This window comes from Tachysurus vachellii, chromosome 8 (genome assembly GCF_030014155.1).
Source record: "Tachysurus vachellii isolate PV-2020 chromosome 8, HZAU_Pvac_v1, whole genome shotgun sequence".
NCBI lineage: Eukaryota > Metazoa > Chordata > Actinopteri > Siluriformes > Bagridae > Tachysurus > Tachysurus vachellii.
This window is the reverse complement of record NC_083467.1, coordinates 20435401-20507489: the sequence shown is the minus strand read 5'-3', so window position 1 is coordinate 20507489 and position 72089 is coordinate 20435401. Positions and strand designations below refer to the sequence as shown.

The 72089-nt window shown below is 36.3% G+C and overlaps 3 protein-coding genes and 3 long non-coding RNA genes across 7 annotated transcripts; 5 read left to right on the top strand and 1 right to left on the bottom strand.

The window, feature by feature from the left end:
* Positions 1–13331: 13331 nt before the first annotated feature.
* si:dkey-205h13.2 (cartilage intermediate layer protein 1) lies at positions 13332–16513 on the bottom strand. The gene is made up of 5 exons (XM_060877370.1): positions 16487–16513; positions 15876–15909; positions 15756–15779; positions 15466–15637; positions 13332–13708 (listed from the first exon to the last, which is right to left on the bottom strand). The coding sequence occupies exons 1-5, from the start codon at positions 16496–16498 to the stop codon at positions 13540–13542; spliced, it is 411 nt and encodes a 136-aa protein (XP_060733353.1). The 5' UTR covers positions 16499–16513; the 3' UTR covers positions 13332–13539.
* A 6043-nt stretch (positions 16514–22556) lies between these two features.
* LOC132850708 (uncharacterized) lies at positions 22557–23356 on the top strand. Its single transcript, XR_009648994.1, has 3 exons — positions 22557–22714; positions 22835–22939; positions 23078–23356. It is a non-coding gene; the product is annotated as an uncharacterized LOC132850708 (long non-coding RNA).
* A 1833-nt stretch (positions 23357–25189) lies between these two features.
* Positions 25190–25750, top strand: LOC132849758 (uncharacterized). The gene is made up of 3 exons (XR_009648928.1): positions 25190–25326; positions 25541–25644; positions 25736–25750. It is a non-coding gene; the product is annotated as an uncharacterized LOC132849758 (long non-coding RNA).
* Positions 25751–31299: 5549 nt separating this feature from the next.
* Positions 31300–32083, top strand: LOC132850707 (uncharacterized). The gene is made up of 3 exons (XR_009648993.1): positions 31300–31436; positions 31524–31628; positions 31829–32083. It is a non-coding gene; the product is annotated as an uncharacterized LOC132850707 (long non-coding RNA).
* An 11101-nt stretch (positions 32084–43184) lies between these two features.
* On the top strand, positions 43185–49192 carry gjc4b (gap junction protein gamma 4b). 2 transcript variants are annotated; one of them, XM_060876844.1, is made up of 3 exons: positions 43185–43380; positions 47112–48300; positions 48755–49192. In XM_060876844.1, the coding sequence occupies exons 2-3, from the start codon at positions 47142–47144 to the stop codon at positions 48766–48768; spliced, it is 1173 nt and encodes a 390-aa protein (XP_060732827.1). In that variant the 5' UTR covers positions 43185–43380; positions 47112–47141; the 3' UTR covers positions 48769–49192. The 2 variants fall into 2 exon arrangements, with proteins under 2 accessions (XP_060732827.1, XP_060732828.1); XM_060876845.1 differs by lacking the exon at positions 43185–43380 and adding an exon at positions 44010–44084.
* A 4976-nt stretch (positions 49193–54168) lies between these two features.
* LOC132850354 (lactase/phlorizin hydrolase-like) lies at positions 54169–65146 on the top strand. Its single transcript, XM_060876842.1, has 17 exons — positions 54169–54876; positions 55362–55432; positions 55521–55604; positions 57576–57669; positions 57974–58052; positions 58150–58840; positions 58939–59584; positions 59757–61313; positions 61403–61671; positions 61986–62276; positions 62396–62594; positions 62883–63085; positions 63186–63292; positions 63389–63520; positions 64017–64240; positions 64407–64643; positions 64734–65146. Exons 1-17 carry the CDS (start codon positions 54225–54227, stop codon positions 64961–64963), a joined length of 5766 nt encoding a protein of 1921 aa, XP_060732825.1. The 5' UTR covers positions 54169–54224; the 3' UTR covers positions 64964–65146.
* Positions 65147–72089: the final 6943 nt, after the last annotated feature.

Sequence of the window (72089 nt, the reverse complement as noted above, 5' to 3'; positions counted from 1 at the left end):
TTTTAACCCAATTATTATGCTTTATCGTTGCTATCTCTGGGAGCAGATATTTCACATAATTTGTTATAATTGTGTGATTCCAACTTTGAGGTGTGGGGAAGGTCCAGATACAGGTTTAATGGATAAAACTGGTCCAAAATGTTGGCCGTGTAGTTTACTTTAGCTAGTTTGTGTAAGGAGGTGTAAAAGAACTCAAATTACACTGTTTGAGACACTTTTGAACACCACATTTTCAGAACCCAATGCTAAACCATACACTAATATTATAAGAAAGAAAGAAAGAAAGAAAGAAAGAAAGAAAGAAAGAAAGAAAGACAAAATATAGTCAAAATTTTTCATCTGTGGTATGAAACACAATTTATAATGTTTTAGTATCTATACACATGTGTTTTGCAGCTGAATTCATGATTCATCTCATGAGTCATGAGATGATGTGGCTGCAAATATAGTGCTGTTTGGCCCAGAACTTTGGCCCAGTATATATTTACTGTTACATTTTCCCTGTCACTGTAACATATGGTTGATACTATCAACTGCTATACATTTGGTTCTAAATCAAAATTCATTCATTCATTCATTCATCTTCTACCGCTTATCCGAACTACCTCGGGTCACGGGGAGCCTGTGCCTATCTCAGGCGTCATCGGGCATCAAGGCAGGATACACCCTGGACGGAGTGCCAACCCATCGCAGGGCACACACACACTCTCATTCACTCACACAATCACACACTAGGGACAATTTTCCAGAGATGCCAATCAACCTAACATGCATGTCTTTGGATCGGGGGAGGAAACCGGAGTACCCGGAGGAAACCCCCGAGGCACGGGGAGAACATGCAAACTCCACACACACAAGGTGGAGGCGGGAATCGAACCCCGACCCTGGAGGTGTGAGGCGAACGTGCTAACCACTAAGCCACCGTGCCTCCCTAAATCAAAATTGATTTTTTTATTTTTTTTTTTTTTACCTTGGCCTGAAAGTATACATTTGATTGTAATAATAGTAAAAATAAATAACATTTCTAAGAATTTTAAAACTGCATGTATGTATCCTACTGTATTTAAAATTTGTCCCATATGAGGTAAAATTCCTGCTGAAAAGCAGTAATCAAGCAGTCTTGAGTCAATACATACAGGAATCCATAGTTCTGTACAGATATTGGATCACTGGATAATGCATTTTAAGACAAATCATCATCCCACGTACTGCACTGCCATGGCAACTGCGTGGAGAGTTTTGAAAACATGAACTTTGCACTTTTTGTACAATGCTTGTTTGTAAAAAACTACAATAGCAAAAGTGTAGATGTTCACATGGGATACATTTGTTGTGCACTTAGCTATAGTAGAAGTCAAGTTCTTGCATTTCAGAAGCACAAGAGAACACAAAATGTTAACTGCTAATAGTAGTCATATGCAATCCTACACAGCTTGTGCTGCCAAAAAATACAGAGGTGATGAAACAAAGAACAAGTGCTAACAATGTTCATGGAAAACGGACAAGACCGAGCTGGAGTAAAAGGAACGCATTCTGAAAACAATTAGTTATAATATAAAAAATGTAAAAGAAGCATTTAAAACAAGGATTAATGTTACAAAAAGAAGCACGCACACTCAGGAAGGGAGGAGACATTCATATTCTTTCCAAGCCATCAAAAGATATTTTGGTCAGCAGTGACGGCTGAGACATTATCTAAGACAGTTCAGTGAACAACGCCTTTGTGTTTCTGGCTCAGAGAGATGTGACTAAGGAATCTGAATCAGTGGACATCAAGCCTAATATTTATTACCAGGTGGAGTCTCAGTGACGTTAGTATATGATGAAAGAGGGCTAAGGGTACGGTCAAGTCCAAGAAAAAGGGGTCTAGATCTAGATTAAATGCAGAAGTATGAGAATTAATTGCAAAAGTAGGCAAATGATTTATTCATTAATGTTTTTACAATCAGCACTACAAATAATACATTCTGATCATTCCGATTTATTAAGTTTATGCCATTACCTAATGTGTTTTCGTGTTGGTGGAAATGTGTCTCTGCCATCATGATAATTATGGGGTTTAACCACATGAATGGAGCACCCAGTAAATTTCATACAGGTAGATTATTTTGTCCAGCTCTTCCTTTGAAAGAATCTAGTTAACCTTCTATTCTCCTAGATTTCTGGTAGATATACAGTTGCATGGTGAGAATTAGATTTGTTATGGTTGCTCTTCATGAACTTAGATCATGCTGTATGATAGTGAATGCTTAGTTCAAGTCAGGAACCATTACACTGAAGCAACTCAGTATTTGTTTTTTTTTTTTTTTGCCATTTTTGAACTTCCTGTTATTTTTTTTCTTAATTATACGGATTACACTGCTGATAGCAGATTTTCAGAAAGAAAAGATATGACTAGACTTCAAAGACCAAAATAAAAGCCATTATATGATTTCTAAAGGGTGGAATGTAAAAATCAATGAATATGTTTTCATTACATCCTACTGTTAAATTTTCCTGAATTTGGCAGAGAAGTTGTTGGACTTGCCTATGTACTAAAATGCTTCTAATACATAAAGAAAAGTAAGCCAGACTAAAATTCAGGGGGAAAAAAAGTTTATTGAAGATACTTGTGTAGCATAGCGTTCTACTGGATCTTAACCAAAAGCACTGTCTGTGTGATCAGACCTAAGATACACCTGTACCTGGCAACAAAAATGTTCTCAGACAAAAGGTACTGTTAGGACCTCCATCTGGAGACCCTACAAACAGCAGGAAGGGCCAATTGGTCCACACCTTTATGGTAATTACATACAATGTGGCATCAGATTTTGATTACACATTAAAGGATTATGCATAAAATCCTTTACTACTTAACATCTACAGTATTTATACATTACACCAGGAATCCCATGAGTATCATCATGTATGTGTCAGAGGCAACAAAACATAATAGAATCTTTTCCCGAAATGTATTGGTCATACACCAAGGAGAGGTTTGTTTGACATTTTTGTTACAGAAAGTGCGTCAGCATGCAACCCGGGGGAGTGGCGGCAAGCTTAAAGGGCTTAACTTGCTCATCTGTTCCATAAAAAGTGTGTGTGTGTGTGTGTGTGTGTGTGTGTGTGTGTGTGTATGTGTGTGTGAAAGGAGTGATTCATTTAATGAACACTGAGGATTTATAGAGTTTGATTCTGTAATAAGGAAAGCAGCGAAGTGAAATCACCACCCACCTGCTGGTGTCATAACAAAGGAGGATAAATTCAGGCTGTTACTTGTCATGCTGTGACAAAGAGGTTTAAAAGGATAAGAAAACATTTCAGGTTGCTATACAATGCAAAATTCATATTCGTAACACATTTTTAAACAAAATATCCTGAAGAAAGAAAAGAAAAACAAAAAAAAAATTGTTAGCCTTCAATACTGTATATGCAAGGCAAAGATTTATGATGCTTTTTTGAAAAAACATAAATAACAAACATGAAAAGTGTATAAACAGTTCATACAAATAATGATGCTAACTTTGAGTAATATATAAATGGTAGAGCTTTTAGATCCCTATTGTAATTATGTTAGGCTAGAGATGGCAAGCTAATTACAGACTAATTTAAGTTTAAGTACCTTAGGAAGAGGTAAGTCTTTAGAGGTTGTGATGGAAATTTTTACTAAGAAGCTGTTTGTGAAGTTCTGACCTTCTGTGTGCAGGACTAGAAGTTGGTTTTGACTAGACATTGTTATTACCAGAGATCATTGTTATTACCAGAGGCTCATAAACAATTCCAGGCAGATCTTGGTAAGGGTAAGATTATCCTGATCGGGAGATGATCAGGCGTTGTCCATTTAGCCAATGGTAGATGATGTTTTCCTTTCTTCAGATTCTGTGATTCTACACGAGGAGCTTTGGGTCCTGTTGCACACAATAAATTTAAAAACAGACAGCTGATCACATGACTATAGGAAGTTCATTCTACCACCTAGGTGCCAGAACAGAGCAGAGTCTTGATCCGTTTCTTCCTTGTACATGGAGAGATGGTGGGACCACTTGAGCAATGCTAGAGAACCAGAGGGAGTGTGGTGCACTGTGGGGTGCGATAAGTGATTTGAGGTAAGGAAGTGCAAGTCTGTTTTTGGCTTTGAAAGCAAGGAAGCCAGCAGAGGGAGCATGCAATGGGTGCTATGGGATAACTTATGAAGGTTGAACACAAGTCGCAGCTGCATTCTGGAACAGTTTTAAAGGTTGAATGGCTCTCAGAGGTAAACCTGCCAGGAGAGAGTTACAGTATGTAAACGTTGTAGTGTTGTAGTGATAAGGCCTCACTTTCTGTTTGGCATCTTGGCAACATGGCATCTTGTGAAGCAAAGTCTGAAAATGCTTTTAGATAAAGCCTTCCATAAAGCCTTTTTTGCTTGAGCCATGGAATAGGGTGAAAAGTTATGATGTGTCTGTAACTGATGATTCCTGAAATATGATACAAATATAAACTGTGTATCGCTACCATCAGTCTTAATGACTCCGTCTCACTTGCTTGAGTATCAGGAGACACTACTAACTATTAAACATATTTCTATGAATTTATATGATGATTATTTTATTTCAGAACATAGCAAAAGTTAATAAGAATCGGATGGTTGAATAAAATATGTACAGAACTTTTTAAAAAAATATATACTGCAAATCTCATGCAAACGTTCTCTGCCATAGCACTGACACTGGTGAAGTTCACACTTCTCAACCACAAACACTTGCATATATATATATCTTTATGACCTCAATAAAGAAATTCACCCTATGTGTACCATTTTATACTCCTTTGATAATCACAAGTCTAGAGATAATCATAAATATATGTATGCTCTATATGTATAAAGATGTATGCTCTATAATAGACTTAATAGACATATAAGATGTATAATCTATAAAAGATTAGATAAGCAAAAGGCAGGACTGCTTTAAAACAACAGGGAACATTGACTTCTTTCAACACACAACACATAGCCTATCTAAGGGATATTTCTGTCTACAGGAGAGATTATGAACGTCACCACAGCTGGTTAAAGATAAAATGCATATGATATGCACATCAGCAAATAGACTGTAGGTGCTGTGTTTGGAATCTGTGATTGATATGTGTAAACTAAATGTAAGTAAAGTGTGTGTCTGTCCTATCCTACTGTATCTCATCATAACGCCAGCAAAGGTCAGGTGTTAAAGGCAGCTTGTCAAACACGGCAGATAAAAAGGACATACAAGTTTTCACTAAAGCTCGAGAAAAGTCAGAGGTCATGAAGGACAGAATGCATAACCTTGTGTTTGTTGGGAGACATAGAAAAAAACACAGGTGAGCTATGTTTTTTTTCCACAGCTGCTATTATCTGCCCTTATAGGTGCTATCTGAAGAAATCTTGATATTTCTGGTCAGAAACTGATAAGAGTGTTTTAATGTGCTTTGCAAACTGTGACTGTTTAATCTGTAATTTATAATGTACGTCACAAACAGGTCCAATCAGGCTTTATACATTACTATAGGTCAAAGATGGAGGACTTTAAAGGTTGTAATCAGGGTCTGTGTAAAGTTTCCACCGAATATACTCTTTAAGGTCTTAGATAAAAAAAAGTTGTTGATATGGTGAAAGTTTTATTCAGTGATTCCAGTCTCAGATAGAAAATTGTAACTTTAGGTGTATTAATATGTGAGAGTAAAAATGAGATACAGCTGCATTTTAGTGTAAATGTATAAATAAATTCATCTTAATTATTTTCCCTGTTATTATTTTCCTATAGCTCATGACTCATTGTGTTTTAATCCTCATATATAGCAATATGTTTCGATCTATTTTTATATTAATAATTAATTTCTATATTATTATTATTATTATTATTATTATTATTATTATTATTATTATATATTTTTTTTTTTTCTGAGGAGGAGGGAACTACAAATCTACCAATTTTCTTATGAATATAAGTAGAGAACTTAAATGTTTTCAGGCATATAAAAATATAAAATATAATAGGTCCTTCACTTTGTTCAGAACTTGTCATGATACATAAGACTCCCACTAGATGGAAGCATTTGCCCCAGTTACAGATGTGGCTGCACCAAACAGCTGACTCACTGTTAGCACTGCAGCAGTAGCATTTATGGGGTCAAATGGGGTGGATTTTATTTTGGCAGCTGTGTTTAAAATAAAAAGAGCCTAAAACAAGATTCTGGGTGACATTTTGCCATGCCTGTAATTTGTGTGATGCACGTATATATTCAGATGGCAAATCCCGGGTCTCAATAAACAGTCATACTTCATTTGTGCAGTCAAGATGACTAAACAGATTAGCCTGTTATTTGAAATAACTTTTTGTGTGTATGTGGCTTGTAAAAAAAAAGGATCAAGAATATCAAAGAAAATCAAAATGGCCGTTTGGCTTTTGGCATACTTAATATACACTAAAAAGTTTGTGAACATCCCATTCCAGATTCAGTTCCCACTTTGCTGTATTAAAAACCTCTAATCTTCTAGGAGACTGACTTTCCACTTGATTTTAGAGCATGTCTTTTGGGATTTGCTTATTAAACCACAAAAGCATTAGAGAGGTCAGGCATTGATGCCAGGCAAGGAGGCCAAGGCAGCAGTCCAGAAGGCCTGAGGCACTGTCATGCTGGAACAGGTTTGGGCTAGGCATATTCGTTCCAGTGAAATGAAATCTTAATGCTACAGCATACAAAGACATTCAAACAATTGTATAATTTAAACTTCCTGCCAACAGGTTGGGTAAGGTTTACATATGGGTGTGAAGCTCATGTGTCCATAAACTTGGCTATATAGTGTATAATAACACATACTTAAAAGACAAACTTTAAAGGTTTATCTGGATAAATTGTGAAGAAATTGTATATATCATGGGGAAATAATTTTTTTTCCTGGTTCACTATGTATCATTTTAAGATACGTGTTATTTAATACCACATTGTTCATTAATATTTAGCTGCTATCTTTCATTTAAAAATATTCTGTGATATCATAGGATACATCACGGTAGCCTTGATGGCTTTCTTTCAGTCCTTGCTCTATTGCATGGCAGATTTTCAAAGGAATTCAACATGAGGAACTGACTGTTTTATTTGTAGAGGTTACTGATTACTGATTATTTGTTTTTGGAGTCACTTCAGTGATTGTTCAGAAAATTGTAAAACAGCTACTGAGAACTCATTCATACTCAGAAAGATTATTAGTTATTGTAGATGAAACTTTAATTGTTTGATTAATATACTACAAACTCAGCCTGGTCTCTATAAGATAAATTCAGCCCTGGACCCCACACATTCTACCATTTCCAAAATTGCACAAAAGGAACAAATATACTTAACTTATGGAATTGCTTGCCAGAAACACAATATGAATGAGAAAGACATTAATTGTGCTGCCAATCTGCTTAAAGCCTTATAAATATCCACCATGCAAATAATGCACTTTTACCTCATTTTTATTAGATGCACTTTTGTATAACAAGCCCTACGTGAAATAGTTAATAGATTTATTTTTTACTACACTACAAGAACAACACAGAATGTTTATCCAGTTTTAATCTTATTGGTCCCCTGAACCAGCTCTGATATATTAGCTCCCATATCTGAACTTTAACTCCAGCTGAGACATTGAAAAACCTTAAAATGCCCTGGATTGTGTAATCAAAAGATGATGTGATCGTCTGCCTGCCAGTGGCCAGACATTCCTCAGGTCCTAGCTTTTAGAAATAATCATCCGTTTAACATGTGCAGTTGTGCAAGCACCAGTTCGTTGGTTCACAGATGTTTTCCTGGTATGTTTGTTTGCTGTCATTTATGCAGTGTAGCTTTCAGTCCAGCATGGGTCCTGCATGTTTTGTTTTTTTTGTCGGTGACGAATGTAGTCTCTGATGCATCATATAAAGAATGTGTGAGAAGAAGTGGTTTGTAATAGTATTGACATCCGCTGTCTGACCAATAGCACATTGAGGTTGTGTTGCATAATCAAAAGCCATGCCAAGATACACTGTTTTTATATGAGGCACTTAAGACAAAATATGGCAAAATACTTGAGGGCATGTTTGAAAGTAGGCTCTCTAGAGTAATGGTTTAAAAGTCACTAGGTTAAACATTATGTGACAGGATTGCAGTTGAACTTTTTAAATTAAATCCTGCCCCAAGCTAATCTGTTGCACTGCTGTTTGTACACTTAAATGAGCCAAACCCTTAAACCAACAGCCTATAGCCAATAGACTAGTTTGTTCCTGTTGAGTTAGAATGAAGCACTTTTTAATTTTTAAATTTTATTTTTTAAATGTTTTTCTTTTAATTTTCACTGTTAATGTTGTTCCATAAAGTATGATCAAAAGGTATTCATGCATTAAAGACAATGAAAAATAAGACATCTTAATACATTTCCCTACATGTTTTGAGTATTTAATGTGATTTGAGAGATTGATGCTGCTTTTTCTCATGCGGCGCAACAGAAAATTATCAGGATTGTGAGTTTGAATCTGCAAAACTGCCATGTCTACTTTGTGTTAAAAAAAAAACAGTACTTTCACTTGCCAATCTGAGTAATGCATTCACATGTTTGACTGTGATCTCATGTATGCAGAACCGGTCTTTCCGCCAAGCATCATTTAAAGTTCTGATGGAAAATTAAAAAAACTGTACAATCTTATCAAAACATGAAATAACAAGGCAGGATATTCTGATTTTAGGTTTCTTTGAATAATTTTTGACTTCACTAGACAATGGTTAACGTAAGTAACCAACGTTTTTAGACTGATTATAACTACCACGGAACCACCTTTCTGTACTTAATAAAGTTAAAAAAACGCTGTGCTATTTCATTTCTAATATTGTGCTGCAGTTAGGACAAGGCTCTGTAAGTGTTTCTTGAAGATTTTCTGGTCATAAATAATTTGGGAATGTCCATTATTTAACTATAACTGGGCCTCGCAGAACAAACAGCTCAATACTGCGCCATTAAATATAGCTGACAAGTTCAACATTTAACCTAATTTATAAAATTAATTGATTTAGAAGATTATAAATAATGCAAGTAAGCAAGAACGATACAGCATGTGTCCACCTCTAATGGAATATTCATGGGCGTCACCAAATAGTAACACCCATAAAATCCTTTAACATTAAGTTCCTTTGTAAAAAGTCAAAGGTCGCTGTACTGTGTATACACATCACGTTGCATTAGTTTGAAACCGCTATGTTCCACACACACGTGCAATATGTTTGCTTTGCACTTAAGAGGAGACTAAGCTTGTGTCTAAGCTTGTAGACACATTCCTCCAAAATAACAGGTCACATTCAGGTTTTCATTTTGCAAACAATGATACAGCTTTGTCGTAATTTTATCACAGTGTCAGTGTCATCACTTATTGATTAAACAAATGGAAGGCAGTCTAACTTTTGATAAAAAATTAAACCATCTTAAAATAAGAGTGATTGAAATTTTATTGTTCAGGCATGTTGGCATAATTGATGTATTGCAAATATTGTTTTAGTTCCTTACTGCATGTCACGCATATGTGTTGTGTTGTTCAAAGAAAGACTAATTTTGGCAGGAAGTATGGAATAACAACTATGAGTCATACTGCAGTTTACAGAGTTTTAGGTTTGGCTAATCTACTAAATAAGCAAACTTGTGTATCACTGTTTAGCCAAAACTTCCAGTCCATTAATGTGTCAGTACATTTTTTTAAGAAACTAGAATGGTAAACAATTGATATTTGAACTTGCTTGATTAATCTAACGGAACGGAAGGGAACAGACGGGTGTCACTTCAAAACTGTTGTGTCCGTTGTCCGACTGAACTACATTTATTATAGAGTTTTCTTTTTCACATAAGGCTACTTGAAAGGCCAGAGCGGGCCGGATCCGCCCAACGGGCCACCAATTGAATCGTCCGTCTATAGGGTTTTACAGTGATGTATGAACTTTTTATTCAACAGATAGATGCAGATACTATAATTCTGAACAGGGAGAATTTGAACTATGAGTATAAAGCACAAGTTGAACATTGATAATAGGTTTATTGTGCAAACTATAAAAACAAACCAATTTTTCCTGCCAACTGAAATAAATGCAGAGTAGTCTTAACCACTGACAAGCCATTTCATGACACAACCTGCTATCAGGCTAAGGAATGCATCATCAGAAGCTACAATCATTTCAGACATGTTTCATAAAGTTAGAGGCAAATATCTAAGATTTATTGCTGAACATTAATAAGACGAATGACAAAAACTGTGATCTTAAAACACCCACTGTTTTCTCAAAGAAAAGGATAAGTTTGATCTCAAATGAATCAACACTAACAATAATTACATAATGTGATATAAAAATTCAATAATAAAATACAACACAGCAATACAGTGCAACAATACAATTACAAAAAAAATACATAAAAAAATTGGACTACACACATCTTCTCACATTATAGCATTACCTGGTACTACCACTCTAATATATCTGGAATGCTTTCAGGACTATGGGTCTGTTTTATTTCCTTTTACTATGTGTGGAGACAAGGACACATCTGGCATGTTGAACAGATTCACAAATGTGTTCTCTCTAAATTAGACTGTATTTTATTACTCATACACATGTTTTAGTTTGCAGCATGTAGACACAACTGGTCTTTATATGATTCTTTTTTTTTTTTTTTTGAGATCTGCTTCTGATTTATGTAGACAGTAAATATAAAAGAAAAATGTACAGCATACATTCATCAGTTAAAATGAAGGCCTCCATGATGTGCTTCCAAACCAAGCTCCCCAAAATAAACTGACATTTTATGAGGGTTGTGGTTTCCAGTTGGATTTTATGCATCCAAGTCAATCCTAAAATAACTTGTAATGTTCTTTCTCATATTGAAATAGAGTGGATTTATACCTTTAAAATCTTTCAGTTTTAGTTGTCCCAGTGTTTTACACTTTATCATGTGTTAGTAAACAGTTCAGTCACAGTGCAGCTGTTATATTTTTCATTTGACATTCAGCGTGAATGTGTTCTCTATGCGATGCTCTGAAGTTACTCTATAGTTATTGAAAAGGTTTACTATCCAACGTGTTCTACCTGTTTTTTTGTTTTATTTTAATGGATGAAAATACAGATAAGGAATGAGGATAGCTTTGATTGGTGGTCCGTGTTGTGGAATAGCAAGAATTTTGAGTATTGCTCCCTAAAGAAAAGAGCCAGAGGCCTCCACAGCTGTTCCTCTTCTCTTTTTGGTGTCAGGCCCACAGCTGCAGACTTCTGAATAGAATCTGGTTGTAACTTGTTCTCTTCTATTAAAAAAACATATTAATCTGTTTTCCAACCATCCAGAGGAGAAGATATTTGAGCATATCCAACACAAGTGGACATTTATAAAATTCTGGCATGTACGCTTTTTAATTAGGTGCCTTTATTGTTCAGAAGTCCTCTTGTAGTGTTAGTATCTTGTGTAAAAATGATGCTAATATTTTGCTTTTTTATTGTTTTAAGACAATTACTCTCAGAGCTGCCAGAATAACAAATGTGAACTTTGTCTTTTTCGAACCAGACCTAAAGAGTGATAACTCTAGGTGGCAACACACAACATAAAAAAGGCATATACAAAACTTCATATACAGATGTTAATGTCATCTCAATGCGTCATGTCATCTGATAAGCATATAAACAATATGAAGCTACATATAAGCCTAGAATAAGACTAAAAAGATGAATAGGAATAATGCTGAGAGGAAAAAAAGAAATTGACTACAATAGGCTTTTATTAACCCCGATGCCTGTTATGCAAGCAAGTCATACTAAGGCAGCCTTGACTTGTGAATAGGCTCTACCTAAGATCAAGTTAAACAAAGAACCTGTTTACAGCCGTTGCACTTACGTTGCACCTAATTTAGCAGCAATACCGGTTTTAGTCGGTAAGATATGTGAAACAGATACGTCCTAAACAACCTGCATTTCTATACAATAGAATTATATTTGTTTTGCATTTATAACAATATACACTGTCACAAAGCAGTTTCTTCACAAAATCCAGATGCAGATTTAGATCGTTACAGAGCAAGACAGCAACAGCAAGAAAAAACATGTGGTTGAAACCATGAAAGGAATCCTCTTCTTGGTGACATCAAATGATGGGGTTATAAATTGTTCTAGATTGCAGGAGTAGAAGAGTAAAGTGTGCTAAATGTAGACATGTGTTAAAAGTGTGTTCAGTATAAATACATTGGGATTAAAAGACTCAGAGATGAGAGATGAGAACATTCTTTATGAATACTGAGAAACTTCATAGAAGGTATAAATCTACAGTATCTATACTTAAGGATTGAAAGTGTAGCTAACTCCCGAATAACAACTAAAAGGCTAGTTCATTCATGGATGGCATTGTAGGTGAAATCTTTGTCCACTGCTGTAGTCTTTACCAAGTTGATATAATAGTGAATCTGCACCTTTTGATTAAAGGAAATATGGAAGATCATAAAAGTTTACAGAGGTGCAATGGTTCAAGAACATTCAGTGTTTTACACATCATTAGAATTTCTTCCTAGCTTTTACACATTCCATATATTTAAAGCTGGCTTCTGCCATTTGCTGAAAAATACTGTGTGTCATCAGCATAGCAGTTGACACTAATGCCATGCCATGGAATAATTGTACTCATCTGAGCCTCACAGAATACCAAGGAGAAAGCTGTACCCAGAACTCCAATAACATTTTCTAGTCTTTTCAGCGCAAAAGTGTGATCTATAGTATCAAAATTGAGATACAGTAATATTGAGATAAAGTAATATACTGAGATAAAGTAATAATAGGCTAAGTAATATCAATAATAAATAGTAATAAGACACTGATTGGAGGCCAATAGTAGGCAATTTACAACTTTAACCAATACAGTGCTTTCCTGATGCTTGAAGCCTGACTGACAAATTTAGTGTTTATAATAAGGTTATTATAAAGAGGTTCATTGCTTAACTACAACCTTTTTTTGGGTGGGATCTTGCAGATAAAAGGGAGATGTATTAAGCAGACCACAATTAACTAAAATAAATGTAAAGATCCAAAATTGTCTCTCTCACATGGCTAATTAACAACACAAGTAAACAAATGTATGATACTAACCAGAGTTTTTGATGTTATTTTGAAACCAGCCATCAGTGAGTGGATGATTTTGGTTTCCATTGACCATTGTGACACAATTTTTCTCTCAATAAATTCTATTTTGTGCAGCACAATATTTTTTTGCTATAGTATTAAACATCAATAATAATAATAATAATAATAATAATAATAATAATAATAATAATAATAATAATAATAATATAGCTAGATATGGCTTTAAATTTAATTAGTTTGCTTTATTTCATTCATAATAAGAACAGCATACAAGAATATTTTACATTCCATCACCATAGTAAGGCCTAGGAAAACATCTCCAAAAACAAGACTAACTGACTGACATTTTAAACAGAACCAAAGCCCTTATGAAAGAATTTTGAATAGTATAAAATGGCAGAAGAAACAAAGCATGCATATGAGCAGAATTTAAGAAAGAGTTTCATTTGCCAAGACTAGGTCTTCCTCCAATGCAGCAAATATAGGCTTGATTGGGGGCCAAGGGCATGGACAGCCAAAACGCACTTTATAGTCCAAACAGCATTCTTCATTCCTTTGGTTAGAATTTACACAGGCAAAGCCAGTAACTGTGTCATACCTGATAGAGAAAGAGAAAGATTAGGAAAAGGCCAAGCTAATAAATCTAATCAAACACTGTCAAAATATTTTACACTGAAAATGTATGATTTTGTGTACTTATTTTAACACTTTGTCACTTTATACTGTATAACAAATAACAGCATTTTTAATGTTCAATTGTAATTCATTAGAAGATGTTGATTAATTAATAAATTAATTAAAACTGCAGTTTGACAATAGTTCTAGCTGCAAGATCCAAATATATTATCATTACTATAGTAAACTTTCATTGCTATAGTGGATTGTTTTATTTTTTGGTACAGTATGGTGATGTTTTTTTATGTGAGGAGAGTTTATATAGCACATTTGGAAGGAGTCTGCTGTGTCAGCTTTTGTAAATGTACATGAAGGTGGAGAAATTCCACCAATGCACCATTTAATTACTACGCTATGTGATCAGATCTGATAGAGCAATCAGTGGACTGAGCCAAGGTAGCTACTGTTGTGGAAGCCATAAATGGACCAGCACTCTCTTATCTCAAAGCTCTTATCACTCCTTGCACTGCACCACGGTCCATCAGATATTCTAGCAATGCTTGACTGATCCCTACATCTCTCAGTGTATGCATATGCAGTATCTCACAGAGGTTAGAATACCCCTCACATTTTTGAAAATATTTTATTATATCTTTACATGTGACAACACTGAATAAATGACACTTTGCTACAGTAGTAGTGAGTGTACAGCTTGTATAACAGTGTAAATTGGGCCCAATTGTAAATTGGGTGTGAATGGGGAGAAGGTGTGTTAAATTTGGTTTTATTGCTCTCACTCCCTGATGGAAGTTCAACATGGCACCTCATGGAAAAGAACTCTCTGAGGATATGAAAAAAATTGTTGCTCTACATAAAGATGGTGTGGGCTATAAGAAGCCAAGACCCTGAAACTGAGCTGCAGCACGGTGGCCAAGACCATATAGCGATTTAACAGCACAGTTTCCCCTCAGAACAGGCCTCGCCATGGTCAAATAAAGGAGTTGAGTGCACGTGGTCAGCGTCATATCCAGAGGTATGACTCTGACCACGTGCACTCAACTCCTCTCCTACAAAGATAAGTGTGTCTTACCTACACTCAAGCAGTAATATTTAAAATAAAATATTTACAAAAATGTGATTTACAACTTCTGTGAGATACTGTATATATAGGTAGGTGAATATATTGACTCCTCTCTGTTCTGGCACTTGTGGTGGAACAAACTACCCCTACATGACCAAAAAGTTAAGTCACTCAAATGACAGGTGAAGACGTACCTCTTCCTGAATTATTTAAGCTAGCACTTAATTTCCACTGTTTTATCTATCCTGCCAAGAGAGATTTAGACTCATGGTATCCTGTCTTTGACCTAGTGAACGTCACACTTCAAAGCAGGCCTGCAGTTCACCTCCCGAATATAGGCCAGTTTTGTGGAGAATCTGGGGGTGACCGTCAATCCCCTGAATCCCCACAATCTTAAGGTACTGTAGGGCTTACAAATATGGGCCACAACAGATTCCCACTTAACACTTCCCAAATCACAATACAATCACATTGCCTCATTCTCAGTCACCAGATTTTTAATGAGACTCACTTGTTTCCAGTCACACACTCACAGACACAGCTTTATAAGAGTCTATCGCACAGTCTCATACCGTGAAGTTGACCCTGTTTTTGCCTACAGTTCCCGTGCTTTTGCTTAAAAATCAAGATATACAGCGCACAATGCATGTTAGACTTACGCTTGAAACACTTGTCCAATGCTTTCAGCAGTAACACCAGTGAGTGTTGCAGCTTGAATGCTCAGAGGTTTGGTGCAGATCTTTCTTGGATATTCTGATCTCAAATTACTCAAGGTTTCATAATCTCCTTTCCCACTAGGATTGTCCCGGTCAAACCACTGAGTGAAACAAACTGCAACAAGAGAAAATCTATATAAATCCTTCAAGTATTTTCTACATATGCATGGGAAATCACTATTCTCACTGCCATTATGTAGCAACCTTTGTGCTGTCATTCAAATTGTTCTTACTCTTTTTGTCCACAAGTTGTGCTCCTGCAAAAAAAATGCATAAACATTAAAAACTGAAAAAAATATATACATTTTCTGTTCAGTTGATGACAATAATTTAGTGCTCTTCCTCTTCCTTACCAGTATGTGTAGCAATCAAAATCACACAAAAGATCTAGGATAAAATCCAGTGACAGTTAGTCAATTGGAAAACTGAGTATTAATAACTGCAAAATGTGACACACATTGACACACAAAAATTGAAACAAAAAAATATTTTTACATGAAAAAATCTACTGTAAAGAGCAGTGAACAGTAATAAACCGAACAAAGTGAGTATTTGGTATGATAGACGTTGCTTTCAAACAATGCATCTGTAGTCTCAGGTAGACTTTGTGCAGTTTTATAAAGAAAGCTGAAATTAGTGAGTTTTTCTGAGCATCTTACAGAATATACTAAAGTGCTTCTGCAGACTTTGACCTCTAACTTGATATTGTTTTTGTGATTTTTTTTTTTTTTTAAAAAAGTGCCTTCACGTTTTACTGACATGCATGCAGAAGTCATAAAAAAAAAACTCTACAAGGTTTTCCACAGTAACATACCTCAAGCATAGATAAATACATTTTAGAATCTAGGCAACTAAGAAAATTAGGAAATGTATTAAGAAATTAAGAATAATCTATATTGCAAGATACATAAGAAAAAAATTGTGCAGCAATGTATTGTTCTGAAGGTGAGAAAATGAAACTTACCAACAGCTTCATACTGTGAGCTAGACTTTAATGTTGCTGGTAAAAGACTAAAATGTTAAAGGGTAAAATATTAAAGGGCTTAGATTAACTACTCTATATGAAATGGTATTAAATGGTATGAAAATGGTATGAAATAGTATTAGTGCTTACCGATACTGTAATTCCCTTGGAAGGTTTGTAGTCTCTCTGATGCCAAGTCTGCTAAGGCTTCTCTTATAAACCTCTAAAGGGACAAAAGGCTTCACAAAAAACACCACATTCACATGGAATATTTAAGTATGCCACTAATATTTCAGTACGAACACAAAACCTTTTAACTGGGTCAAAATGTATAGTGAAACAGTACCATAACTATTCCATTTGTTTAAAGTGAAAAATGATCTCTTTTTCACATAGTTTCAGGGTTTTGGTTTCATTGTAAACAATCGGTAAGTAAACTGATCTGTGATCGCTGAACAATGATCAGGAATAAATCTTAAAACCCATTCATCTTTCTTTATAACTTCATGAAACATTAGAAACCTAAATTAGACACATGATTAAAGTCAACAAAGATATCTAAGAACACATCATACCCATTTTTATTAAATCTTAAAACTCCCATTTCAGTATAATGCAGTAGTGTTTTACTTCAAGTGCTTATATAATGGAACTCAATTCAAACAGGGTTAGTCAATTTCACATGACTTATTTTGTCCAGAAAAATTATCATTAATAGTAATTATCTAATTATATATACAGTACTTATTAGTAATCATAACACATTCAGTTGTTTTTCATTTCAAAATCAAAATGTGTGAAAAACAAGTTGCACAATCTGCATCAGTTTTCAGTTCATGCTCTGACATAAAATAACTGAATTGAAGCTTCGATATATTAAATTGGAGGAAAATAACATTTTTGCTCTTCTCTATTTAGCTATTTGCTTCATGAAAATAAACAAAAATAAGATAAAATAAGATAAGATAAGATAAGATAAGATAAGATAAGATAAGATAAGATAAGATAAGATAAGATATACCTTTATCCGCCCCACAATGGGGAAATTTCACTGTTATAGCAGAAAAGAGTAAGAAAATGCAAATATATAAAAAGAATAAAGACATAATATACAGTATATACAAAACATAATGTATAAAAAGAGACCACGAGTAAGTAGTTACACTAACAGAGATATTGCACATAGGTAATGTTGCACGTTTTTCAAAATTTCGATTATTGCACATGATTTTCAAAATTTCTCACGTTTTGCACATGTTTAAAATACTTTTTTATTACTGATTTAACTGCAATAATAAACAATAACAAAGTAACAGTGTGTATTATGGTGACTGGTTCACTGGGAGCAGCTTTAATTGTAAAAGTCTAATAGCAACAGGGAGAAAAGAGCGTCTGTATCGCTCCTTCAGACACTTAGGATGTAACAGTCTGTCACTGAAGGAGCTGCTGAGAGATGAAACCGTTTCATACAAGGGAGTGAGACTCGTTCTCCAGCAATGATGATAGTTTTGCTGCCATTCTCCTTTCTCCCACCTTCTGTACAGTGTCCAGAGGAATCCCCAGGATGTCCAGTCTCTTCCTTTCTGCAGTAGAGATGCTGCTACACCAGCATAACACACTATAGAATATGGCTGAGGCCACCACAGAGTCAAAAAAGGTCTTCAGTAGCTCTTCCTGCACTCCAAAAGACCTTAGTCTCCTCAGCAGAAAGAGTCTGCTCTTCCCTTTCTTGTAGATTGCCTCAGTGTTGTCTGTCCAGTCCAGTTTGCTGTTCAAATGAACACCCAGGTATTTGTAAGAGTCCACTTCAAAAGTATCTGGGCATAACAGTTTTATTCACTGCTTTTACAATGTATACACATTTTGGCATGTTGCACATGATAATGTTGTGATAACATTAAATATTACTTATTTTAAGTGTAACTGATAAGTCTCTAAAATTGATTTTGTTATTTATTACTAATAATTAATTCAATTATTGCTCTGCAATTTGTTTAACAAATAGAATGTTAGAGTGTAACCAGGTACCGATGCCTAAGTAGTTGATTTTAGATCAAAATTCAATCAAAGAGAATCAGGAATGTGTAAAATCTATCCTTTTGTACAAAGCAGTTAACAGGGCCGACTTGAATATACACATATAAATAGTGAGAATCTTGAATATTAAATATTAAACATATTTATATTCTTCGTTTTACATATCTTGTTCTAAAATCTTCTTTTTGTTTCCAATCTTTAATGGATAAATAATCCAAGATATTCGCAGTGGACCAAGACCCTAATGTGTGATCAAAAATGTCTTTGTTTGCTGTTCATGTATTTTTTATTAAATTAATAACTTAATAAGAAATTAAGAAATCGCATGGGGATTAAAGCCTTAACATCTGAACAGTGTTTGATGTTACAAAATTTGTTTGGTGATTAACAAAGTGTTTTTCTAGCTGGAATATCAAAATGGCTCATTACCCAGACAGAACAATAAAAATTTTCTACTATTGCACCAGAACCATGATGTGTGAAAATATTGTTTAAGGTAAGAAAGTATGAAAGAAAGTATAGAAAGTATGAATTGGTGGTTTTTGCTTGTATTAATACATAAATAAAGTCAAATAATTATGCTTACAGTATGTAGGACATGTTTGTACTGTGGGATTAATAGATTTTATCATCGGCAGCATCACACAGACCATTTAAAAACTGAAACAAGAAATTCAGTAGCCCCAGTGTTTATTACACTTCATAATTTCCTTTTCTGTCCAAGTAATTTAATAGTCAAGTAATGTGCATGGCTTTCAGCCTTTAAAATTAAATAGCATGTTGTCTTTGTCATTCTGCAGCTGTACCCATACTGACACTTCTAGTGCGTCCAAACAAGGTACACAAAGAGCACTGTCTACAGCTACGCCCTCTCGACTAATAGTGGAGCCTGACCCAAGTTTCATTGACAAAGAATGTCCAGACAAAGAGGCATTTGGTGTGAAGTGCAGGCAGTAGCTAACTAAAGCCTTACCAGTGTGTTGAGAGTTTGACCCAAGAGCTTTCCATAACCAGAGATTGATCACTGAACATTTAATGCCCTTCACGAACACTCTAAAAATTGATTCAGAGAAAATATCTATTGTTCTAGAGATGTTTCATTTCAGCCAAAATGTGTTTGTCAAGTAAGTTTGCAAACTCAAGGACATTTTCAAGGCTGTTTCCAATCTTTCCTTAAAATAACTGGTGAATCATTTTGGGCAGCAGTAATTACCAAAAGCTGTATACATATCAGTGTTCCACATCTACCAAAGTGTAGCCACATGCCAAATGCCTTGTGCATCACTCTAACCAAAGACCAAAGACTTGTTGACCAATGACCAATGACCATGTGGTTCTGTGGTCATACTTCATTTCAGCACTGTTCCATTTCCGTTTAGGTCAAAAATCATAGCTCCCTGAAATAAGCATGAAACTGAGGTTTCTGATGTTTTTTCTTTTGAGTCAGCCAGCCAGAATTTCCTTTGATATTTTGTCAGTAAACACATAAAAAGGCATACATAAAAAATAAAGTACTGTGAAATGAGGTCACAAATGATTGAGAAAAAGCTTCCAGCTTCCAGTATTTAGTTAACCATTGCCAACATAAATAGATTATTTGTTTTGCCAGACTTTGGAGAGTGTGAAAGGTAACCGGAATAGATTTAATGTACACTCTGGGAACAAAGTGAGTCAGTTGGCAAAAGCGTTTCAACATTTCAACAAAATTAAAAACTGTACAAGCCAGTTAAAATTATTTTTAATAACTCTGAATACGTGATGAACAGATTATTAAAATCCCCAATCATCTAAACAAAATTTTTGTTTTTCATCCAAATAATCAAACACACACTAGGTTTTAGTTTAAGTTTCATCCAAAGTTACTGCATCTCTTAAAGGTGCATTTAGAGCTAGGGAATTGTTTTTGTTGCCATATTTGGTTTTTAACTTTATTACTAAAATGTTTGTTACCCATTTTTTGCCAGTTCCCCGAACTGTGTCCATCTGCCACATTACAATGTGTTTAGGGGTTTGGTTGAAAGGGGATCTGAATCCAAACATTGAACTAAAACCAAGGAAAGGCCCTGTGAAGAATGCTATAAACTTTTCATAGGCATTAACCTTTACAGATTATCACTGTGCACAGACAACAGTTATGTCCAGAGCTAAAGGCAAAGTCTTCAACACAGAACTGAAGGCAATACGTAATGACAAATGCTTTCACTCACTCTCATCACTCATCTTCTACCGCTTATCCGAACTACCTCGGGTCACGGGGAGCCTGTGCCTCATTGGGCATCAAGGCAGGATACACCCTGGACGGAGTGCCAACCCATCGCAGGGCACACACACACACTCTCATTCACTCACACACTCACACACTACGGACAATTTTCCAGAGATGCCAATCAACCTACCATGCATGTCTTTGGACCGGGGAGGAAACCGGAGTACCCGGAGGAAACCCCCGAGGCACGGGGAGAACATGCAAACTCCACACACACAAGGTGGAGGCGGGAATCGAACCCCCAACCCTGGAGGTGTGAGGCGAACGTGCTAACCACTAAGCCACCGTGCCCCCCCAAATGCTTTCAACGTCATAAAAAAAGTTCTGTCTGTATTTTCATCCTGCTGGAATGTTTTGAGATGTACAAGAGATCAAATGCAGCATCTTTCAGGCTGGAATAAGGTAGTCTTTTGTTTGGAGTATATAAAATGTAATTTAAATCGGATGCAATATTAACAGCTGATGTAAACCCAGTAAAGATATTAGCATTGACATTGCAGAATTAAACTGAATATGGTGTCAATACTAAACATTATTTCAACACAGTTAGTGCTGTTTGATTTTATAGTATACAGTTGTGGAAGAATAATGTCATATAATCCCACTATATCATAGAAAAAATGTTTCTTTTTAAGTCTCTTTCTTCTCTATGTTTCTTCCTCCTGTTGTTTTAGAGTGTTTTTGTTGCCTCTGAAATCTCTGGTGTGTTCATTAAGGATCTAAATCTATCTAAATTCAGTTAATCTGCCTTTGTAACAGTGTCTATTGATATATAAAAAAAACTCTATACAAATAAAATTGAACATTATATTTAATGTATTCATTCATAATATTACTAATCAGATTAGTCAGATTAAAATCAACTATTTTAATTTTCATTTATAATTTTATTATTATTATTATTATTATACTTCAGCCCATGTGCTACTACTATCACTTTGTGAAACTTGGAACATGGCTCTGGATTAATATGGTTAAAAAAGTGGTAAAATCAGATCTAAACAATATTATATAGATTTTATGTTCAAAATAATTGTTTATGTGCAGTCTAAGGTTACAATGTGATAAGAAAAAACTTTCCTTTATTGCAAAACAGCTACCAATGCCAGCTAATTTGTTTATCCTAACAAACAAAGGTACAAGTCTGTAGCTGAAGTTTATGAGTAACCGTGGGTAAAGGTCACATTATACTGTAGGTATAAATTCAGGGGGACACTGGAATAAGCAAAAGGTTGAACAGCCAGCAGGTGAGTAAAATCACATGGATAAATCTGTTCAGTGTCAGTTCACTTTGAAAAATGTCAGTTCATTTTGAAAAAGTTATAATAATAATAATAATAATAATAATAATAATAATAATAATAATAATAATAATAATAATAATAATACTCACTCACTCTCACTCATTTTCTACCGCTTATCCGAACTACTACTACTACTACTACTACTACTACTACTACTACTAATAATAATAATAATAATAATAATAATAATAATAATAATAATAATACTCACTCACTCTCACTCATTTTCTACCGCTTATCCGAACTACTACTACTACTACTACTACTAATAATAATAATAATAATAATAATAATAATAATAATACTCACTCACTCTCACTCATTTTCTACCGCTTATCCGAACTACTACTACTACTACTACTACTACTACTACTACTAATAATAATAATAATAATAATAATAATAATAATAATAATAATAATAACAATAATAATAATAATACATCTTTTATTCATATTAGAAATGCGATACTTTGTTAAAGTTAAAATTCTAGATATACTTAAACTACCACTGTGCAATGTGAGTTTACTGATTTAAAGTTAAGCTTCTTTCTTTTTTTAGGTATCAGAAAAATGAAGTTGTTTGTCATTTGTCTGGTTGCTTTGCTCTTCATAAATAACAGTAGGTTTTCTATATTACACTATAATATATTTGAATTTTTTTGTCAAGTTTGATGCTTTTGTATTGTTAGAGCTGAAATGCAGAAATCCTCCAGCTGCTCTTGTATTTGGTCTGTTTTAGGTGAGGCTTTGATGTGTTATGCATGTTTTGGAAAAGATTGTTCAGCTAGACGAGAGGAATGTGGCTCACGTTTGATAAACCCTGTCTGTGCCACCGTAGATGCACGTAAGAAATTTATTTACAATATTTATTTGAATATTTTAACCCACTGTCTCTAACCCACTGAGCCTGTCTTAAGATCCATGTGCACTCTGCTAATACAGTTGATTGAATAAAACAACAAATTTTTCTGTCTTTCAACAGCCAAATTTTATGTGAAAGGATGCATGAGTGAGTACATCTGTAGGGGGCAACAGAAGGCTCCGGGTACCACTGCTACCTGCTGCAGTTACAACTACTGCAACTAATAATAAGATACAGAAGATACAGCAGCCACAGCAATGTCTTTATATAATCATCACTTACCAGAAGTTAAAATCCAGCACTATTTTATTTTTCATGCATATAATATAGAATTGGCCTGGAATTCATGATTTGTTCTGTTAATAATTTTATTTGAATTAAATAAAATAATTAACAACAGCCTTTATGAATATTTTTTCTAGCCCTCTGATAATCAAAGTTTGATAAGGCATTCAATAAGATATGTCTTTATCTATACAGATTTTGTATATACTGTCCATTGGTGTTCATTAGTGATCATGTTACTTGCGGTATTGGTTTTCACAGAAACAGAAAAATAAAGGTAGATTTTTATTGAAGACTTACCTAGACAAATAAACACTTATAAAATAGAGTTATCATCAGAGATTGAGTCCATTAATAAGCTGTTAACAGACCAAATAGTTTGCAGAAAAGGCTATTCTAAGGGAAGTGGGCATATATTTATAATTACACCCTTCAGTGTCACCCAAATGAGGATGAGGTTCCCGTTTGAGTCTGGTTCCTCTCAAGATTTCCATTTTCATGGTTCCTCACCACAGTTGCCTCAGTCACCTCAGACTTGTTCATTGGGGATAAATACAAACACATTTACATATAAGTCTAATATTAATCTTGAACTTTTGTATTATATTAATCTTTGTATCATATTAAATTTGTATTATGTTTCTTATGCTCCGTAAAGCTGCTTTGAGACAATGTCTATTGTTAAAAGCGCTATACAAATAAATTTGAATTGAATTAAATTGAATTAAATATTAGGATTATGCTTCATTATCAAATCTATTGATATGTTAAAAGTAAAAAAAACAGAATTTCTTAAACGTGAAATGGTCATGAAAATATTGTTTCTTTGTGCTCATGCAGTACAGTAGGGTACGTTCGCTTTATCCTCTTAGTTATATTGGTGTTCCATAATTAAGAGTGAATGAACTGATGAATTCCACAGACAGGTCCATTCATTCATTCATCTTCTACCGCTTATCTGAACTATCTCGGGTCACGGGGAGCCTGTGCCTATCTCAGGCGTCATCGGGCATCAAGGCAGGATACACCCTGGACGGAGTGCCAACCCATCACAGGGCACACACACACTCTCATTCACTCACACACTATGGACAATTTTCCAGAGATGCAAATCAACCTACCATGCATGTCTTTGGATCGGGGGAGGAAACCGGAGTAACCGGAGGAAACCCCTGAGGAACCGGGAGAACATGCAAACTCCACACACAAGGTGGAGGCGGGAATCGAACCCCGACCCTGGAGGTGTGAGGCGAACGTGCTAACCACTAAGCCACCGTGCCCCCCAGACAGGTCCAGAAATCTGGAAATACTAATCATCTGTTTACTAGTTTATTAACTTCATGACTTCATCAGTGAAGGATTTCCCACCAAATTCTACTTGCAGATTTTTTCATTTTGAGTTTTACTTGTGATTTTATTCAATAAGCCACTAATATGAGAAGACAGTAAGATTTGCATTTAATGAACATTTTCTCATTAGATGACATTCTTCACCCCCCCCCCCCCCCTTTTTTTTTTTTTTTTTAAAGAACAACAACATTTATTGAATGAAAATTTGTTTGGAAATTCCTTTAGACATCCTTAACAATGCGATGAAATTTTACCCAGTACCTGTCTGGTACACTTCATAATAGGAGGGTGAAAGATTGTTTCTCCCTTTGTTAGAACAGGATAATAAGCCTGAAAAGATTTTATAGACAGGTATAAGGGGGAGTAATGTAGCTGGTAGAACAACACAAACAATACTGCAAATCTCATTCGCTAGGGCTTATGTGTAATCTTGGATAAAAATTAAAATGTTGATATAAATTCAGGGGGACACTGGAGGTGTCATTAAAAGGTGGAACATCCAGTAGGTGAGTCAAGACACAGATGAAACAAGATTTCAGCTGATTTTTTAAACAATTCTCATAATAATAATGATGCATTGTCTCTTATGTGCTATCATTTATATTAGAAATAGTAAGTTTTGTTAATATTAAAAAAAAAAACACTTTTATGAGTTTACTGATTTATCTTTTTAGGTATCAGAAAAATGAAGTTGTTTGTCATTTGTCTGGTTGCTTTACTCTTCATAAATTACAGTAGGTTTTCTATATTACACTATAATATATTATAATATGTTCTATATTAAACTATATATATATATATATATATATATATATATATATATATATATATATATATATATATATATATATATATATATATATCTTTTTTTCAAGTTTGATGCTTTTGTATTGATTAGAGCTGAAATGCAAAAATCCTCCAGCTGCTCTTGTATTTGGTCTGTTTTAGGTGAGGCTTTGTGGTGTTATGCGTGTTTGGGAAAAAATTGTTCAGCTAGAGACAGGACTGCAGCTCACTTTTGATAAACCCTGTCTGTGCCACCGTAGATGCCCGTAAGAAATTTATTTACAAAATTAAGATCCATGTGCACTCTGCTAATATAGTTGATTGAATAAAACAACAAATTTTTCTGTCTTTCAACAGCCCAATTTTATTTGAAAGCATGCATGAGTGAGTACATCTGTAGGGGGCAACAGAAGGCTCCGGGTACCACTGCTACCTGCTGCAATACCAACTACTGCAACCGTTAAGAAGATACAGCAGCCACAGCAATGTCTTTATATAATCATCACTTACCAGAAGTTAAAATCCAGCACTTATTTTATTTTTCATGCATATAATATAGATTTGGCCTGGAATTCATGATTTGTTCTGTTAAATAATTTTATTTGAATTAAATAAAATAATTAACAACAGTCTTTATGAATAATTCTTTTTTCTAGCCCTCAATTATTTTATTTGACTTAAATAAAATAATTAACAACAGCCTTTATGAATATTTTTTCTAGCCCTCTGATAATCGGGGTTTGATAAGGCATTCAATAAGATATGTCTTTATCTATACAGATTTTGTATATACTGTCCATTGGTGTTCATTAGTGATCATGTTACTTGCGGTATTGGTTTTCACAGAAAAAGAAAACTAAAGGTAGATTTTTATTGAAGACTTACCTAGACAAATAAACACTTATAAAATAGAGTTATCATCAGAGATTGGGTCCATTAATAAGTACCAATAGACCAAATAGTTTGCAGTAAAGGCTATTCTAAGGGAAGTGGGCATATATTTATAATTACACCCTTCAGTGTCACCCAAATGAGGATGAGGTTCCCGTTTGAGTCTGGTTCCTCTCAAGATTTCTTCCTCTTCCATCTAAGGGAGTTTTTCCTCACCACAGTTGCCTCAGTCACCTCAGACTTGTTCATTGGGGATAAATACAAACACATTTAAATATAAGTTTAATATTAATCTTGAACTTTTGTATTATATTAATCTTTGTATCATATTAAATTTGTATTATGTTTCTTATGCTCCGTAAAGCTGCTTTGATTAAAATGTCTATTGTTAAAAGCGCTATACAAATAAAATTGAATTGAATATTAGGATTACGCTTCATTGTAAAATCTATTGCTATGTTAACATTTCATTTTTCCCTTTTTTTTAAAAAAAAAGAACAACAACATCTATTGAATGAAAGAAAACAAAATGTACAATTTGTTTGGAAATTCCTTTAGACATCCTTAACAATGCGATGAAATTTTACCCAGTACCTGTCTGGTACACTTCATAATAGGAGGGTGAAAGATTGTTTCTCCCTTTGTTAGAACAGGATAATAAGCCTGAAAAGATTTTATAGACAGGTATAAGGGGGAGTAATGAAGCTGGTAGAACAACACAAACAATACTGCAAATCTCATTCACTAGGGCTTATGTGTAATCTTGGATAAAAATCAAAATGTTGATATAAATTCAGGGGGACACTGGATTAAGCAAAAGGTGGAACATCCAGTAGGTGAGTCAACAAGACACAAATGAAACATAAGATTTCAGTTCATTTTTTAAACAATTTTCATAATAATAATGATGCATTGTCTCTTATGTGCTATCATTTATATTAGAAATATGAAACTTTTATGAGTTTACTGATTTAAAGTTAAGCTTCTTTCTTTTTTAGGTATCAGAAAAATGAAGTTGTTTGTCATTTGTCTGGTTGCTTTACTCTTCATAAATTACAGTAGGTTTTTTTATCTTAAACTAAAATATATTTGAAATATTTTGCAAAATTTATGCTTTTGTATTGGTTAGAGCTGAAATGCAGAAATCCTCCAGCTGCTCTTGTATTTGGTCTGTTTTAGGTGAGGCTTTGAGGTGTTATGCGTGTGCTAAAAAAGGCTGTTCAGGTGTACAAGAGGAATGTGGCTCTCTTTTGAAAAATCCTGTGTGTGCCGTCATAGAATCCTGTAAGAAATTAACTAACAATCAATCTCAGTCAGTGACAAAGAAAGTCTAATAAAATAAATATATACCTGCAAATATATATCTTAATATTTAAATACTTAATTTGTTTTATGATCCATGTGCATTCTGCTTATTCAGTTGAGGAAATAAAACAGAACACTTTTATTGATAACAAGTTTATCTGCCTGTCAATAGCCCGATCTTATATGAAAGGATGCATAAGTGAGTCTGTCTGTAAGGAGCTACAGAAGGCTCCGGGTACCACTGCTACCTGCTGCAATACCAACTACTGCAACCGCTAAGAAGATAAAGCAGCCACAGAGATGTCTTTATATAATCACTAGCCAAAAAGTTAAAATCAAGCACTCATTTATTTTTCATGCATATAATATAGAATATTGTCTGGAATTCATGATTTGTTCTGTTAAATAAAATCTTGCTTAATTGATTTCATTTGTTAAATAATGTGAAACTTAATTTGATCAAATAAAATAATTACCATCAGCATTTAAAAACTGCAGTTTGTTTTTGTCCTGCCCTATTAGTATAGGAGTTCAGTAAGACATAAAAGAATGAATTAGACATCGGCAATAAAAGATATGTCTTTATCTCTACACGTTTTGTATATACTGTCCATTGGTGTTCATTATCTAGTGGAATCCTGCCACAGGGGTTGAAATCCAGTGATTTCTTTGCCGGTCCCAAGCCCAGACAGTAGCCCTGTAGCATTAAGCTGGCACCACCAAGCTTCTTCAAGGATTCTAAAACCTGTGAAGTCTTAGTGAAATATAGTCGCCACATGCTAGGATTGACCAGAACTTGCCAGACATCCTTGCAACAACTTCAACATTTACTATGCTGTAGGTCTCTTGACAGCCTCATTTTGTCCAAAGACATGCATGGTAGGTTGATTGGCATCTCTGGAAAATTGTCCGTAGTGTGTGATTGTGTGAGTGAATGAGAGTGTGTGTGTGCCCTGCGATGGGTTGGCACTCCGTCCAGGGTGTATCCTGCCTTGATGCCCAATGACGCCTGAGATAGGCACAGGCTCCCCGTGACCCGAGGTAGTTCGGATAAGCGGTAGAAGATGAATGAATGAATGAATATATATATATATATTCTCATATTCCTCATATTCTCATGGTCCACAGTATATATATAAATAATAATCTAGAAAGTCCTCTCAGACATCATACATAGCAGAAAGAATTATTTTCAAGCAGCAACAAATTTTCATCACTTAGAATGTTATAGATGACCATGTGTACTCTAAATACTAAATCTGCTGTTTGATGCAGATATTTATATAACAAAGTTTTTTGTAAGTTTTTTATCAGTTATGTAAATGAAATAAATATAAGCTGTAAATATAAGAGCATGTGAAAATATTGTAAATGTAACTAAAAAAATCTTACTTTTTGCTGAATAAATGAGAATTGAGTTGCGAGTTGAATTCATGTACATGGTAAAGTTTTCAGTGTAAGTCTATATTTTATTCTTATGTCTTTGTGCTACTCCAACCAATAAAAACTTAAGATAAAAAAGTTTTTTCATTAGCAATAGTGATTAAGTCTAGCCCTGCCCATCTTACATAAGCCTGTTGCCAGGTGACATAACAATTACTGTAATGTAATCAGGTCACCAAATAGCATAAACAGGCAGAACCTGGTGTGACATGATTGCCTCCTTGTTTTTCCAACATGACTGTATCGAGCAGGACAAGTCTGCCACATGAATCTGGTGGCTTGGTAAAAGGTTACAGCTCTCTGAGCAAGTAAGCTGAATCTGAAACTAGCATTAAACCTATAGGCTGCAGTATGGGCTAAATCAACAGAAGTCAAGCTGCTTGATTGATGCTTGATGTTTCTTCTTTAATTCCATAACGAGCAATAAAATACTTAAATAAAGGGTCCAGCATTCAGCCTTTACTTAACCATGGCTAAAATAACCAGACTATGGTTAATGGAAACAGATTTAAAGTAAATGCAGGAAACAAAAGCAAAAACTCTTGTAAAAATATTTATCATGTAAACAACATCATTGTTTCTCAACCAAATAATTAAACCAACAGGTTTTAAGTATTAAACAAGCACTTTGCCATGTTTAAGGTTACAATATTTAAATCAATGGGATTGCCTTTTTGTTGTTTACACATCATATAAATCTGTGAATATTTATACCTTCAGAGATTTCTTGGTCGGCAAAATCATTTTGTTCTGACTGAAGGTCCAAATATCATTAGCTTCTGTGAACTGTTCCATCTGCCATTTTACAATGTGTTTATGGGGCTTGCTTCAGAGCCATTCCTATATGAAACACTGAATTCAAAAGAAGGGAAGGACCTGTGAAGAATGCTGTAACCTTTTCACAGGCACTAACCTTCACAAGAGTTGTATTCACTGGTAAGACTAAGGCTACAAATAGACACCATGAAAAAAAAACATTCTGGTTGCCTTGTGGGACTGGGACTTGCTGAAATGTATGTTTTGAGTTATATACATGCTCAGATAGAATGGCATGTGCACTTTTCCCATGTGTTGTCCTTGAGTTTTACAGGGGAAGAATATAAAAAAAAAAAAAACATTTAGGAGCAAACTGTGAAATTAGGGAACATGTGAATACAATAAACCTGGATATATCCAAAAGAAATCTGGAGGTATTTCCAGAAAGATAAAAGACATACATAAAGACTATTCATATGAATATGAATGTATATAAATACAGCTTTATATGCTTACCATATGTCATGCATTTATTTAAAAGCCAGTAGCAACCATGTAGATATAAAGCACAATGCAACGCATAAATTCATGCAGATACGTATAGGTCAAGGCCCTCAGTTCATTTTCACACCACATATGTATATTTGTATACACAGTGTTTATGTGTGTATAATTGATTAGCTATGTGTTTAATTGATAACCTTGTGAACACTGTTCTACTACCACATTTTATATAATAACCAAGGCCCTTTTTACAAAAACCTTTATGTTGTAGAAATTACAGTGGTCAAAATTAGAGAACAGTAAACACTGTACCACTAAATGAGATTACAACTAAAAAATTTTAAAGTTTGAGGGTTACAGTTGGCCAGAATAAGTAGGATGCATAGAGCTACTTGTTTTGAATGATTTCTGCAGCTGCCGGACATCACTAGTTTTCTCACACTGCTTTGGTGTTATCTTGGTCCACTCTTCTTCCAGTCTCTTCCAGAGTTCTGCAACTGTAGTGAGTTTCTTGGCAATAATGTTGTTGCCAAGAATTTTCCAGAGATTTTCAGTTAAGATTAGATCATGGCCATTTAAGTAGTTCAGTGTTCTTAGATTCAAGGAACTGCTGTACATTTTTCGCCTAGTGACAGGTGGCATTGTCTTTGAAAATTGCAGGCTGATTGGAGATGATTGCAGGGAAGGAACCACATGTTACCGAAGGAGGATCTGATAACCATTTGCATTTATCATGCGATGTAGCTGCATAAGAAGCCCCGCTTTACAAAACATCCCCCAAACCACAACACTTCCTCCTCCATCTTTCACTGATTGTACGTGACCAAACAGCTGCCATCTACCAGTTCCAGCTTCCTTTTTTCCCATGCATATAATCATACTTCTAAATGTATAAATCATTGGCTAGGCCATATCAGTAACCTTGAATATAGGCCAAGATACTGAAAAAGTATAAAATCAGGTACATTGGGTTAGGAAATGTATGAACAGCCAATAGGTGAGTCAGAACACATGGGTAGATCTGTTACCATTTTCGTTAATGTTGTAAACTTTGCTAAAATTAAAATTTGAATTATTTTTCAATTTGTTATTTCTTTAGATATAATAAAAATGAAGGTGCTTTTCATTTGCCTGGTTGCTTTAGTCTTCATAAACTACGGTAGGTTATTTTTCTAATTAGATATTTTGTATAATTGAGTTAAAATGCAGAAATCCTCCAGCTGCTCTTGTATATGGTCTGTTTTAGGTGAGGCTTTGTGGTGTTATGCATGTGTTGGAAAAGGCTGTTCCGTTAGACGAGAGGAATGTGGCTCTCTTTTGCAAAATCCTGTTTGTGCCACCGTCGATGCTCGTAAGAAATTTAACTGAATCGGAAAAAAAAGTCACCTACCTGTCACATGATATTTGGAAATGTATATTTCGTATATGTATATGTTTTAAACGTTACATTTCTATTGTTTTGTTAGCCTTTAATGTCCTGGGGTGTAATATGCTATTCTGTACTAAACTCATTCGTTTGTGGGGATAATAAATTTATCTGTCTTCCAACAGCCACCATTTATATGAAAGGATGCATGAGTGAGTACATCTGTAGGCAGCAACAGCAGGCTCCTGGTACCACTGCTGTCTGCTGCAGTTACAACTACTGCAACTAATAAGAAGGACATCAGCCTCTTTGTGATCATCGCTAGCCAAGAATATAAATAATTTACAGGAATTATTTATATTTCAGACATGTGATGTATTAATTGGATTGTTATGCTAAATCATGAGAATTAAATAAAATAATTAGCTGCAACCGCAAAATATCCAGTTTCTCTTTTTCCTGGAATAAAAGAATTGAATACGACATATTTAATATAAGATGTCTTTATCTAGACATATGGTATAGACAGTGGTGTGCATTGGTGATTATAATCATCATGGTATAGCATTTCTTTGAAAAAATTTAAGGGAGGCACGGTGGCTTAGTGGTTAGCACGTTCGCCTCACACCAACAGGGTCGGGGTTCGATTCACGCCTCCACCTTGTGTGTGTGGAGTTTGCATCTTCTCCCTGTGCCTCGGGGGTTTCCTCCGGGTACTCCGGTTTCCTCCCCGGTCCAAAGACATGCATGGTAGGTTGATTGGCATCTCTGGAAAATTGTCCCTGAGTGAATGAGTATATGTGCCCTGCGATGGGTTGGCACTCCGTCCAGGGTGTATCTGGTGCCTTGATGCCCGATGACGCCTGAGATAGGCACAGGCTCCCCGTGACCCGAGGTAGTTCGGATAAGCGGTAGAAAATGAATGAATGAATGAAAAAATTTTATAGTTTTTCATTGAAAATCTAATACAAATCTGTCTTTTTTAATGAGTCAGTTTTACTTTTCCAGCTTAAAATCAGCAGAGAACGCAGGCCCATTAATGTCCAGTAAGAGATGTGGGCATAATATTATTACATTTGATCTTAAAACCTACTGATTTGTTAAAACTGACATACAAATCAATTTTTTTAACCTGAAATTGACATACAATTGTTGTTTCCTTGGGCTCAGGCAGTACACTAAGATATGCTTGCTTCTCCTGGCGTAATTGAGAGTGACTGAACAAAAGAACACAATTCCGCCGACAGAGCCAGAAATCTGGGAATAGTATAGAATGATGGCTTTACTAGCTTGTTTAGAGGACTTCATCAGTAGGGGGATTACCACCAAATTTCACATGCAGAATGTTTTTCACTAGACTATTTTTCTATTTTCTTTTTTTCAGTGTGCTGTTTGTTGTGTGTGTGTCCAGTGCATAAGGATATTGGGGTGTATTAGGGGTGGTCATAAGGAGCTTGCACTCAATCATATGCAGGAGATTTTAATCTAATCTAATGTTACATCTCCATAATTATAATAACAATAATAATAACTACTCCATAACAGAAGAGGGAAAGATTGCTTTAACTTTTTGTTGGATAATGAACTTGAATGGATGTTTTAAATACGGGAATAAACAATAATGGGAAGCGGTGTAACAGATGCAGTTCAAACACTTCTACACTGAGTAACAGGGGACAGCTGATAAAGCTTTCAAAATACACGTCAGTTTTATCTTAATATGAAAATGTGCTCTTGTAATAACTGACTATGGATCAGGTGTAAACCGTAAGCTTCAGGATTAGTAAACATTGTGAATAGAGGGGTGTTTTTTCTCTATGTAAATACAGGAAGTGTCTCTTATGTTGTGTGTGACGTACAGGTCTAAAGAACATACTACATGTATTACAACAGATATTATTCCAAAAATGGTTCATTATTTATTATTAAAAACTTCACTTAATCAATGAAAAATTGCACTTTTCCGATTTTTATTTTACTAAAATATGAGACTATAGAACATGATACCATACATACATAAATATGTAAATAGTTTAGCTTGTCGCAACATTAAATTGTCTGGCACAATGGTTTAATACTGCCAGGCTGCAGTGAATTATCTGTCAATGTGTTTACACATTGTAGAAATGTGTCAATATTTACTACATAATTGCACGAAAATTATATGTAAACAGAGGTTTGCCAGGTTGTACCATTTTGACCCATAAGAAGTCAATATCTAACACAAGTAGTGTTCAGCTTTGTCAAAATATATCTACATTTTGAGCTGATTTCTCCAGTTACACAGTGGCATATTCTTCCTTCTATTACTAATGTGTTATATCATAAACTCTCACTGCTAGGCTGTTTATTTTGGATTTGTGTAGACACAGGTACAACAGCACCCACAGTAGATAAAAGGAAAATATATAAAACAATATGAAGACACAAAACTGGGGCTGATTTCTTTCCAGTCATTCAATCCAGTCAGTCATTTTAATTCAATTCAATTCAAATGTATTTGTATAGCACTTGTGGGGCACGGTGGCTTAATTTAGTGTTTAGCACATTCACCTCACACCTCCAGGGTTGGGGGTTCGATTCCCCCCGTGTGTGTGGAGTTTGCATGTTCTCCCCGTGCCTCGGGGTTTCCTCCGGGTACTCCGGTTTCCTCCCCCGGTCCAAAGACATGCATGGTAGGTTGATTGGCATCTCTGGAAAATTGTCCGTAGTGTGTGATTGCGTGAGTGAATGAGAGTGTGTGTGTGCCCTGTGATGGGTTGGCACTCCGTCCAGGGTGTATCCTGCCTTGATGCCCGATGACACCTGATATAGGCACAGGCTCCCCGTGACCCGAGGTAGTTCGGATAAGCGGTAGAAAATGAATGAGAGTGTATAGCACTTTAACAATGGACATTTTCTCAAAGAAGCTTTACAGAACATAATAACTATAGTACAAAGGTTTTATATTATACAAAGATTAATGTTATAGAAATGGTTAAGATTAGTGGTGGTCAGTGGTGGCTCAAGTGATTAAGGCTCTGGGTGGAGGATCGTGGTTCAAGCCCCAGCACTGCCAAGCTACAACTGTTGGGCAATTGAGCAAGGCCTCCCCTGCTCCTGTGCTTCAAACCCAAGCTCCTTAGTTGTGATATGCAAAGAAAAGAATTCAACTGTTCTGTAATGTATATGTGGTGATAATAAAGGCTTCTATGCATTCATTCATTAATATCAGACTTATATTTTAATGTGTTTGTATTTATCCCCAATATGCAAACCTGAGTTGACTGAAGCGAGGAAAAACTCCCTTAGATGGAAGAGGAAGAAACCTTGAGAGGAAGCAGATTCAAAAGGGAACTCATCCTCATTTGGGTGACACTGGAGTGTGTGATTATGAATTGTTCTAAACACCGGAAAGTGTTATTATGAATAATGTCCTTTCTATTGTCATATACACTCAATTGTGTATTGAAGACCACATGTAGTAGGCAGTGATAGAGAAGACACGTGAAATAGAATATGAATGGGGTAGATCATCATTAGTTTATCACAAAATCTCTGTTAAACATGTCTAATAGACACAAGAGAGACATGGCTCTGATTCCTAAGGACCTTATGAAATTATGGAGCTTCCTATATCTCTTCATGTGTGTAATACCTTACAGATTTGTTCTTATTATGCTACTGAGACCTAATGATATAATGTTATAAACCATTGCTCAACCTTAACAAATTTCCTTTTTAAACTATTGAGAGATATGTAATATTTGATGATATATAATATTATGAGCAGCCATTGCTGTTTAACGTGAAAGCATTTCTGCTTTGGATTCAAAACAACACTAAACATTTTAGTGAGGCATACTGACATACACTTGATGGCAATAATGGGTTTCCTTTATTTTGTAGATAAAGTTGTTTTTAAAGATAAAATACCTCTAAGTTGAATTATTGTAATTCAATGTAAGTGTGGATGTTTCAGTAGGATCAAAAACATGCTCCAGTTAGTCCAGCACACAGCAGCTAGAGTCCTAACTAGAACAAGATATGATAAGATGATAAGATATGAACACGTCACTCCTATCTTATCCACACTGCATTGGCTCTCAGTCAAATTTCTCATTGATTAGAAAATACTATTACTAAACTTTAAAGCACTTAATGGTCACACACCACAGTACCTGAGTAATCTTTTGTTTTTTTATGTTCCGTCATGTCTACTACGATCAAAAGGTGCAGGCTATTTGCTAGTACCTCAAGTACAAAAGGCTACACCAGGGGTGCAGAGCTTTTTCTTACAGAGCCCCACAGTTATAGAACAGCTTTCCAATTAATGTTCAGGACTCAGACACAATCTCAGTGTCTAAGTCCAGGTTAAAAACACATTTGTTTAGTCTAGCTTTTTTATTAATAGCTTTTCTTAGGTAAAGGAGCAGATCGGCAGGGTTCATGGGCATAGAGCAGCGGTGTCCAATCTTATCCGGAAAGGGCTGGTGTGGGTGCAGGTTTTCATTCCAACCAAGCAGAAGCCACACCAGATTCTATTAAAATCCAAGAACAACTGATTAAACAGGTGGAATCAGGTGTGGCTTCTGCTTGGTTACAATGAAAACCTGCAACCACACCGGCCCTTTGTGGATAAGATTGGACACCGCTGGCATAGAGTGTATGGTGAACTGGGATGTCTGGATGCTGTTGCTTTATCACCCTCTCAAGCCACTCAGGTTTGCTGTCTGTGGAGTGGTGGGACGCTTTATGCCCCAGGAAGCCCTTTAGGCTCTAGATTTTTGTTATGCTGTCATAGCTAGTCTTGTCTGAGTCTCTGTCTGCATTTTGCACATAAAGTACATTGTTCATCACATGATTACAATCATACCTAATAGTTTTTTCTTTCTTACCCTCTCTTTTAACTGTTCATTGTTGTTGACACAATTAACCTGGTCATGTTATTTTGAGGGGGGCACGGTGGTTTAGTGGTTAGCACGTTCGCCTCACACCTCCAGGGTCGGGGTTCGATTCCCACCTCCGCCTTGTGTGTGTGGAGTTTGCGTGTTCTCCCCGTGCCTCGGGGTACTCCGGTTTCCTCCCCCGGTCCAAAGACATGCATGGTAGGTTTCTCTGGAAAATTGTCCGTAGTGTGTGAGTGAATGAGAGTGTGTGTGTGTGTGCCCTGTGATGGGTTGGCACTCCGTCCAGGGTGTATCCTGCCTTGATGCCCGATGACGCCTGAGATAGGCACAGGCTCCTTTTAGAAGGATGAAGGTAGAAGATGAATGAATGTTATTTTGAGAAACATGTTAAATCAATCGCTTATTTATTCATTCAATAATTGCTTTTTTTTATTATTCAAATGTTGTAAATGACACTGTGTGCTGGACTAGCTATCCCAGATTTGATGCCAGTTGATACGGGGCACCACACTCCATATTTTCTCATGATTATTTACTGCTCTGGGCAATTTAGCATAGCCAATCCACCTACCTGCTGGGGGATACAGGAGAGTCTCTATGAATGAAATCTCTATAAACACTGGGAGAAGGCTCATTTTGAATGGCCATAAAGTTGTTGGTGACCTAGACTTCTCACTCATCCACAATAATTTTGTATCCCTCAGTAATGCAACTGCAGATTCAAATAGAATTCATGAAAGAAAATAGAAAATAATTAATATGTAAATACATACAGTACAGTACATATCAATCATGCTAAACACAGCACTTCATGTTGCCAACAGACTTTTTTTTAATAATTTCAAGATATATACCCACCGATTTCTGTACTCTTTTTTGTGTAAATATGCACACTAACTATAACAATACCTCATGTAGACTCATATGTTGCATGATTAATTCTATTCAGAACAAGCATCAGTGTGCAGTGGTAGCTTTGTGGGTAAGTTTTGCAATAGTAACCAGAAGCTTATGAGCATTGCTTTTTTTCTAGCCATATCAGGTCAAGAAGGTATCCAGTACAGGACAATGAGCTCATTCTGCATTTGTGGCTTTCACATGGGGCCCTCTTGTGGTCTACAAACTGAAAGATATGACTGAGGTGGTTTGTTGGGATGAGGGATTCAGGAACAGCCCCATAGTTAGTTGTTCAGTTTACAAAATGCAAGAAAGCCTGCAAGCTCTGCATTTGGATTATATTCTGCCTCACATGTAGATCACATTTATCATGTTATTGCGGTGCGTTCTTGAATTTAACTTTTTTACAACTGTTAACATTCGAACAGCATATTTTTTCTGATCTTTCTACTGTACATATCCACTAACATCAAACCTTTTATATAAATCTATGTTATTATAATTCTGCACACAAACTAGCTCAGTCCCATTAGAGCTATATTTATATTGCCCACAATTAAGCTTAAAATATTTCATGCCTATGGCATGAGAGAAGTTGGCATGAATTTGCATTGTTTTGTTACAGTAAAACAAAGGGAAATCCCCATAATACAGAAATAAACATATAACTATACTGTATGTTGGTCCTTTTTTGCTGTGAATATTCATGATTCAAAAGTTTATTGTTATATACTCAGTAAAACGAGCAGTTAAAGGGTACAGTGGGGCTGTGGGGCTTTACTAAGACAATTGCAGTAAACTTGCACAATGAAAAAAACATTATTCAGATTATATAAGTATCACAGAATATAATCCAAATCAGAATATCTAATGGCGAGTTCAAAACTAAGCTGTGTTGGTTTCCAGATGTTTCTGTCTGTTCTAAGTTATTAATATAGGCTTCAATAAATATTAAATAATAGCATGCAAAGGCATCTGCCCTAGTGGAAGCCAAAGTAGCTTCATAAATATTACTTCTTCCTCTGTGGTTTAGAAACTATTACGTGGTTTATTGTGTTAAAATTATCCTTCAGTGGCACAGCTCTGTGCTTTAGTGTTGATTTGTCAGTACTTAAAAGACTTTTTTTGTAGACCAAACTGTAAACTAGTGTCACTTTAATGACTTCCAAACACATTTCCCACAGTAACAGACAAAGCTTTCAGTATCACATTAATTGTTGCCACATGCAGACTGTGTATATCACGTAATGGCTAAAGCTAAACAAATGTATCTTATCAATAGCAGGGATGTAGATTAAATTGGTTTTGATCTCTGTGATGGTCTTGAAGAAATAATATTTAAAATTTAATCATTAAAATTACTATTTTTACAGGAAACATTTCAAACATTCCTTGCCAGAAGTTGAAATAAAGTAAAGTAAGCTATAGGCAATATATTTCCAAGACATTGGAAGTGTATTTATTTATTTTTTCCTCGCAGCAGGTTATTTTAAATTATTAGAATTGCATGTGTTAACTGCTGGATTTCATATACCTAAAATCATTAAAAAAAGTTACAGACGCTAATCTTTTCCCTCACTCTGATATGATTAACTATTCAGAATTTTACATTATAAGTTGGCTACAGTGAATTGTTATGGCTTGGGAACCAAGAAACCCTGCTGAAGACCTGTAGAGAGTTGCTGGTGCAGCACAACTCTTGAAGCACCCTTCCTCCAACCATCTGCTCTCCTGCTGGGGCAGTTAAGGGCTTGCCGCTCTGTCTCCAAGGCAACACCCGTGTTCCCCAGTTCCATAATAATCTGAAGTGTGCTACCAGGTTTTACACATGTTTCTGCTTGTAGCTTCACCATAGCTAGTGGGACAGAAAAAACAGGGCAGTGAGGCCTACTTGATGTTATAAGAGACTCATGACTGACCTGTTTGCCCCACCTACTTCTGAGGATAGAGTCGAGTAGAAGAGCCGAGCTCTGCCCAACCCCCACTGCCTCGTACCCCTGCCCCCCAACACTCTCTCTTACACGCCAAACAAAGCAAAGGTAGGAAACATTCCCTTTGTCTGTTATGGACCATAGGTAAGCAAAGCATGGTGGTCATTTTTTTCTTATTATTTAAGTTACATTTAAATTTCTTGTGCTTGCACTTTACATCTATATGTAGCTCACATCCCCTATAGTGTGTAAACCTGTCTGTACATTTCTAAAATGAATTATTCATAAGCAAGTGGTAAGAAGAGAGCAAAATGAAAAATGTAGTCTTTATATAAAAGTAGGAATAACTACAGTGATATGCACTGATTAGTGAGATGCACTGACTAAGCTTATCAATTAATAATTAAGAATAATTAATTTATTATTATTAATAAATAATTACAAATAAATAAATAGCAATTAATTAATAATAGGTGCACCTGCCCTTTGTTTCTGACATGTGAATGTAAATGTGACAATGTGGCTTGTGACATTAGATTCTGTAACACATACACTGGCCCAGTGACATGGGTTAGCAGCTGTTTTTTAACCAATAAACTACCTGGCATCCAGAAAATTACTTTGGAGGTTTGTCTGTGGTGTCTGCATACAGCAGATGTTTTGAGTATAGAAGTCTGTTTTCTTGTTGAAACCAGCATGGGTAGCAATAAACACACCACAAAACAGACCACACTATTTACTATTTAGCTGTATTTGTCTGCCTCAGTGTTCCTGTATAAACTTGCACAAAAATGTGAGCAAGAGACAAACACTCTTTCAAAGAGGCTTGCATTTCACGTTAAATTATCGGTGGTACGTAGTCAATAACCATTGGAACACGCATGCTATATTAACAAAAAGACTTATTGTAAAACGGTTGGCAGGGAGATTGAGTCGAGAATGTGTCAGCACTATTGTAGCTGTTCGGGAAAATCTCCTCCCCTGTAGTTCTAGATATTTCTCAGCATGACACATTTTCCTCATCTATTATAATTAGAATTATATTTTATATTATAACATAATTTAAAAAATAGTACTCAAATAAACTCATAGACATCCTTATCACAAACCATTATTCATATCACTATAATATATCCATAAATGCTACGATATATCTTCGGAATATATTCATGTTCAACTAGCTTAGGTAACTACCAAAAGATGTGCCTACTTTGTTGGGCTTGCGATTTCATTAAGCTCCAGTTAAATCCAAAATACTTTTACTATAATAAAAAAGAGGATTGCATCTGATAAGTAGATTTTATCACTTGCTTTAAATAGTAAGCTTATTATCTTTAGCTAAAGTACCAGTACATGACCATTTCACACATTTCCTATTATAAGTGATCTGCTAAAAGCCCATTAGTCAGACATCATGTATTCAAATTCAGTCATCGACTTACTTTTGTTCTGAGCCTTTTTGACTTGATTTACACCTTGGGGAATGTCTATACAATATATTTTACAATAACATGACTGACAACCTTCATGATGCAATGCCCTTATGTAAGTGCACAAGACCAAAAAACTGTGGAATGAGAAATATAACTACTAGGAAGAGAGTAGGAGCAGGAAAGCTGCCCCTGCCCCCAGTCACTTCATTCTTTGAAAAAGTGCTACGAGGAAGGATATCAAATATCAATGACTTCCGACCATGTTTTTCTGCAGGAAGAAAGGAAGTTGTTTAGTAACATTTCAAATGGTGAACACGTGCAACTGGTGTGTTGTAACAGCAACTCATTGTCCGACAGCGCAGCTGAATTTTAACAAAGCCTACACTACGAAAACGTGTTGCATATCATAAGGACCTGCTTCACTTCCTAAATATATCTTCTTTGTAGTCTGTTTATCAAAGGTGGTAAGCAGTTAAAATTGAAATAAAGAACACGGACACGTCTGTGTGGCTTCATTAATTTCATCAAAAACTGAAAAAACAATTATAGAAAAAAAAGGAGAAGAAATTTCATTGGATTTTTTTACTTGTTTCTTGGCCCAATGTTTGGCCCAGCGCATTTATTTAATTCAATTCAATTCAAATTTATTTGTATGGCACTTTTTTACAATTTAACAATGTCTCAAAGTAGCTTTGCAGAACATAAACATAAAACAAAAAGTTATTATGAAGAATAATATAAAGATTAATATAATACATTAATTAATATAATACATTAATATTAGATATATTTAAATGTGTTTGTATTTATCCCCAGTGAGCAAGTCTGAGGTGACTCAGGCGACTGTGGTGAGGAAAAATGGTATGGTAACGAATGGTAAAGGAAGAAACCTTGAGAGGAACCAGACTCAAAGGGGAACCTCATCCTCATGTGGGTGACACTGGAGGGTGTGATTATAAATATACAGTCCAGCAAATGTTGTATTGATATTGGTATATTCTGCTGAATGACTATTCTCATAGTGGTTAAGGTGTTGGACTACTAACCAGAAGGTCATGAGTTCGAGTCCCAGGTCCACCAAGCCACCACTGCTGGGCCCCTGAGCAAGGCCCTTAACACTCAGTTGTATAAATTGAAATAAAAATTTAAGTCACTCTGGATAAGGGTGTCTGCTAAATGTAAACACCCTATTAACACCAGGTTCCCTAAAATGTATACATACATGCATTATATTATGTCCAACATTAACAATATAGATGCTGATTGTAACTCATCTGTCGTGATGGACAGTCCCTATGCCCCTCTCTACCATGTTCATCACTTGAAGGTGACTACCATAAACTAGATATTTATATAATGGACAACATTGATGTAAGAGTGCGTCACTGGAATGAGTTTATAAGGTCACACATTGCTGCAGAGTTGAGAACAAGCCTGCCCATGCAAAACTTTCAACCAAACAGTGATTCTTAAGGATGATTAACATACCTTGCCACTAAGATCTGTAGAGACTAAACATCACTAAAATGGATCAACAAGGTAGGCGTGAATAAAAGATAATTTTTGTGTTTAAAAATTCCAGTAATACAGCAGGATGTCTGTGATGTGCATTTCTATGTAGGTGCAACTGAACTAGATAGAAGGTGGGTGTGGATCTTCTTTTACTTACCTTTATGTTTATATGTCAAATATATGATTATTTTTATGTAGTTAATTATTATATTCTGAATTCTCCTGACTTTACGCTTTTTATATTTAATTTTATATTTTTAGTGACTGGAATTTATTTCAGCAGTATATATATTTTATCTGAAAGTGTGGAAGTAGTGTAACTTAAAAAAAAAAAACATATGTACATAATTGGATTCAGAGTAAAACTTTAAGGATCTTTACATTTCCAGCAGACACCCTTATATCCAGAGCAACTTACATTATCTCATTTTTATACAATTGAGGGTTAATGGCCTCACAACCTTCTGAGTGATAGCCCAACACCTTAACCACTATACCTCATGCTCTCATGCTCTCTCTCTCTCTCTCTCTCTCTCTCTCTCTATATATATATATATATATATATATATATATATATATATATATATATATATATATAAAATACACACACACACATATATATACAGAGAGAGAGAGAGAGAGAGAGAGAGAGAGAGAGGGAGGGAGAGAGAGGATATATTTTTATTTATACATCTTTATACATTTAGATGTACTTTACACTGACAATGAAAGGTGCAGGTTAGTATAATTTTTCCTGAAAATAAAGTGAAGAACAGGTGGGGTTTGAGACTTTAGGGACCCTAGAGGAAGAGGAGGAAGGGATTGGGAAAGATAGAAAAAGGAGGGAGGAGGAGGAGGCGAAGGAGGAGGAAAAGCAATTTGGGGCTCCTCTTTTGTCCAGGCTTATTTAGAGCCCCGTCGGTGAGGGGAGAAACAGCACATGGACCTAATCTGAACGGTTTAACAAGGACTGAGCATTTGGTTGGAAGTTTTGAAGGGGAATAATGTGGTAACCCTTTTACAGACTAAGCGAATAAACAAAGGAGAAGCGAGAGGATCAAGTCTATCGTTGACGGTACGGTGTCTTTCTAACCATACAGAGTTCAGTCGTGTTGCTAGCTTTAGCTTTGAATTGTGTGGCATGGAACAAGTTAACAGATAATAACCTGTGATGTTAAAATGCCACTGTTTGTTTCTGTCGGTCTGGGAGATTGTGTGAGTGAAAAATGTCAGATGGAGAGAAATATCTTTGTTTTTGAGGTGAAATGTCGTGAGGGAGCAAAAAGCGCGTTCATTCCTAAAGGGAGAGAACAATAGTAAAGTCGGCGTTCAGTGTGGTTTGGTCATGAGCTGTGATATTACAGCAGTTTGTCTTTAAATCTTTAACGCTTTGTTGTTGTTTATAAGAGAAGGAAGGTGATTTCTCTGAACCGGATGTGTTAAACATTATGTGGAAAAAGTTTAGTGTTTAATAGATGAAGAGAGAGAGATGGGAGAGAGAGAGAGAGAGAGAGAAGGGGGGGGGGAGAGGAAGATAGAAAGAGAACGAGAGAAGGAGAGAGAGAGAGACACGTTGCACGCCACATTTTACTCCTAATGGAAGAAACATCTCTTGAGAAGCCACAGTTTATAAAAAAGGGTTGAATTTTATTTCAAAAATTGAAATTTTTTTTTTTATATAAAACTTATTCGTTTCATCTAAAGAATTTGTTCACAAGTTAAACAGCATGTTTAAAGATATTTCTAGACCATCATGAAGTAACCTCTTCATCGTGTTAGGCAAGTGCTTTTTTTACTTCTTCATATTTTTGGTGGTCTAAACACGATTATTAGTGTTTATCCTCTTTACCTAAGATAGAAGGTTAGTCTGGAAGGTTTATTGTCGTTTACCAACATTTTCTAACCATCTTTACTTCTTATTGAGGGCTCTGGGTTTACTGATGGAAGCTTCGCGAATCGTTCTGAGTGAGTCGACTCGCAAGAATCACTGATCAGGACCTTGTCTAATTGACATCTTTTTCCAATTAAGTTTTTTAACACACTCATGCTTTGCTTGTAGAACTCCGATTGTCAAAGTCTTTGTGGTTATACAGTAGCAGTTAAACCAGATTGTGGTATGTGTGGTCTTTCCTAGGCCAATTATGTCATGTAGATGATTCTGTCCTTGGTAATAAAAATGAGTTTTGTAGGTCTATGAAAGAAATTTGTCTAAAATCTTGACACAGGGTTCATATTTCTGGATGTTGCTGTTTGGTAAAACGGAGAAGTGTATGTATATATGTAATAATAATAATATGTATATTATGTATATATGTGTGTGCGTATATATTTTATTAGTTCATCCTGGTAGCTTGAAAGAATCATCTTGGACTTGACCTGAATCTAGGGTGGTTATTTGGATCATATGGCAACTTTTTGGAACGTATCTAACATGTTCTATACAGCAAGGAGCAGTGATTTTAAAGGTCTATATATAGTTTTATACATACCTCTTTTGAAGAGTCAAAACAAATACCAATTTTGTCCTGGTAGAAAGAATCAAGTCAGGGTGAGTCGTTTTGGACAGGAATACTTTTGGGCTTGAGAGTTAACTGCTCTCCCAGATGTCTCACAATGCCGCCCTGTTACTGTGTTGCTCACTGAGCGTAATGGCTGTCATGCTTGGGTTTTGCAGGACTCCTATGTGGAGTGTTAGACTCATGGATATTTGAAACAGTGCTGTGTTCATTCCCTTGAGGAATTTGGGGAATTTGGATTCAGATGTGCCTCAAATTCAGCTTAAAACATTCCAGTTACATAATGGAAGATGACAATCTTTCTAGCTTATGTTTTAACTGTTGGTGACTTTACACTTTGCTTATAAACTACATATTTTAAAGGTCTCAGAGAAGCAGAGAAGGCTCCTGAACATCACACCTTTTGTTTCTTCTAGTTGTTGTGGGAGTTTTGGAGCTGTGTAATCATAAATGTTCCTTAATGTGTCTTAATTTGTCCTCCATACCATGAATTGTTTGGTAATATGCTTTTGTCCTCCCAGACCTGATTCTCTTCATTCTTTTGGGGGTGAGTCTCATGCCAATGATTGGCATTTAGAGCCAGCTGAACAGGGTGTAACTCTGGAAATGTTGAACTTCGAGTGTGTGTGCGTGTCACAACTGGCTCATTGTAGAGCAGTTGCCAAGTGGATGCGCCCTTCTGGCTATACCTACAAATTGTTGTAATTTGGTGCATGTGTGTGGTGGTGGTGGTGGTATCGGGCACATGTAGTGTCAGAGCTCACAAAGACTCTACTGTAGGGGAGCTGCATCTCATAAAGCTCCTCCATGCATGCTGTGCAAGTTGTAGATTTACCATCGCCTGCAGCTATTTCCATTGCTTTCAGATATTTAAAAGAAACACATTGAGGTACATAGATGGATTTACACCTTTACCTGTATTTTGCTGTATACTAAACAGACTTTTGAGTCAGTTTTTGGCACCAGAGTAATTTGTAATAAACTGAGCCTTTGCAGTCTGTCAGCCTGCCATGTACATACTCTGACATGCTGTTGCATGCATTGGGAGATGAAGACATTCCTACTTCTGGAGTATTCTAAAGCCTGGCACTAGTTAAAAGCTCTCAAGTGAAGGAATATAGCTGAAGGGTATTTGTTGAGAAAAGGCTTAAGAATAGCTGTGTTTGTGGTGGGTGGAGAGGGTGGACTTGATGTCTGGTGTTAGTTACACAAGCAGTTTTAACAGCCCAAGCCAATGTTTGCTAAGGTTTTCAGTTGACTAGGTTGTTCTGAATGTCATGCAAATCCAAGCCACTGACCCCAGTGTTATAATCTTAAAACTTTTTATCCAGACTTTATTAGTTTATTGTTTGAGCTGGGAAACAGCCCAGGAAATTGCACTTCACATAGAAGCGTGTTTTCCTGTTTCTCTCTTTGACCCCGTACACCAGCTGAGCTTTTTTCAGTATGGTCTGTCAAACAAACTGGCTATTTTGAACTTCTTTTAGTAGGTAGGTGATAACCCACATTGTTCAGAAGGCACTAAAAAAAGCAAATGGCCCAAGGGCCATTTCACGATACCTTTACTACCCTTCAGCACGTTTCTTTACACGTTTTATATTTGAGTGGTTCACTGATTCTCTACTATTATTGCTGGCTACGATGTAGAAGGCTCCATTTACTTTTGTTCATAAATTAGCACAATCTTTTTTTTTTCCTCTAAAAAGAGCAGTAAAATTATTTTGCCTAAATTAAACCTGTCTACAAATCATAGTGCCTTCTTATTCCACCTGATTCCATCTGATTCAGGAAAGGCCACAGAAAATTTGTTTAAAAACTTATTTAACACAGTCACATAATCAGTGTTGGAGAAACTGTTGTGTGAATGTAATGTTTCAACCTTTTCACAGTATCATGGTGGCTCCATCTAGTGGCCAAAGATTGTTTGACATTTTGGCCAGTCATTGTTCTGAAATATTAAACCCTTAGCTTTACTGACTCTGTCCATTTCTGTATACTTTGTTTTGCCTGCTCTGAGAGCTGATATTCAGGGCAACTGCATTCAGTGTATAGGCACCGTTTGTCCTTTTGAAACTTCTGAATGCGTCTGCTGTAATTAAGATGACAAGTTTCTGGTACTAACTGGGTACTCTGTGGTTCTTAATAGCTTGATGAGGAGCTGTGAGAGAGTAAACTATGGACTGGTGATAATTCTAAAAGCTGGCCTTGGGGGGAAAAAATGGTGTAGTTTATGCTTGTCTGCTGCTATATACAGGTGCTAATATTTTCTTTTCTTTTTTTTTTTTAACAGTACTGACCAGCGCACTGTAGCAGTGACATCATGAGTTGGAGTTTTCTGACACGTCTTCTGGAGGAGATCTCCAACCATTCAACGTTTGTGGGCAAGCTGTGGCTTACGTTGCTGATTGTGTTTCGGATCGTACTGACCGTGGTGGGCGGTGAATCAATATACTATGATGAACAGAGCAAGTTTGTATGCAATACACATCAACCTGGTTGCGAAAATGTGTGCTACGATGCGTTTGCACCGCTCTCGCATGTTAGGTTCTGGGTTTTCCAGATCATCATGATCACCACACCCACCATTCTGTACCTTGGCTTTGCCATGCACAAGATTGCACGTATGGAAGACACTGATTACAGTTCACGTGGCAGGCGCAAACACATGCCTGTTGTAAATCGGAGCGCCAACCGTGATTACGAGGAGGCCGAGGACAACGGCGAGGAGGACCCCATGATCTCTGAGGAGATTGAGCCAGAGAAGGAGAAAGAAAAGGAGAAAGAAATAAGGAAGAAACACGATGGACGGAGACGCATAAAGCGGGACGGCCTGTTGAAGGTGTACGTGATGCAGCTTCTCTCACGTGTGGCTTTCGAGGTGGCCTTCCTTTTCGGCCAGTACGTGCTGTATGGGTTCGAGGTGGCACCATCGTACGTGTGCACACGTAGCCCATGCCCACACACTGTGGATTGCTTTGTTTCACGACCCACTGAGAAAACTATCTTTCTGCTTATTATGTATGCTGTGAGCAGCCTCTGCCTGCTGCTGACTTTGCTTGAAATCTTGCACCTAGGCATCAGTGGTATCCGTGATGTGTTCCATAACCGTGCGCAGCGCCAACATCACCATCAACTATCCTTGACTAATTCACGGTCCGTGGTCTGCACACGTCACATGCCGTCAGCACCCCCTGGGTACCACACGGCCCTGAAGAAGGATTCTGGCAAGGCAGGTGCAAGAGGTGAATACAATCTGGGGGACTTGGGACGTCAGGCTCTGGGTGATGAGGCGTCCTCGCGAGAGATAGAGCGCCTGCGACGGCACCTAAAACTAGCACAGCAGCACCTGGACCTGGCGTACCAGAGTGAGGAGGGCAGTCCAGTGCGAAGCGGCAGCCCAGAGTCCAACGGCACAGCCGCTGAGCAGAACCGCCTCAACTTTGAGAAACAAGAGAAGCAGGCCAGTTCCTGTGAGAAAGGTAAACTTATCTATACAATAAGTTTTTACAACTGGTATCTCTGGTTCCTATTGAACAAACTAATGCCCTTATCCAGAGTAAAATAGGACATAAAATTCACTCAATAAATGATGTTTCCCCATTGATGCAGCTATTCCAAAGACAAACTTCAAATTGGTGGTATGTTAAAACATAGACTTCATCTGTGTTGTGTTATAAATGTAGAGGAAAAACTATCCAGTCTGTTATAGCACGATTGAGCCTTATATGCATTAGAGAACAGATTAATGAATAAGAAATCTACAGATTTCAAACCTTGAGTGTGATGAACTTGAGTTGTAGTTATGTAAAAGGCAGCAATTAAATTATTTTTAAGACAATTATCATGTACAGACCACACTGTCTCTCTCACACACACACACACACACACACACACACACACACACCCTTTTAAAATTTATTTTATGTCTTTCAGGGATTAGAGCCTGAGTTCTGAGCCAGCATTTCGAATCTGTTCTTTTTCCTACCGAAACAACATGGAGGAAGGGCCTCTATGAAGATGGACATCGTGTGTATGTGTGTGTGTGTGTGTGTGTGTGTGTGTGAGAGCGTGCGCATGCACGCAGGATCTTTGCTAAGGCAGCACAACACCGAGCATGCTGGAGAGCAATAAGTACAGCATGTGCAGTATTATGGAAGGACGTCATGTCGGCCTCTGAGAAGATCTACGCAGCCAGTGATGCTTAAGGAACTGTCTGCCTGACACCCCAGAGTACACCGCGGCAAATAAAACCTTTTCTTTCTGTAGCTGACTGAGCAGTTTTTGTGTGTTTATAGATACCAAGAAAAGATCCGTATGTTTAAAGCGCTTCTTACGAAGTGTCAAGGGTTGCATCTCAAAAATGCCTTACTTTTTTTTTTTTTTTTTTTTTGGTTTTTTTTTTTTTTTTTTTAATATATTAAAAAACTGGAGTTTACATATTTCGTTGTCATTCCAAAAAGCAATGGATGAGCCAGTGTTAAATCACACTATCCCTTTTGGATAGTTTAGGTACAAAATTAGGTTTTGTGTTTAAGTAGTGATCTGTAATTAGTAACTGCGTGTATATGTGAACCAGTATCATCAAAGGGCTTGTTACTATCAAAAATAGATTTTTGTTGTTGTTTTTACTCTGTTTAGGTTTTGATTTGTAGATTTTTGTCGGGGAAGTTTGGTTCTTCCTGTAGGACATACTGTAGGATATACCACAGACCTGTGCATAAAGTTCCCAAGAAGGCCTTCTGGTCTTGAATCATCTTTATTCATTATAGACTCAACTTGTATCAAAGACAATTCTCGTTGGTTTATACGGTACCTGTCAAAAGTTTTGACCCACCCAATCCCTGTTCTTTTTTTTTCTCTCCTCTTTTCTTTTCTTTTTTTTTTTTTTTTTGTTGAGAAAAATAATGAACACACCAAAACTGTTGGCTACCTCATATGGGGGCAAGCAATGAACAAACGTTGTATAGAACTTTTTATATTTATTCAGAGTAGCCTTGATAACAGCTTTGTTTAGCAGATTCATTAGATAGCCGTCACTTTCTGATTTTCCTAGTAAGAAAAAGATTCCTCTCTGGAAGCAATGGTCTTTCACATTTAAAATTCATTTACATAGGCATCAACACATAATACATACCTACATAGGCATCAACACAATTATTAATATTTTCTGCAAAGCACATTTAAACCAAAAGCTTTATGATGATGAGAATTGGGTGTGTCCAAGCATTTGACTGGTATTAAAGAGCATCTGGGAGTAATTTTGACTGTTCACCTGCAGGATCCAAGTGATCTTAATCAATAGGTAATCACACTGACCTAAGACCGGCACTGTTTTAGACATGTTTTGTGTTAGGCATTCAAGTGGCCTCAGTTTCCACTACTTTAAAGTTAAACATCTGTTTCATTTTTATTTCAGAAAAATGATGTTGCACAACTTAAAGCCCAGTTACAAGCTTATTTGCTGGTTTGTGTATATTGGGTTCCACGTTCCAAATGAATTTGATATGTAGCCTGTACTTTGACAGTAATTCATCATGGGACACGGTGCCATCATTGATGTGGGTCTGTACATTTGAGGAAATGCTTCTCTGCTGGTTAGAAAACTGGAAACTAGCGATCGCCGTGCTGAAGTTCAGTCTCCGTGTTGGTGTCAGCTTTTTGCTGTTCTGGAACATTAAAGCCACTTTTTGGTGCCTTTTGATCTAAATAATCAAAACAATGAAAACCTGGAAAATGCTTGAATACTTGTGAACCATTTTTGTTGACCTGCAAGGAAGCTTTTGATAGTTTTGTTTTCCACCTTTTGTGCGATGTGTATATGAGGATTTTTTTTGGATGAGGACAGCAAGGTTTCTCTGTGCCATAGAAAGTGTTCTATCTTTTTTTATATAAATATTTTGCTTACTGCTCGTCATATTGTTTTTCTTTAAGGCCTGATGTGGATCTATCTGGCCATTCTATTTGAATTGTGTATGTTTGGTCTAATTTTAAATAGGTGTGGGGTATCTTTTTGTTTGTTTGTTTGTTTGTTTGCTTTAGAAATCTGTTTCATTTGTTAAGAGTGGGCTTTTTTTTAACAGTTGTCAGACTTGCTTTTGTTATTTAAAAGAGTCCGACTGGTCCAAATGCATTTAAATGTATGTTTAGTTGACAAAAAAAAAGAGCTACACTTGGGGAAACGATTCGATTTTTGGTAAATATGCCCTATTGACTTGTGTTTATCTAGTCTAATCTGACAGATTGGGGAATATAAAATATACTCTAATCCATGCTCAGAAACATCACCTAGAAGAGATTTCCTAAATATTTTCTTAAAACAAGCTACTTGTTTTATTTCAGCATTAATTTTGATCTCATGCGGTGATATTTTTTTTTTTTTTTTTTTACTTTTACTTTTGTACTCTTGTCTTTTATACATTTTGTACCAATAGTATTTTTGTGCAAGTTAAATACTGAATAAAGCTTTGGAAATAATACACCGTCTGTGATTCATTATTAAAGTTCAATTTTGTATGTAGATACAAGCTCTTGGCTTTTTCCAATGTATTTCTATTACAAACCGGATGTGCAGAACGGTTTCAGTTGCCTTGAAATGTGCACACAGCTGCATTCTCACAGCATTTCAACAGCTGTCATGTACATATTAAGTTTTTATTGGTGCTGATTTAGTGTGGTATTAGGGGTATTATTGGTCATTTTGCATCAACAGTTCACAAGCCTCTGATAAACAGAATTTATTAAAAGGTTTCAAACTATTTGTTGCACATCTGCCCAATATTCTGTCACACTGTCCTGATTTAATTGAAATTGCCCATTGACTCAGGCTGTCGGTTCAAAGGCACCTAGACTGAGTTTTTTTCCCCCAGTTCTTTAATGCAGAACTGTGCTCGTTGAGCATCCCATTCCAAAACTATGTTAATTACTATGGAGCGGGTCCATCCTTTGCAGCTATAACAGTTTCTGCTCCTCTGAGAAGACTTTCCACTCAATTTTCGACTGTGGCTGTTAGGGATTTGCTCATTCGGCCTGAAGAGCATTAGTGAGATCAGGCACGGATGCTGGGTGACCAGGCTTTGAAGAAGTTCATCCCGAAGGTGTTCAGTAGTGTTGAGATCAAGGCTCTGTGCAAGCCACCCATGTTCCTCCAAACCAACCTTGGCATCTTCATGGCGCTCACTTGGTGCACTTGGGTATTGTCATTCTGAAACATTTGGGCCTCCTAGTTCCAATGAAGGGAAATCATAATTCTACAGCATGCTGTCATTGTATAGATTTGTGCATCCTTCATTGTGGCAACAGTTTGCAGAAGAACCTCATATCAGTGTGATTGTCAGGTATCCACATACTTTTGGCCATTTAGTGTATTATCATACTTCTTTTGTATTGTTGGACTATTTTGAAAAGATATAGTGTGTAATTTTGTAAAGATATTTGAATAAGCAAAGGTTTTGTAAACCTTGAAGTTGATGTGTTCTGTATTAGAGTTAAGCAATACAAATATTACTGTTGAAAATTACTATATATTTTCATTCAGTATATATTACTGAAAGCAAAAGACAGTACATTAAAAAGTAAACTCTAAATCTTTCCCTCAGCAGTGCAAGTTAAATGATCCAGAAATTTATACAACCTCCTAAAACCTCAAAAGTACCTTAGTAACTAGTTTTATGTTAATTTCCTACTGGTTATTTCCTATAAGCCTTTAGTACACCTTGAGTATTTTAGTAAGCTTTTCTGCTTTAGGTTAATCACATTAACAGTTTATGACACTTTATAAAAAATGTTATTGTGTATTTTATTACGCTTATCTAACATGACATGGACATTTCTATCAGACTTTTAAACCCTGTACAATAAAACATAAACCCCAAGTTGGAAAACACTGCTCTAAAGGAAAACTGGTTTTAAAATGTTTTTTTTTTAATGTATGTTCTTCTTCTTCTTCTTTCGGCTTTTCCCTAAGCCTCTTAATTTATAGATTATCTCTGATGATCCTTGTAATGGAAAACAATTAGCGTTTTTATAACTTAACAAGCCCGGCTTCCTATCTTTATGGGGTCATATGTTTTAATGAGATATGTGATAAACAATGTGTACTAGAGAAAAGTATTTTACATTGAGTTCTCTTGCATGTATAAATAAAGTAAGTAGAGCGTTATTGTTTATCATTATATTAAAATTAGGATGCAGAAATCATTCTACAGCATACAAAGTCATTAAATACAGTTTTCTGCATCCAACTTTGTGGCAACAGTTTGGGGAAGAAGCTCATTTGTGCCATTTTTTGGGCATTATTTAAAGATATTTGTAGCTCATCAAAGCATTGTAATGGTTGAGCTATTAATAATTAATAGTACCCCTCATTCTTGTAACTTTTCTATATGTTTATAGCACTTTTAAGGTTTGTTTGGTATAATGTATTCACATTTCATCACATCCATAATGAATATTCAGCCCATATAAAATTTTCATATATTGCTCCTAGAAATGACATGGGCATGTGGTCTCGAAACCAATACATGTATTTGTAATTTGTTTAAGATTGCGTGCTTCCTCTCATGTGTAGAACGTATCACCTGTTACTTATTATTATGTTATGTAACAACTGTGACCAAAGTCTTGGGGCTCATTCAATCTAGTTGGCGATGGCTTAGCAGCACTTGAGTCAGCATATCTGTAGGACCCATGAACAAAGCCCCTAACCATGTATGTTCCAGGGACACCAAAGCATGGCTATGACTATCTCTGATCTTGGCAATGCTGTGCATAAAAACAAGCAAATATGCAAATGTTTAATATATACAAAATTTAAATACTTCCTAAATTATGCAATTCACAATTTGGGACATTTTGGGGAAAGTACAGCTCTAACTGGAGTATATGTGTAAGTTTTGAATGTAAAACTGGAGGCAATATAATCTAGTCTTTAGAGATAACCTTCAGGTCTTTCCTTAATATTTTAAGGATAAACAAAGGTTTTGTAAGCCCATTCCTTGAAGTTGATGTGATCTGTATTACAGTTAAGCAATACAAATATTGTTGTTGTAAAAAACACAGAAAGCAAAGACGATCCGATGATCCTGATACCTGATTACCTTTAAAAGTACCTTAGTAACTAGTTTTATGTAAATTTTCTACTGGTTCCTTCCCATAAAGCAGGACTCCCTAAATATTTTACTAAAAGTGTGTATATAAAGTAAGTGGAACATTATTGTTTATCATTATTTTAAAATTAGGATGCAATAAAATGTCATCATCATTTATCTAGGTTCATAGTCTACCTGAAGCTATCAGTGCAGTAAACTGCAGTAAACCACACAGATAATTTTTCTTACCCCAAGGTTCTAATGTATGTATAAAGGTCTTTGTCAGGATATATTTTTGAAACCAGTCTGTGGTGAAGATGAAGGACTTCACCATGAAGATATCCATAAAGAGTTGTTTTCTCTTTCTTTGGCTGTTGACTTTGTATTGGACCTGTACGCATGGAGAGCAGTTGAATGACTTCATGATTTTAGCAGGACCTTTAACCAACCATTTTGTAAAAGAATTGAAAGGAAACACTTTTTCCAGTCAGACCTTTCCAACAGGAGCTTCAAGTGCAGATGATGTCTTTGACTGCAGAGATTCTCTCCCAACACAGTCAAGGGACTACTTTCAGTACTTGCAGGACAAAGGAGTGACACATTATAAAGTTCCTCTGTCCTGGATAAACATTCTTCCTGCTGGTGATTCAAGCAAACCCCATGAAGACACAGTGACCTGCTACAGGACCCTCATAAAGCTACTAAATCAGTCAGGCATCAAACCTGTGATTGAGCTCCACCGTTCTGCTCTCCCTGAAGGCCTTAGGATCAGATATGGAAGCTGGGAGAACCCAGATGTGGGGAAACTCTTTAAGGACTATGCAAATTTTGTTTTTACAAAGTTTTCAGATCTGACCGACTCTTACATCACATTCAGTTATCTGCATGAGCTCAAAGACATGTTGCAAATTCAGCATGTGCTCCACATTCATTCAGATGTGTATACACTGTACCATAGTATATATAAAGGTAAGTTAGAAACATTATAATGTGCTTGTCAGTTAAAACTTAACTGTAACATAGTAAATAGGAAAGGAATTAATCAGGACATTAAAAAAAAACTTTAGAAACAAATGTTTGAGTAAAACACTGGTGAACGTTTCTAAAAAGTTATTCACATTTGATTCACAAAATTATTTTTTTCATTAATAATCACTTGATAACTGCAATAAATCAAACGGTGAATGTCTTGATTGCCTTTGTTTGCATCATGCTAAATTTAGGTGGAATTAAGATTTGTAAGATTTGTTATTTATGTTACCTAATATCCATCTTTTATTTTGAAAATATTTTAATTAAGGACATCATCTAAATGCAAAAATGTATTTTTTTTATCTTAAAGTAAGTTTTATTCGAATGTTATTGCTATAATCCAACATTAATCCAACACAATCGGTTATGTGTGCAATAATCCACAACAAGCATAAAAGATAAGTTGATTTGACTGTTTTTAGGAGTCCGTGTGTCTCTTGGAATAAGAGAGAGTGACATTAACAGTATTTACCATATAGCACCTACAGAAATGGTAAGATTTTAAACATTTCAATTTGTTGACAATCAATATGTTCAATGGAAAAACATTCATCAAAATCGCTTTGTTATTTCCTATTTAGAAAAATACAGACTTCTTGTCTTTGCACATGGAATATAACTGCAAAACCTCAGCAAGTCTCAGAGAAGTATTAACACATATGCAGGTAATTTAACTCTTAATTTTTAATAGCTTCTTAAGTTGATCCAACAATTGGAAAAATCTGAGTGTGACTAATTATGGTTGCAATAAAATTGAGAAGTTCTTTTAAACCACTTCTAACAAAGAGGGACAATGTGAAACGCCTGGGACAACCTTGTACATCTCCTTCCACCAAAGTCACAGAAAGACTTTACAATAAATACTGCTGTCATACAGCTATCTTTCACTTGACATAATATGCACTGTTCATTGCTGTCAGTTTGGTACGGTGGATTTCCACTGATCTGCTGCTCACAACATAGAACATAGATTGATGTCGGTTATGTCAACAGTCCTGAGCATCTCAAAGACATTGTGTCTGACTCAAGACGAATCCTTCACTAACTACAAAGCAATGCCTATGCTGAGTTGCACTTTGCTGCACTTTGACCTTCGGAAGTGTTTTCAAGCTACATGAATGCAAGTGATAATGGACAGTAGCATCAGGATACTGCTGTACTTGGACAACTGGCTGCAATGCACCCCAATAAGGAGTAGGCTGTCAGGGATCCATCTACACTCCCTGACCATATTCTAGCATTTTCTCTCTCTTTGATCTCAGAAAAAAAAGCTTCTTAGAACTGAAGCAGGCCTCATAGCTTGCAGCTTGATCCAATTCTAATTGCCCTATCAAAGAGGGTTGGCAGAAGTTTGTATGCTTGCCAATCACATACAGCCAGGCCACCATGTGCAGTATGGGTGTCGAGGATGCTAGAACTGCTGATGACAACCATGATCCCTCTAGGCTTGCTGGACATACAGATTTTCAAATGTGGATGACTCTATGGATGGAAAGGAGTCTAAACATATTTTTCCTCCATACACAGGGCCTTCCTAACAAAAGAAGCCTTGTTGGAAAGGTACGCTGACAGAGAGAAAGAGAGAGAGAGAGGGAGAGAGAGAGAGAGTCATTCCTTTCAGCATGGAGAACAGTGAGGCACCCTAATGTAGGTGTTAGGTTAGAACTCACTGATTAGTGGTAGGGGCAGTATATCTTGTCCTCAAGTTCTTCTTACTGGTACTGAGATATCAAAATAAACATAGGTGCAGCCATAGTTTTAGTGGCTTTCTTCACCATGCACAGATTCTCTTTAGATGGACGCATTCGCAACTGGCCCTAGCTCATGACTGGCCACACAATTTGTTATTCTATAAAGGATTCAGCAAATAGGTCATAAGGTCCCACATGCTTCCAAAATATGCGCAGCAAGGCCCCATTATCTCAGACAGCTTTTATTCCACACAGTCCCAAATAGAGAAAGAGTTCCAGAACCCTCAGGCCCCATTCATACCTGGCCTTTACAATTCCTAGGTAATCGGTCACAAGTGGACAGCCAGACACACAAGAGTTCACTCCTGTCATTTGGACCAGATATCTTGTGCCTCAGACAGGCAACCTGGGGCTTCAGGCTGATTCACCAACTAAGGTCTCATCTGACCCTCAGGGCTGTTAAGTTTTATGTAGGAAAGACACATCAGGGATAAGAATCACTATAGTCCATAGATGGGCTAGTAAACTAACCCCTAATATGAAGTATCTTAATAATGTGCCTTATTTGGAGGTATGCTGATTGAGGAAGCTTGTGTTGCCTGTGTAACCTGGGCTTCACCATACACTTTCTCCACATGCACATTCACCTTTCAGGGTCATCCATATGTCACTGTCAGAATAAAGTTAAACAAACTATTGAAATACATTCTATAGTTCACACTGTGGCAGATAACCAGATAGGATTCCTTGTCATATGAATATTATTTTTTATTAAAGCACGCATTAAATAATATAACATAACTGTTATGACTTATAATAACTAGTCTTGAGTATGTGATCCAGAATTTGGATTTGGATTTTTTTCAGAGAATGTTATACAATATTGTGTTATACAGTATGTGTTCTGTTTCTCTGTTTTTAATTTGATTGATTTTATGGTTTCAGGAAACCATTGGGCAACAACACATTCTCATGTATCAGATAAACAAAAAACAATGTACTGACAGCAGTTTTCATCCTTTCAGTAGTGTCCTTGAAGGTAAAAGTCTTTCTATGATTTGTGTTGCAAGAGTCAAAAGATCCTTTATTAATTATAAATCATTTACGTCTTATAAAATATATTGAGGGCTTAGATTACTTATCTAGAAACTCTTTCAAAGGTCTGTTATTTTATAAAATTTTATAACCTCGCATCTATAATTTCAGATGATTTCCCAGTATGTCCTTAAATAAGAATGTCAGAAAAGCATTAACATTTAATCATTATTCTTTTCCACAAAACTCATGACATGATTATTAATAAGTATGTGAGAGAGACCTTACAAACAAATTTCACTTTTCAGCTTTAAGATACCCAGAGATTCACATTGTGGGCTGTGATATTACTGACGTGTTTTTAGAGCTTGATGAGAGAGCTGCAAGGTAAACATTGATCAGTGTGTATAAGAAATAAACATGTGTATGAAACATATTTCATATTGCTTATATGTACACTTAACTGTATATTTATATCACATAGTTTCCAGAGTGATGACCAAAAGTCTGTCAGCAAGAAGACAAGTATATCTGCATTTTCTTACCAAAAGGTGTGGGAGAAATTCAGAACTCAGAGTACATCTGAGAGGGATATGTTCTTGAATGACTCATTCCCAGATGGATTTCAATGGGCAATTTCCACTGAGTCATTCAAGGTGGAAGGTGGCTGGTCTGAAGATGGAAAAGGGGAGACTGTCTGGGACCGTTTTGGACATGATGGTCAAGTCTTTGATAACCAGACTGCTGATCTTGCATGTGACAGCTACCACAAGGTGGACTATGATGTGTACCTGCTCAGGGGCATGCTCGCTTCTAATTATCAGTTCTCTATTTCATGGGCCCGAATTTTCCCCACGGGTCAAAAAGAAAGCTTCCTTGAAAAAGGAGCCTTGTACTATGATAAGCTCATTGACACACTGCTTCATTCAGGTATAGAGCCTACAGTCACCTTACATCACTGGGACCTGCCACAAGCACTGCAGAACCTTGGCGGCTGGACCAATGAGTCAATTGTGGTGCTGTTCAAAGACTTTGCTGATTTCTGCTTCTCCAGATATGGGGACAGAGTGAAGACCTGGAACACCTTCGGCAGTCCCTGGATAGTTAGCAACTCTGGGTATGGCACAGGTGAACATCCTCCATCTATCAAAGACCCAACTGTTGCTTCTTACCAGGTAGGTTTGGCAAATTGTCACAACAAATGATTTAAAAGAAAGGCTAAAAAACATTTTAAAAGAAAGGCATATAAAGACCTGTTTGTTCTTTCTTTCAGGTGACACACAACATGATAAAATCTCATGCAGAGGCCTGGCATGTTTACAATGATAAATATAGGATGAAGCAGGGTGGAAGAGTGGGCATTGCTCTCAACTCAGACTGGGCTGAACCAAAAGATTCTGGAAGCGTACAGGATATACAGGCTGCAGAGCGCTACCTGCATTTCATGCTGGGATGGTTTGCACACCCCATCTTTGTAGATGGAGACTATCCAGCTTTGCTGAGGAATCAGATCGATAAGAAGAATGCTGAATGTGGTAAGGAGGTTGCCAGGCTCCCTGTCTTTACCGGAGCTGAGAAAGAGAGGATCAGAGGCACAGCAGATTTTTTTGGCCTAAATCACCACACTTCCCGCCTTGTCAATGAAAGCAGAGGCAGTTGTGTCCCTGGACCAAATAGCATTGGGGACTTTGAGACTCATATTGACCCAAATTGGCCCATCACAGCATCAAGCCAAATTCAGTCCGTACCATGGGGTCTTCGCCGTTTACTGAACTATATAGCTACAGAATACTTATCAGTTACCAAAGTACCAATTTACATCACTGGAAATGGAATGCCAACCGAGTACAACAAGGATTTGCTCAATGACACACAGCGTATAGAATTCCTTAAGGCATACATTAATGAGGCTCTGAAAGGTAATTATTAAGCTTATTACAGTGGCACATTTGAGTAAGCATAAAGAAAAATTAAATGATTTAGTATGTTTTGACAATTTTACTGCTGAATAATCACATAGCAAACTGTAAGCTAAATTTTAGTACATTATTTTAAGCAACCTGAACTAATGTCTTGAATTTTTCAATTCAGCTATCCACTTTGACAGTGTTACGGTGCAGAGGTTCACTGTACAATCCCTAATTGATGGATTTGAGGGTCCTCAAGGCTATAGCCAAAGATTTGGCCTCCATTTTGTAAACTTTGAGGATCCCAATAGATCCAGAACCCCAAAAGCTTCAGCTTACTATATATCCCAGGTTTGTAAAAGAAATGGTTTTCTAGAAAAGAGTGCAACGTCTTTTACACAAAGCACTGGAAGAGGAACAGAAATTTCACGCCGCCCTAGCCTGCCACCATCTGAAGTTCCTTCAAAGGCAAAAGTTGTTTGGGAGAAGTTCTCAAATCAGTCCAAATTTCAGAAAAAGTTTTATCACTATGGCACATTTCCAGAAGGATTCCAATGGGGTGTTTCATCTTCATCCTATCAAATTGAAGGTGGCTGGAATGCTGATGGAAAGGGACCCAGTGTGTGGGACAACTTCTCCCACAAACCTAATAACATTCAAAACAATGATAATGGTGATGTGGCTTGTGACAGCTATAATAAAATAGAGGAAGATCTGTACATGCTGAGAGCCCTGAAAATAAAGACTTATAGGTTCTCTTTATCCTGGCCTAGGATATTTCCTAGTGGTTTCAGAGATTCCTTAAGCAAGAAGGGAGTTGAATATTACAATCAATTAATAAATGGGCTAATTTCATATAATATCACACCAATGGTGACACTCCACCACTGGGATCTTCCACAAGCTCTTCAAGACATCAATGGCTGGGACAATATCACTATGATTGAGATATTCAATGACTATTGTGATTTCTGCTATGAAACATTTGGAGACAGAGTGAAGTTTTGGATGACCTTCAACCAACCCCATACAATTGCCTGGATAGGCTATGGATTGGGAACTTTTCCCCCTGGTATCAAAAAACCTGCAGATGCCCCTTATAGGATAGCACATAACCTTTTAAAGGCTCATGCTAGAGCATACCACACATACGATATAAAATACAGGAAAACACAAAACGGACTGGTTTCCCTTAGTCTGAATGCTGACTGGATTGAACCTCTAGAAGCAACCGAACCAAGAGAGGTGTTGGCTGCTGACCGAGCTCTCCAGTTCCAGCTTGGATGGTTTGCACATCCCATCTTCAAAAATGGAGACTATCCTGATGCCATGAAATGGCAGGTGGGTAATAAGAGTGAGCTTCAAGGCTTATCTGAATCCAGGTTGCCATCTTTTACAGAGCAGGAGAAAGCTTATATCCAAGGCACTGCTGATGTCTTCTGCATTAATGCCTACACTTCCAGAATGGCACGTCATGTGACTGCTAGGCTTTCACCAATGTCTTATGAGCATGATCAGGACCTTGCTGTAGCAGATGTGTCAGACTCTCAAGCCACTGCAGTCAAAGTGTTTAGAGCAGCAGCTTGGGGATTGAGAAGACTTCTAAACTGGATAAAGGAAGAGTATGGCAACCCAGACATTTACATAACTGAGAATGGAGTGGGTACAGATACTGGTAAAACAGTTGACGACACAGATAGAATATTTTTCCTCAAGACCTACATTGATGAGGCTCTTAAAGGTGTGGTAATACATATCTAATGATAAGTTCAACTAATACATATACAACAACCAATTCTATTTTTAAACCTTAGTGTTTTCTTTTATTAGCACACAACTTGGATGGAGTGCAACTTAAAGGTTATACAGCTTGGTCTCTAATGGACTCTTTTGAGTGGCTTGCGGGTTACACTATTGGCTTTGGACTTCACCATGTAGATTTTAAACACCCAGATAGGCCAAGGACTCCTAAACGCAGTGCTCATTATTATTATCAAGTAACAAGAGACAATGGATTTCCACTATCCAATGAGGAAAAGCCATTGTATGGCAATTTCCGTGAAGGATTTGTATGGAGTGTAGCTACTGCATCTTATCAGGTAAAGTTATACTCACTTTATATGCAATTCTATCATTTTTAATGTTGTGCTGAAAATGTTTGTGTTTGTTTTTATTATTCTGAACACTCTTGATTTCAAATGATATTTTTTGGATTACCTCTGAAATCCAGGATTAGTGAAGTGATCTATCTATCTATCTATCTATCTATCTATCTATCTATCTATCTATCTATCTATCTATCTATCTATCTATCTATCTATCTATCTATCTATCTATCTATCTATCTATCTATGTGTGGCTTCTGACTTAAACCTTTCCTTTTTCTACATTCTTGTATGTTCTTAATTCTTAGATTGAGGGAGGCTGGAGAGCTGATGGAAAAGGTTTGAGTATCTGGGACAAATTTGCACACACACCTCTTAAGGTGGGAAATGATGACACTGGGGATATTGCCTGTGATAGCTACAATAAAATTACTGAGGATGTTGAAGCACTGAAAAAACTCAAGGTCAACCACTACCGTTTCTCCATTTCGTGGCCAAGAATTCTGCCCGATGGAACAACTAGAAAAATTAATGAGGCAGGATTGAATTATTACCATCGACTGGTGGATGCACTTTTGGCGGTCAACATAAAGCCTATGGTGAATTAAACCTTGAATTCTTAAGCTGTTAAATATATTTTATTTTATTGGTTAAAAGCAAAACATTTGGTCCACAAAATCTGGTCCACACATAACGTTCCATTTTTCCATACTAACAGGTCACATTGTATCACTGGGACCTTCCTCAAGCTTTGCAGGACGTTAAAGGTTGGGAGAACGATACCATCGTTCAAAGGTTCAGGGACTATGCTGATGTTGTCTATAGTAGTTTAGGTGACAAAGTAAAGTTTTGGATCACAATTAATGAGCCCTATAATGTTGCAAATATTGGACATGGTTATGGCACCGCTGCACCAGGTAAAGAATGTTTTTAAAGTTTGTACTATGAATTCAATTAAAAGCTTGTTGTGCATTATAATACAAAACTGCAGGTTTACATTGTCTGCATATTCAGAGTATGGTTTCAAGTCAGAATTAATCATGAATAATGTTCATGAAAGTTTTGATGTGGTCTTGAAAACTGCACTTGTATATGAAATGTTCAACCAAATGTTTGCTGTGTTTTCCAAGATAACACTGTAATTCTATGCTGTTAAACAAGTGAAATAACACTTTGATTTCACATGATGCTTGTTCTTTGTTAAGGTATAAGTTTTCGACCTGGCACTGCACCTTATATAGTGGCTCATAACCTCCTTAAGGCCCATGCTGAGGCTTGGCATCTGTACAATGACAAGTACAAAGCCAAACAAGGTGGCATTGTTGGTATTACTATCAACTCAGACTGGTCAGAGCCTAGAAACCCATACAAACAAGAGGATTATGATGCAGCTATGCGTGTTGTGGAGGTAAGAACTACAAAGTATTTCTAAACCAATGGCATAGTTCTGGGAAACTGTACTGCTAAGTTGCCACAGATAAGAGCCAGTTTTCTTTGTTCTAATGCAGTTCCAGATTGGTTGGTTTGCTCATCCTGTATTTAAAGGCGATTACAATGATGTGATGAAGAATAGAATTCGAGAGAGAAGTTTGGCTGCTGGACTGGCCAAATCACGGTTGAACACATTACACACACATAAAACACATTTTATTAATTAGTTATATATGGCAGCTAAAGGGTAAATAAAATATGATGTATCTCTGTTTTTAAGCCTTCCAGAATTTACCCCAGAAGAGGTGAAAAGGATAAAAGGCACTTATGATTATTTTGGGTTCAATCATTACACCACTGTGCTGGCTTTTAATCTGGATTACAAGAATCTTCAACACTATGATGCTGACAGGTAACAAGCTAATCGCATACACTATATGGACGAAAGTATGTGGACACCTGACCATCACACCCATATGTGGGCCTTCCAAAGTTGTCCAGAAATGTCTTGTCTAGAAATGTTCTTTACCTGGTAGGGGTTGAGCTCCAAATTGTTCCAGCATGGTCCATGAAGACATGGCTTTAAGTGGCCTGCCTTGACCTACTGTAAAGCCCACTGAACAACTTTGCTGTGAATTTGCCTACAGTAGGTTGCCTCACCCAGCATTAGTGCCTGACCCCACTAATACACTTGTGGTTAAATAAGCAAATCCTCACAGCCACATTTAAAAAAACCTTCCCAGAAGATTGAAAGTTGTTATAGCAGAACTTGGGGGACAAAATCTGAAATCGGATGTTCACCAAGCACATATCAGTGTAATGGTTAATCATCCACATACATTTAGCTATATAGTTTAGCTCAAGACTAAGCTTTAACTAATTATCCACTAACACTTTTACCTATTAAGGGGGGCTGGAACTATCCATGACCGTTCATGGCTGGATTCTGGATCATCCTGGTTGAAAGTGACCCCATCTGGATTCAGAAAAATTTTGAACTTCATCAAGGAAGAGTATGGAAACCCTCCTATTTACATTACTGAGAATGGCATTTCTGAAAGAGGAGACATGGACCTGAATGACCTTCACAGAATCCACTACTATGAAAACTACATTAATCAGGCTCTGAAAGGTAAAATAATTGACACAGATTTTTTTTTCTGCATGAGTCAAGTTTATCTATTATCTATACCTGTTATCTTTCATTTGATAAGATGTTAATCTGGATTAAATATTAAACACAGTGTTTGCTAACTAGAGCATGATATTGCATTTTGATCTTACTTTTATATCTTTAGCTTATTTGTTGGACGGAGTGGACATCCGTGGCTATACAGGCTGGACTTTAATGGACAATCTGGAGTGGGCCACTGGTTTTGCTGAGAAATTTGGCTTCTTTTACGTGAATCGTTCGGACCCAACCCTACCACGTATAGCCAAGAAGTCTGTCACACACTATGCCACTATTATCAATTGCAACGGCTTCCCAGATCCTTCAGAAGGACCACATGAATGTCAAAACCTTGAACCTGAAGGTGATGGCAAATGACCACAAATAAAATGAAGTTTACAAAATTCAGCAAATATATTTCACTAAAATCATTTTACCTTTGACTCTGTTACAGCAGGAACAAGCGCAGCCCCCACAATTTCATCCCGTCCAGATCAGGAAATGAAGGTGAATTTTCTTGGTTTAGAGGTATCTGCTCCAGATGCTGAGGTGGCCCTCTATATCCTTCTCAGTCTCACCGCTGTAGGTGTGATTGCAGCTGTGTTCATGACCTACCGATTCCTTAAGTCAAAAAAACAAACAAAAGACTCCATGGAGCACATAAACCTTGAGAATAAATTTTGATAAAACTTTACAAATTTTTTTGGAGGGATGTTTCCATGGTAACTTTAGTCATCTAGTTAAATGTGTATGTCTCAGAAAAATGCATTGTTAGGATTTTTCTTGCCAACTGATAAATTGTTGTATTCCTGCAGGAACACAAACATATTTACTTACGCATAATAAACTTTTCTGAAAACTGTAAAATTGGTTGCTTTCTTCCTTGGGTTTTTAATGATTCCTATTGCTTTTAGTCTCATATCTAATGCAGTAGCAATGACAACACCAACAACAACAACAATAATAAAAAATATAAGTGGGGAACAGTATCTTGTTGGTTAGTACATTTGCTTTACATCTCCGAGGTTGGGGTTCAGTTCATGCTTCAGCCATGTGTATGGAGTTTGCATGTTCTCCGTTGTCTGGGTGTTTCCTCTGGGTTCTCCGGTCTCCTCCCCCAGTCCCCAGACATGCATTGTAGGATGATTGGTATCTCTAAATTGTCTGTAGTGTGTGTGAGAGATGTGCGTGCCCCGTGATAGACTGGCATCCCAGTAGGATATGCAGTATAGAGAATGCATGGATGAAAAATAGGAAGAATACTACTACTACTACTACTACTGCTACTACTACTACTACTACTACTACTACTGCTACTACTACTACTACTACTACTACTACTACTACTACTACTAATAATAATAATAATAATAATAATAATAATAATAATAATAATAACAATAATAATAATAATAATCTACACAGTTACTCATATTGGTTATATTTATAGGAATATTTATTTTTACTATTGGTTTGACTGTAATTGTTTAATAATAATTAATGGTTTTTAAATAATACACAAAAATGTAACTTTAAGGATTACCTTTTAAGCATCACAGCATTATTAGCAGTAATTGTTCTCCATTGTTTTGGCAAGAATTTGATTTATTTTTTTAAAGGGTTTTACGTACAGATGCAACTCATATACTGTCATGCTGAAATTCATTCTAGAAACAGGGAAGTAAGAGGTTTAAACCATCGACCTGCTGCTTTCCCCTGCACATGCATGCAGAGTTCATTAAATAGAGGTTGCCATGATGAGGTTGTAAGATACACTTTCTGTTCAATCAAGGGAAAAACATCTTTGACTCATATACTAAACAGTTTTGTATAACATCATGGGCCAACACAATAAATACATAGTTGTGTGTGCACCATGTGGTTTGTTTTAGTGTTGGATTTGAGAGTAAACAGGGACGATTCATGTGAAAGTGAAAACTGACCCTGAGAGGCCTAGAGAACAACAGCGACGATGTTGGATAACTGACAGGTTTAGACGTAGTGACTGGACAGGTTTATGAGTAAAATATGAATACTGTGTGTGACTGAATGTGTGTGTGTGTGTGTGTGTGTGTGTGTGAGTGTGTGTGTGTGTGTGTGTGTGTGTGTGTGTACTCCAAGCTGTATCTTTGTTCATTGTATCTATTTCAATAGTTGAAAAGATTATGAGCAAAGTAATGGGATAGAACCAGAAGAACAAAATTACAAACAAGCCACAAACAAGTCTCTGGTAACTTAACTGCAAAGTGTTGACTGAACAATAAAGTGGTTCCCACTAGTTTAAAGATAAACAAACGTACAGGGGATGCCAACATTATTAAAGTAGTAATAAACATTTCAGTGGCAACTTGTAGAAATTACTGACAGAAAGCATTTTTCTATCCACATATACACCAACTCCAACACTTGTATGTCATTAAGCTGTACAAAAACAATACACAATAGATTAGAAAAAAATGGGTTTATAATTATTATTATTTTTTACCAATTGATTGTGTATCATTTCCTACAATATATATATATATATATATATATATATATATATATATACTTTTTTTTTTTTTTTACTAATCTACAGTATTGTGTATAATTTAGTTTCCACATTGTACCATTTTCCATTAGCTAAAACTAACTAATATTTTGGACAACATAAAGTTAGTGTTTGTGTGTGCGTGCGTGTGTGTGTTTGTAAAAGATCATACTTTTGTGAGTTATATTAACTCTAAATTAGATCAGTTCTTAATTAATTTCCAAGCGCACACTGTAATCATTATTATTGTGTTACCGTTCTTTATCTGTCCACTAGGTGGCGACATTATCCCACGCTACGTCGCCTTACTTGTCAGGAAGATCTCAATATGTCTTGAAGAAAATGAACAACATTGTTTGCTGGAGTATTTTACCACATCAAAGCTGTTAGTGAGAATATGAAGATAAAACGCATGTGTAGGTGTGAAACTGTACATGTGACATCATGTGACATCATCCTCAGGTTAAAATGTTTCCTAAGCGATAAAACTGTGTATATTTGTATTTTCTTCCCTTTTGAAACTGCACAGTGCTGTAAAAAAAATCCCACAAGCCAGTTGTACTGCATTAAAAGCTTTGATAGCCTTTTTTGTTTTGTTTTTTTCTACAAAAGCACAAATTTCCATCATTTTGATATGAAATTCACACAAATTGTAATTTGCATGGATTGTATTAAGAGAGATGGTTTCATTCTGCATTCACAAATTTTAAGGCCCATTTTTTGATTGATCACTGGGTGTTGAACATTACACAAGAATTGATAGTGGAACTATTATTGTTAAGTGAAACGTAACAAAATCAAAAGCCGTTTATTATTTAAATCTTCATTCATTCAACTTGTAAGGTGAACATCAAGGGACATGCATCAAGACGCTGCTCTATTCTGGCACCTACATGGTGGAATAATCTTCTCCTAGGTGTTTCAACAGCCAAATCAATGTCTGCCTTCACACAACGCAAAGACCTACATCTTCCTGAAGTAATAATTTTAAAAAATCCGTGTTGTCTGTGTGTTTTTCTTCATGTTACCCACCCAAAAGAGTCTGTGGCCTTGTGAACCAGTATCAGGACGTATTTATTCAAAGAGAATGTATTAAAAACACTTCTGTAAGTCACTCTGGATAACAATGTCTGCCAAATCCCATGAATGTTAGATTAATACAAATCTTCAGTAAGCACTGTATTCTGATTAATGTCATGGTGGATCTGGTAGATCTGGGAATACACCTTAGATGAGATGACAATCCATCACTGTATTAATATCTTTATAAATATATCTATACATCTTATAGACGTTATACACCGGAACAACGTATAGTTTATAAATAAATAATTAATCATCCAACAGTAAGCTATTCCTGTTTATGTCTAAGTGGTTCATATAACAAGAAAAAAACAATTAAATAACTTGTAATTCACTCGAATTTATTACAACTCAGCTTATTATGTTGCATTCCTGCTCACAGTGTGAGTTTATAACAATATCTAAACTTGATTGAATCAGAATTAATTAAATAATAATAAATGACATTATATTTTCATATACATTTGTCAGAACAATTTGCTTTGAGCTTGAATGGGTTTCATACTGTATACGAACGTCCAAACGCCACACAGACGTGCTACTGAATGTCATTTTGTTGTACTCTAACATTCTCTTTGACATTCTCACACCCCGCAATGAAGGCTGTTTGTTGCATTTCTTTCCAGCAGAGACATGCTCTTTCTCTCTGTGAGCATGCAGGCTATATTTAGATGACCGAAATCACATCATACTGAGCATCACGAGTATCATGAGAGACCCTACAGATTGGCCCAGTAGGTTACTCTGACACCAAAGCAAACCCCATGCCATGCCCCATAAGAGCTGGTCGATGTATCTGGTGCTTTTATAGCACACACTGAAACAGCAGTTACGTTGCCTGGGCAGCTTTGACGTCATAGTAATCCCAGCTCTTATAAACAATCCCTGGGGACATTTTGTGTTTATGCTGGCTCATGTTATGATGTAGCTTAGCTTAGGGTCTATTTAAAATGTCATGTACAGTATCACAGAGTGCAAAAGCAGTTGCATTATTGTCATGTGCTGTGTATCACACATGGATGTATTTTGGAATTTATGCATAATGCACATCCCGTTCTTTTAAACATTTTATTGTTTTATTTTATTGTTTTATTGTTAGCATTTGGTTGGTTGTGATGTTAGTTAAAAGGAGGGATAAAATTTAATATCAGTCAATAATAGTAGCTCAAAAAAAACTATTAGAGCTGCTTAATGCAATATATCACAAGGTCTTATTTATGATGTATGGCAAACAAGTATTACACAAACACACACACACACACACACACACACACACACACACACACACACACACAAATATTTCATGATTTGTGTTTAATGTCACACTAGGATCATGTTGCAATAGCATAGGTTCCACCAAAATATCTAACATAATAAATAGAAAAGCTGCAACCATTTTGTTCCAAGTAAAAAACTCTGCACTTATGTTTCTCTCATCTGTTCTTTTGTGAAACTTCAGAAATGTGTGCTCAGTATTTGGTCATTTGGAAAGAAATGGGGTGATTTCTGAAGTGCTTTGAAGTCTTTGAAGTGCTTTGAAAGGTGAGTAAATAATACAACTTTTTTGTTAATGACAGGTAATGGATATGTCAGCAAAGCAAATTGAAAAAATATCAGCTCAAACGGGGGGTGTTTCGCTCGGTATAGTCATCTGACACTGCTGCAGCTCACTAAATTCATTAATCTATAGTTTGGACTAGAAAGAAATCAGTCCCAGCGTCACTTCTGCATACCATTCTGGTATCTTCCTGTCTATTTCAAGTTTCAAGTTTATTGTCCTTCATGCAATGAAATTCTTGTCTTTCATAAAGGCTTTACACTTCTCTCCTGGAGCTGTTGTGCTTGGATCCACAAAGGTCAAAAATAATGATCTGCTTTAAAGCATTTTGTTAATGGCAAACACTTAAACTGAGTCAGTCAAACGGAACGATATAGGAAGCAAAAAGGGTCAAAACAAAAAAAGAAAACAATAAAAGTTAGATATTTGTGATCACTGTAATCACTTGGGGGTGAAGAGTGCCGGCTCCTGTACTGGCAGTGGATCCAGATGTGATTCAGATGTGGAAGTCATAAATAAAAAGATACAAATTACAGAATAAATGTTATGTACAAGTAAACACCCACCACTACGTCCCAACTGGAAATATTCCACTCCTAAGGTAGAAAAGCAAAGTTTTGAAGGGATTCTTTGTACTGAATCCTGATCATTGACCTACACTGAGTTTGAGCTAAGCGTTTTATCATTCTCCTCCCATAACATACTCCTCCCACTTAACTCTCTTGATAGCATTTCCTTCTAGTCAGTAAAAGCACTTATATGGTATCTATAGGAGCTGAATGGAAGCAACAGTAATGTTGCCTGGCAGTAACAGTAACTGATGCTAAGATGCTCAGCTTGTGGTATGTTTTCTCCATTGATACAGACCTGGATATTTGACACACTCCCTTTCCAGGAAAGAGCACAAGGTTTTCCCACTTGAAACGCAAGAGCATAAAAACATTATTATAAAACACTGGTGTGTGGGGTGAGACATGGAACAAAAGCAGTGAGAGGGGGAAACGCTTTCACCTCAGTAATATGAGGAAAATAGAGAAAAAATGTAAATGACTGAAGGATATTTGCAAAATCGGTATGTGGACAGAATCTGCTTTCTGAGCTCTGCTTTATTTTATGTGTCTCAGATTGTGTGGAATTGATGTGATTACTTCATCGGTGTGTAAACCTTTTCTGAACCTTTGGGAACAATCACATACAATACATTTCACATTTACTCTTAAAGTGCATGCATGTCAAGTGAATTTAATGTAAGTAAACGCGTGTGAACAATATGTGATCAAAGACAGCTGAAAAACCCATAAAGTAATAATTGAGATATGATGTGTTAGTAATATATATATACCCATTTTGTGCATGAAAAATGAACACATGGAAATACAAATTTTGAGAATAAGAACTCATACATAACATATGGAAAAACAATTTATGAAACACAAACTGTCTAAGAATCATGTGTGTAAAATTTAAGTGTGAAGTTGACATGACTTTTTTGCAACGCAAGTGCTCATGTGCATTTGTCTATAAATAACAGAAAATGAATTATTTTTCCCCATATTTTTTCTGCTTTTTTTTCCCCTCATTTGTTGAATTTATCAGCTCTTCAGCTGCCCTGAGAAACGTAAAGTCCATCATCACCCACGCCTTTCCACACTTGCCTTACACACCAATGTTCCAGATCACTGTATGAATTATACATGATCTGTGATTACCACTACAACCACAACATCACTTATGCTGATTAACATTCCTGCAGGGAAAGTCTTCAGCAGCTCACTTGTGTGAATTTTAGACGGCACACATCACTCTTACAGTCCATGCCCCTGGCCAGCAAAATCTCCCATTGATCAAGCGCATAGCTATTCACTGCTAGAACAAGACAAGGGCTGAGTTTCAGAGAAAAAAAGACAGCTCGTATTCTTGGGTCATATCGTTTTTATGTTTGCAGTATCGAATGTTACTGAAGCTGAAAAGAAATTCAACAGAAATATGAGCTCATGCATCGGCAAAGAGGAAAATATGTGCCATTAAATGTAATGTAATATTTGTTTTGGTCCAAAGCAGCTGGGAATATTTAGGCTTGTAAATGTTAGTTAGGGAGTTGTTGTGTCTAGTGCCCATAGCAACCATGGATGGAAGGATCTAGAATGGGGAGCGTGGTGTTGTGTAAAGTTTTACAGTCTCATTAGTGGGGTGTGCTGGCATTTTGGGGGAAAACCAAGAGGGTCGTCCCTACACATACCATTCAATACAATCACCAGAGATTAATTAGCATTATAATAGTTCATGTTTTAGCATCTATTACACTGAAAGCATTAAACTATCAAAAATTAAATGTACCAAACCGTATTTTTGTTTGACACTGGAATGGTGTCAGCATTCATTTATCCACCTGAATTATCACACCCCATAGTACACCACACTCATTCTGATCTTCTAGCACTGCTGATCTGGTCCCACTATCTTCCAGGGTACAAGGATGACATGCATTAAGACTTTCTTTATGTCTGGCACTTAGGCCATGGAATGAACTTCCCTTAGTTGTCTGAATAGCTGAGTCAGTGGTTGTCTTCATAACAGTTTCTACAGGCGTTCTATCTCCACGAGTTTACTGATGGTATTTTTAGTCTGTGACTTAGTGA

Excerpts from the sequence above, each read along its gene's own strand:
- si:dkey-205h13.2 (XM_060877370.1), bottom strand. Across the intron at positions 15,780-15,875 it reads TTTGATTGCTACACATACTG|GAGCACAACTTGTGGACAAA; the intron begins GTAAGGAAGAGG and ends TTTTTTTTGCAG. Across the intron at positions 13,709-15,465 it reads ATTGGACAAGTGTTTCAAGC|GTATGACACAGTTACTGGCT; the intron begins GTAAGTCTAACA and ends TTTCTCTATCAG.
- LOC132850354 (XM_060876842.1), top strand. The coding sequence starts at position 54,225 with ATGAAGGACTTCACCATGAAGATATCCATAAAGAGTTGTTTTCTCTTT. Across the intron at positions 61,672-61,985 it reads TAGCTACTGCATCTTATCAG|ATTGAGGGAGGCTGGAGAGC; the intron begins GTAAAGTTATAC and ends CTTAATTCTTAG. Across the intron at positions 64,644-64,733 it reads TCAAAACCTTGAACCTGAAG|CAGGAACAAGCGCAGCCCCC; the intron begins GTGATGGCAAAT and ends ACTCTGTTACAG.
- gjc4b (XM_060876844.1), top strand. The coding sequence starts at position 47,142 with ATGAGTTGGAGTTTTCTGACACGTCTTCTGGAGGAGATCTCCAACCAT.